This window comes from Phyllobates terribilis, unplaced genomic scaffold (genome assembly GCF_046119375.1).
Source record: "Phyllobates terribilis strain yellow unplaced genomic scaffold, ASM4611937v1 Scaffold_7__3_contigs__length_470593459, whole genome shotgun sequence".
NCBI lineage: Eukaryota > Metazoa > Chordata > Amphibia > Anura > Dendrobatidae > Phyllobates > Phyllobates terribilis.
In genome coordinates, this window is record NW_027362767.1 from 67,724,982 (window position 1) to 67,797,070 (window position 72,089).

Genomic DNA, 72,089 nt, shown 5'->3' on the forward strand with positions numbered 1-72,089 from the left:
GGAGACTGAACTGAATTACGATATTGGTAATCGGGAATTATTGGCTATTAAACTCGCATTTGAACACTGGCGCCACTTCTTGGAAGGTGCGGAATTTCCTGTTCAGGTTCTTACGGATCATAAAAATCTGATATATCTTGATGCTGCCAAGCGCCTGAATGCCCGTCAGGCTAGGTGGGCACTGTTTTTCTGGCGGTTTAATTTCTCCGCTACTTACATCCCTGGTACTAAGAATGTTAAGGCGGATGCCTTGTCTCGCAGTTTTTCTCCCATAGTCGGTGCTGAGAAAGAGGAGAACATTTTACAAGAAGGTGTTGTGATAGCTGCTTTGGACTCCGTTTTGGAAGATGAGATTCTTAAAGCACAGGAGAATGCCCCATCTAACACTCCTCATGGGAGGTTGTTTGTGCCTGGGACCTTTAGGAGAGATTTGTTTGTTGAGTGTCACGAATCTCGGTTGGCAGGTCATCCCGGAATCTCTGAGACCAAGAGACTGGTGGGTCGCAGTTTTTGGTGGCCTGGATGTCAGAAGGAAGTCATTAAGTGGGTGCGTCAATGTCCTATATGTGCTAGATCTAAGTCCTCACATACTCCTGCTGCGGGGTTGCTTTGTCCTTTGGAGGTTCCCAGTGCTCCTTGGACACATTTGGCTATGGACTTTATAACTGACCTTCCCCCCTCTGAGGGTTTTACTGTCATCTGGGTGGTCGTGGACCGTTTTAGCAAGATGTGTCACTTGGTTCCCTTCGTCAAACTGCCCTGCGCTAAAACTCTCGCTAAGGCCTTTGTCAAGGAAATTGTCAGACTTCATGGCGTTCCTACTGACATTGTTTCTGATAGGGGTCCTCAGTTCGTGGCTCGTTTTTGGCGTGCCTTTTGTGACAGGTTGGGAGTTCATTTGTCGTTCTCGTCCGGATATCATCCTGAATCTAATGGCCAGACAGAAAGGAAAAACCAGGATGTTGAGCAGTTCTTGCGTTGTTTTGTGGCAGACAATCAAGAGGGGTGGTCTGAGTTTCAGCCACTTGCTGAATTTGCTCTGAACAATCATACATCTTCTTCTGCTGGTTGTTCGCCTTTTTTTTGTTGTTCTGGGAGACATCCGTCGTTTGGGTCGTTCTCCAAGTTGGGATCTGCCGTGCCTGAGGAGGAGAATTTTTCCGGTGATTTGGAGAGAGTTTGGACGGATGTGCGTGGTAATCTTCAGGAGGCCAACAGAAAATCTAAAGATTACTTTGATAGGAAACGACAGGAGGTTTTGTTCGCTGTTGGTGACATGGTTTGGTTGTCCTCTAGGAATCTGCAGTTGAGGATTCCTTCTAAGAAATTGGGTCCCAAGTTTGTAGGGCCCTTTAAGGTGCTTCAGGTTGTCAACCAATCTGCTGTTAGGTTGGAGGTTCCTACCTCCTGGAGAATTAATCCGGTATTTCATGTCTCTCTGTTGAAAAAAGCTGTTGTATCGGATTGTGACGCCTCTGCCTCTGTTCCTCCGGTGGTGGAGGACGGGGAATATGAAATTTCTCGCATCCTTAACTCTAGACGGTATAGAGGTAGTTTGCAGTATCTTGTGGCCTGGAAAGGTTTCGGACCCGAGGATAACTCTTGGGTGAGGTCGGATGATGTTTCCGCGTCCAGACTTATCAGAGCGTTTCACAGGAGATTTCCTGATAAGCCTGGTCCTAGGGGATCCGGAGGATCCTCTTAGAAGGGGGGTACTGTTAGAACCTTGCTCTTAGGTTTTTTTTCCTTTGCTGGTCACATGACCTTGTTGGCCTATTTAATCCTGCTCCGCCCTTCTGGCTTTGCTGGACTTCATTGTATAACTACTTTCTAGCTAGCCTGTGCTCTGTATCTAACTCTGTTAGTTTGCTTGGTCTACGGACCTCTATGTTCTATATATTTTGTTTGTTCGTCTGTCTGCTACTATTTCTGGTAGGAGGTGTCCCATTTTCCTCCCAGTCCTTAGTACTTGTAGGGATTCCTTCCCCATATCTATAGGTCTCCGTACAGACTAGCTTAGGACTTTAGCAGGTCTGATCGCAGGATCAGGTCCCCTGTTACATCGTAGGGATTAAGCTGAGTTCTATCGTAGGGACAGATCTCCTCTCTTTCCTTAGCTCTGGTAGCAGAACATAACAATAAAGAAATAAATATGAATGAAACATACGTAGTACAAGATAAAATTCATATCATACCAAAAGAAATCCTTAAACAACATCAATTGGTCATGTATGATATAGTGATTCATAAATAAAGAGATGCTCAGTCTGGCCTGTAAGGTGGTCATCAGATCCCCCATCAACGGCAATATATATCCCCATAATATGAATCCAGTACGGATGGCCAAGTATATACATATCAATTACTCAAAAGATGAGCAAGTATATATAGCAATTTGCCCCAAATCGTAGCATTTTACATAGCCGTATTAACATCATATGCATAAGATAATGCATATATTATATATATTATATATATTAGAGGGGGCATATGCCACTGTATATCCCATTTATATTAATAGACCTACCGTGCATAGTCAGGCAAAGATATTTGTAAAAGGCCATATTATAAGGGGGTATACTATATCCATCTTGCCCAGGAAAAACGGAAAAATCAAAACATAAGGACATAATTAAGCCATGCATACAAGATAAAGTGATATATCAAATTCCTCCCGGATAAGTGCAGAGAGAGAAAGTCCTCTTTATGTATGTTCATCTTTTCTGGGTTATTCAGACATGTTGGCAGATCCAAAAGGCACATGCGTTCTTGCATTAAGTAGATCTCACTCCCCCGACAGCGATAGAAGATGTAACAATATAAAGTACCAGCTCTAAAGAAAGCAAAACAACATAATGAAAATCCAAACACTACCTAAGACAAAAATAAATTAAAAAGACATATGGCCACCCATAATAAAAACACACAAAAAGCACTGAAGAGGAATTAAAGAAAAGATTTGAAACTAATAGCCTCATTGAGGCCGTTGGGGACACCCGTATCTAACATAACCATCCACTTGGTCTCCTTTTGGAGGAGTTTCTGCCTGACGTTTCCGCCCCTAATCCCCATATAGACGTGATCTATACCACAGGCCTTAAGGCCCTTGGGATTGGAATTGTGGTAATGAAAAAAATGTCTGGGGATGGTCTTTAATATCTGGGGTTCCTTGCAATTAGCCGCATTCTTAATATCTCGGATATGTTCTTGAATCCTAATTTTTAGAGCCCTAGTGGTCATACCTATATAAAGAAGACCACAGGGACATCTAATTTGATAGATTACGGCCTCTGTTTCACATGTAATGTGATGAACGATTTTGAAATCTTTATCGTGTTTAGAATTAGAGAAAGATTTAGTTCTCTGTATATATTGGCACACTGAGCATTTCCCACAAGAAAAACAGCCCCAAGGTGGACCTGGACCATCAAAGAGAAACTTACTGTTAGGTGGAGTGTAATGACTTCTACATAGTATGTCACCCAGTGTACGTGACTTACGCCATGTAATAGAGGGGTGTTTAGGAAGTTCATATTGTAGACACCTGTCTGTCCGCAATATTGACCAATGTTTTCGTAAAATGTCTTGTATTTCCTTCCATTTTGAATTGAAGGTGGTAATAAATCGTGGAGGGACAAACGTGGCAAGAGGTTTTTTCTTTTATTGACTCATAATAAGGGTCTTTCTATCAGTTCCTTTGGCGCGATTAAAGCCCTTACAGATATCTCGTTGTTTATACCCCCTTTCCTTGAATCTAGTGGAAAGCTCCTGAGCTTGTTCGCAAAATCTTAGATCATCAGAGCAGATACGACGTGCTCTGAGGTACTGACTAATGGGAATAGATTTCTTCAGGTTAGGTGGGTGCGAGGATTCAAAGTGTAGAAGAGAATTAGCTGACGTCTCTTTCCTGAAGATGTCAGTACTGATGGTACCATCCAAAGATTTGGTGATCAATAAATCCAAAAAGTCAATCTGTGTCTTGCTATGTTTCCAAGTGAGCTTCACATTGATGTCATTAATATTGAGCAAATCAAGGAAGCTGTCTAGCTGCGACGCGGAGCCCTGCCAAATAAATAGTATGTCATCGATATACCGCGACCATGAGATCACATGATCATGGCCAGGAGTACCAAGGACCACATCCCTCTCCCACAGCCCCAGGAAGAGGTTGGCGTATGAGGGCGCACAAGTGGCCCCCATCGCCGTTCCCTGGAGCTGAAGGAAGGGGCGGTCCTTAAATACAAAAAAATTATGTGTCTCCCTCCCTCTTAAATGGGCCGCGCGCGCCGTCCTAAGGAGTCCCCGGCCAATAGCCGAGGGTCCTCCCATATATAAGGCACCTCCTCCAAAATGGAGGTGCCCGAGCAAAAGTTGTTGCACAGTGTTTCTGACCTCTGCTTCAGCCCTCAGGTTCCGCTGCTAGCCTGTCTACCAGTCTTGCCCGCCAGCCTGTTACCTGCCTGTTACCTGCCGTGCCAGCCAGCCCGCTCACCTGGGAGCAGTTGCCTGTGACCTGCCTGTTACCTGCTTGTTACCTGCCGTGCCTTCCCGGAGGCTCCTGCCGTCACTTGCCGTGACCACCTAGACTCCTGCCGTCACTTGCTGTGACCACCTGCCAGCCCACCTAGAGACTCCTGCCGTCACTTGCCGTGTCTACCTGATAGCCTACCTGGAGGCTTCTGCTCGCCAGCCTGCCTGCTGTGCCTACCTGCTATTTCGGTCAGTCCCTGCCATCTGTACCGTGGGAGTCACCTGCTCCCTTACAAGGTCGTCCCCAGAGTAGCACCTGGTCCCTCGGCTCGGTCCCTCCCTGGTCACGGAGTCGTTAGCCACCGTACGACCAGGGTCGGTCCGGGTTGATACTTAGTTACGCCCCTCTGGGTCCCTCCTTGCACCGTAGCACAGAGGTTCCACCACCCGGACCCGTAACACCACCCCTGAGTGTGTAAAATTGGTCCTGTATGTCTTACACATTGTCTATATTGTTGAGGTGTGCAGATCCTCCAGGATTGTGTGTCTTTGCTAAAGGACTAAGAAGCTGGACTCTAACCCAAGCGGGTGAACCTGCACTATTGTATGGACTTTTTAATTTATGTTTCACTTTGTGCTGGACAAAAGCTGTATTTAAGTTTTCCTGTGATGGGGTTTATGAGGAGTGAAATAAACCAGCCGGACCTTTAAATAGAAACGGGTCCTGTGATACCTCATCCCACTCCTAAGTGAGTAGCATTGCCACTATATAATGTATTATATAGATATATTACATATACGCTGCTCAAAAAAATAAAGGGAACACTCAAATAACACATCCTAGATCTGAATGAATGAAATATTCTCATTGAATACTTTGTTCTCTACAAAGTTGAATGTGCTGACAACAAAATCACACAAAAATCATCAATAGAAATTAAATTTATTAACAAATGGAGGCCTGGATTTGGAGTCACCCCCAAAATTAAAGTGGAAAAACACACTACAGGCTGATCCAACTTTGATGTAATGTCCTTAAAACACATGAGGTTGCGGATGGTCTCCTGTGGGATCTCCTCCCAGACTTGGACTAAAGCATCCGCCAACTCCTGGACAGTCTGTGGTGCAACGTGACGTTGGTGGATGGAGTGAGACATGATGTCCTAGATGTGCTCAATCGGATTCAGGTCTTGGGAACGGGCGGGCCAGTCCATAGTTTCAATGCCTCTTGCAGGAACTGCTGACACACTCCAGGCACATGAGGTCTGGCATTGTCCTGCATTAGGAGGAACCCAGGGCCAACCGCACCAGCATATGGTCTCACAAGGGGTCTGAGGATCTCATCTCGGTATCTAATGGCAGTCAGGCTACCTCTGGCGAGCACATGGAGGGCTGTGCGGCCCTCCAAAGAAATGCCACTCCACACCATTGCTGACCCACTGCCAAACCGGTCATGCTGAAGGAAGTTGCAGGCAGCAGATCGCTCTCCACGGCGTCTCCAGACTCTGTCACATGTGCTCAGTGTGAACCTGCTTTCATCTGTGAAGAGCACAGGGCGCCAGTGGCAACTTTGCCAATCCTGGTGTTCTGTGGAAAATGCCAAGCGTCCTGCACGGTGTTGGGGTGTGAGCACAACCCCCATCTGTGAACGTCGGGCCATCATACCACCCTCATGGAGTCGGTTTCTAACCGTTTGTGCAGACACATGCACATTTGTGGCCTGCTGGAGGTCATTTTCCAGGGCTATGGCAGTGCTCCTCGTGTTCCTCCTTGCACAAAGGCAGAGGTAGCGGTCCTGCTGCTGTGTTGTTACCCTCCTACGGCCCCCTCCGCGTCTCCTGGTGTACTGGCCTGTCTCCTGGTAGTGCCTCCAGCCTCTGGACACTATGCTGACAGACACAGCAAACCTTCTTGCCACAGCTCGCATTGATGTGCCATCCAGGATGAGCTGCACTACCTGAGCAACTTCTGTGGGTTGTAGAGTCTGTCTCATGCTACCACGAATGTGAAAGCACAACCAACATTCAAAAGTGACCAAAACATCAGCCAGAAAGCATTGGTACTGAGATGTGGCGGTCTGTGGTCCCCACCTGCAGAACCACACCTTTATTGAGGGTGTCTTGATAATTGCCAATAATTTCCATCTATTGTCTATTCCATTTGCACAACAGCATGTGAAATTGATTGTCAATCAGTGTTGCTTCCTAAGTGGACAGTTTGATTTCACAGAAGTTTGATTTACTTGGAGTTATATTCTGTTGTTTAAGTGTTCCCTTTATTTTTTTGAGCAGTGTATATTATATATATCCTGGACTCCGGAACCTTTAGATGCCCAATGAGTCGCTACCCTATAAGAGGAGACCGGGACTATATGTGACGTATGATAGTTTGGGGTAGGGGACGAGGCTGTCACAGATTTTGCATTGAGGACCTGGAACTTCAGGTTACATATTTGATCTCTGTGGATGTTGGAGATGTAGGAGAATTAAAGTGAATATTGAGAAGTTGGATGGAGAGGATTGGAGATGTGTTAAGAAGAACTTTTTTTTTTCTTCAAGTCACTAGCTGGCCGGAGGAAAGTGGAGCCCATTTATTTTGATGGGTCTCCATCATTACTTCTTATTGCTACGCTTTCTGCATTCTGACTGTAAAATAAAATAAAACACATGGTACAGACATAGATCACAGGAGATCAGTACATAAGATTCCATAAGTACCTTTTTATAAAAGTGACAATTTGATGTGAGCAGGATGCGACCCATAGACCACATCATTCATGGCTCTCAACACTTCTATACCAATCCACCAGGAATTGAGACATGGACAATAATAAGAAGAGCATATGTGATTAATTATATTATAATAGGAGCTGCACATGCTCTAGAAAAAAAAGTATGTGCATCCTAGCAAAAACTAAGATAATTTCATGTGTGAAATGTCCGTTAAAGGTAATTATAGGAATCTTCTTGATACAACCTTTTTTGCCGTCTATTTATACACCGGACTTGTATTCTGAATGGCAGAATATGTCTCCCACACAGGTCTCATCTTTCTCAGACATACTCTTTTTTTTTTTTTGTTCCCCCATCTTTCATCTCATTCCTGACGTTGGATCAATGGAGGACTCCTGCTGATTCCCACGTGGAGCGAGAACGGCAATTTCAGGTGTCTTGCGGACGAACAAAGAACAATGTTCTGTATGTGTGGGAGGCCATGTAACAGATCATTAGTGATACCTAGTTTGATGACGTAAGAAAGAAAATAAAGTACTGGAAGGGGAAACTTTTTTCCGACACAACAGTAAATATGAGTTTTTTTAGGAAGGCAAGTAAACAGGGAACAGTAAACACCAAGCGCTGGGGTAGTGCAAAAATCCAGCTCAACTTCTAGTCTATCTGGTTTAGGCTGGATCTGCATCCATCTATCATGGTCTGAGGATGGACCAGCCGCTGGTTTCCTGACCAGAAACCAGCAGCCTCATACATGAAGCTGCAGAATTCAGGTCAGGAGACCCAAGTCCGGTCCATGCATCTAGAGCCATGACATACAGATGTGTGAATCCAGCTATAAAAAGGTTTCCAAGTCAATGGTAGTATAGAAAATACAAAAAAATAATGTTCAGTGTTCAAATGTCTGTAAAGTAATGCAACTATAGGATGACAGAGGTAGCAATTATACCGAGACTCTGGTTCCTAGGGCCCCTCTGTTACATGAGAAGACACCAACTTATAAATGACATATGGTAGGTACAGGCAATCATCTATACCACATAGGTCCATAATACAACCATGTGCATGAGACTTTAGATTTATTGACCCATATTTACTAAGTCTGATATATCTTATGCCTGTATAAGTAAAGGAGATTGTTGGAGTGATTGATGCCAAAATTATTCAAAAGGGCATGTTATGAGAGGAGTTGTGAGTTACACAAATCAAAGGCTGGGGGCACTGGATCGCTGCCTGCACTCCCATCTGTGAACAGGTAATTGAAGCAGGTTATCTGATGGAGAGCAGACACGGTGTGTGTATACAGAGTAATTAACAAGTGGCTGACAGTTGGAAAGGCAAAATTGAACTGTGTACAGCCTGATTACCAAAGAGATGTACTGTAAATCAATGCATGGTGAAGATATCTGCCTCTAAGGCAGATGGTACAACTCCATATAAAAGAGACCTTACATGGCAATTAAAGTACAATATTTTCCATACCGTATCTATATCAGAGTTTGACACCATCCATGGATATATCCATGATCAGGGAACATATACTCATCTGTGGGTAAAAGTGTAAAAGTTTTGGTAGCTGCCAACCCACAGGAACGCAATATATTATTGAATTATGGATATATCATATTCATGTGTGGTATGTTTACAATGCTGGAAGGATGTTCAGTAAGATGACAAGCATATTGTTTCTTTAGATGGTTTCAGGATGAAAATATCATCCCCAGAAGAAATGAGGGCAGAAACTGTATTAGAATCAAATCTAACCAGTCGTCCCTGTCTTATCTCAGCAAGGGGAGAAGTGAGGGGTCTGGCGAGACCCTTTATAACATGTCATCTAGGATTATACAGTTTCATACCACAGAAGAAGTAAGGAGTATTGCAGATCTGTCTTTATTTCACGCAGTGTTCTCCTCTGCCAGAAGTTCTCATGTATCCAATTCGTAAAACATATTTGTATTGTATACTGTTTTTGCTTCTATGTATGTCTTTTTGTTATTTCACCTTTTGTAACTGTTTTTGAGCACCGTACTTTTTGTATATTGAATCAAACATTTAGTAAGTTTGCCCTTCAATGTCCTAACATACCCACGATCTCAAGGATAGAAAATAACTTTGGTTGTGTTACCTTGTAGCTAGAGTGCAACTAGTGAATCATTCAGGAGTTTGGGAAAGCTGGGTGTGTATGTGTACCAGTGTGTTGCCCAGTACAGGCGTCTGACTTGCCTGGTATCTAAGAGACAAGTTTTCTCCTTATGGAGAGTGACATGCCAGGTCCGGCACACCAGTAAGAGGAGGCTTGAACACCTTGCATCGTCCTCTGGGAAATTAAATATGCAAATTGTCTCTTCAGAGAGGAAGACGACTTGAACTCTAGCGCCACCTATTGGAAGTAGCGATCCTACAAGTCAATATCGACTCTTTAACGAACGTAGCAATATGACTTAGGATAAAAGCCAAATCAGAATCCAATTTGTAGACCTGGTGTTTCGGGGCATTGCCCCTCATCACTGCAAAGTATGAGATCTGATTTGGCTTGCCTGGTAAAACAGTAAGTGGTGCCAGAGTAAAATATGATGTGGATATGGGTACCTTCTTTGGGGTGTGCTTAGCTCATTGTTGACCTATTGTGATAGGCGAGTAAACAAGTGAGTGGGATTCGGAGTCCCCTCTTTATAGTCAAATCCGAGGCACTTGTGTCATGAACAATTGGTGTTCCTTACAGTGCATGACTCTTGATAAATTTGCCATACTTTTTGAGTTTTCAGAAATTAAAATATGAGTGAATTGTTGCTGTATGCCCAATTTTCACTACACTTTTTTCCTCCACAGCCCCCCATGTAGTATGAAGGCCCCCACAGCCCCCACATAGTATGATGCTCCTCTACAGCCCACAAGACAAAAATCTTATACTCACGCAATCCAGCTGCAGTCTTCACTTCCTCTATCATGTCTTGCTTGCAGCAGTGCACATGGGCGTCGTGATGCAGAGATGTAATTGCGCCGACTGACGTCCCCTGTATGGTGTTGGAAGTATCCTGCAGCCTACCGGAGTAAGTGATGGAGCACAGAGCGATGGCTCCGTTCTCCGCCACCGCTGTCAACAGTATTGGCGTCCTGAGTGTCGCAATTGATGCAGCTCACGGCGGGACCGGCCCATTTGACATTTGCCAGATTTGCCCGATGGCCAGTCCGGCCCTGCCACATTGTCTGGAAGTAAAGGAGGCAGTTGGGGTTTATTGTTTATTCATTTTAATTCATTTCATCACTTTTTGTGCCTATTTGGCCTATTGGATATGTGCAGATGCAGAGGAGCCTACAGTCATGCACCCTCACTCGTCTATATCTGGACATGACCAATACATAAAATGGAAATTTTAATAACAGAGAGAAAGGACACCAAGGAGTTGTCAATCAGAATAAGTAGATGGAAATGGTGTTTAAACTTTCATAAACTATTGGAAATCCATGTGAGAATGGCTGTAAATTATACAAAATACCTCTTCAGAGAGGAAGAGGACTTGAACTCTAGTGCCAATAGGTGGCACTAGAGTTCTAGTCCTCTACCTCTCTGAAGAGGCAATCTGCATGTGCAGTGTTGCTTTGCAACACTGGGGTTCTGGGTTCAAATCCCACCAAGGACATCATCTGCAAGGAGTTTGTATCTTCTCCCCGTGTTTGCGTGGGTTTCCTCTCGGTTCTCCGGTTTCCTCCCACACTCCAAAGACATACTGATAGGGAATGTAGATTGTGAGCCCCAATGGGGACAGTGATATTGTCTGTAAAGTGCTGCGGAATATGATGACACTACATAAACGAGTAAAATAATAATAATAATAATCAGGTCAAGGATCTATTTAATAATGTATAAAGCTTGAATTGTGATATCTGGTGACAAGATCCGCCTTAACTAACAATTGCACCCCCAAAAAAAGCCACCAATGACCCAAGCTTTTGGCTAGAAGTATAGTTTACACAACACTACTCATTATTATGTAATTAGAACTATATGGAACCAAGTTATTGGATCCCCTTCATCAGTCCTAAATGGCTGAGTCTGCTCGCGCCTTCGAAGGGAACTTTAAAGACTCTGGACAGGGAGTGCAATATTGTCCAGATACAAAGCAGTCTAATCCAATGACATCCCTATGGTTGCAGTCTCACTATCAAGGTTTAACCCCATAACCTACGCCCCAAGCAAACCTCATGCGACCTCTGTCCCAGACTGATAAAAAGGTCCAAGAGCACTGGAGCAACCTAATTAAAAAGCACGCATCCCCCAAGATTACTAACTGCTTAAAAAGTTAGAAAAACATGGTGCTTTCTTTCAGAAAAAGTGCCACCCCTGACCATGGGTTTTGTCTGAATTTGGCACTATATTGAAATACATATAGCATGGCTGCAATACTATATATAATCCATGGTCAAGGATGGCGCGGTTTTTGAAATAAAAGTAGACATGTTTTTCTAGTCTTTGAGAAACTCTTTAGTCTTACAACGGATCTCAACTAAACAATCACTTCTTAATACATTTCCTTACTACGATCACATAGAGGTTCTATAACGCAACATTTCTCCTATCAAAGTCATAATCGGGAATCCTGATAATTTATTATGGAATGCCAGAAGAAAGTAGAATGTTGACAAATGAAAAATAAATAGTTTAATAAGAAAGTTCTTTCCAGAGATACTTTATCCTTAGTGGTCAAGTCAAATTTCACCTCGTACGGTGAACAGAATCCTCCTACAGCTGCAATTTACTTTTAAATGCAGCCATCTGGATTTTTTGTTCCCCATACAGATGTACCTTGTATACACTGATCCATTAAATTGGAAAAACCACAGGTCTAAAATAGCAGAAGATTAGAATAATTATATATTGTGTTTACCACATTGTGCACCCTGGCATCAGATAAATGTATCTGCAGAGCCCCCAAATGGGCACACACTTACAGTGAAGCTTGTGGGGCGAGGGGGGGCTTGGATTGGTGCTCTTATACAGTACTATGAAAAAAGTATCTGACGCCTCTGACTTTTGTGTAGTTTATTATGTAACATCCCGAATAGATTCACAGTTTTTGACTTTACACCAAGAGGAAAAAAAAGATTTCTGCAGTGTGATGCATGAACCTTACGATCATGAAATATATATATATATGTATATATTATACAGTTGAAATCAGAATTTTACATACACTATATAGGACACATAAGCATGTTTTTCTCAATATCTGACATGAAATCAGAATAAACCTTTCCCGTTTTAGGTCAATTAGGATTTCCATAATGTTTAACATTTGCCACATGCCAGAATAATGAGAGAGAACGTTTTAAGTCATTTTTATTTTTTTACTGCAAAGTCAAAAGTTTACATACATTTCATGAGTATTTGGTACCATTGCCCTTAAACTGAATGACTTAGGTCAAACGTTTGGGATATCCTTTCACAAGCTTCTCACAATAGTTGGTCGGAATTGGGGCCCATTCCTCCTGACAAAACTGGTAAAACTGATCCAGGTTTGTAGGTCGCCTTGCTCGCACCTGCCTTTTCAGCTTTGCCCATAAATTTTCAATAGGATTAAGATCAGGGCTTTGTGATGGCCACTCCAAAACATTGACTTTGTTATCCTTAAGCCACTTTGTTACCATTTTAGCAGTATGCTTCGGGTCATTGTCCATTTGGAAGACCCATTTCCGCTCAAGATTTCACTTCCTGGCTCATGTCTTGAGATGTTGTTTCAGTATTACCACATAATCTTCTTTTCTCATGATGCCATCTATTTTGTGAAGTACACCAGTCCCTCCTGCAGCAAAACAACCCCACAACATAATGCTGCCACCCCCGTGATTCACAGTTGGGATGGTGTTCTTAGGCTTCCAAGCTTCTCCTTTTTACCTCCAAACACAACGATGGCCATTATGCCCAAAAAGTTCAATTTTAGTTTCATCAGACCACAGGACATTTCTCCAAAAATTAAGGTCTTTGATCCTGTGTGCATTTGCAAACATTATTCTGGCTTTTTTATGTTTCTTTTGGAGCAATGGCTTCTTCCTGGCAGAGTGGCCTTTCAGCCCATGTTGATACAGCACTCGTTTCACTGTGGAAATTGACACAATCTTACTAGCTTCCTCCATCATCTTCACAAGGTCTTTTGCTTTTGTCCTTGGGTTGATATGCACAGGTCAGACTAAATCACGTTCATCTCTGGGACACAGAACCCGTCTCCTTCCTGGGCGGTATGATGGCTGGACACTCCCATCTTGTTTGTACTTGCATATAATTGTTTGTACAGGTGAACGAGGCACCTTCAGGTATCTTGAAATTGTACCCAAAGATGAGCCAGTCTTTTGCAAGTCCACAATTCTCTTCCTGATATCTTGGCTGATTTCTTTAGACTTTCTCATGATGCTACACAAAGAAGCAGTGTGTTTCAGGTGTGCATTAAAATACATCCACAGGTGTCTCTCTAATTAACTCAGATGTTGCCAAAAAAAACTATCAGAAGATCCCAAACACAAGACATCATCATAAGGGCAGTCCAGAATTGTTTAAAGGCATAGTAATCTTAGTGTATGTAAACTTTTGACTTTGCAGTAAATAATAAAAATGCCTTAAAACATTCTCTCTCATTATTCTAGTGACGCACCCCCTGGGACATATTCCTTTTTGAGGGGAATACCCGGCACCGGATCAGATGGGGGGTTGTAGTCTCCGAGCGGCTGTGACCCGGCCCGTGCCCAGGGCGTCAAGCTCAGTGTTATGTGGCAGTCCTACAGATGTTATTAAGAGTTCTTTTGTGTCGACTACGCCACCCGTTGTGATGCGGTCACTGTGGCCGCCGCTGCAGCAGGGTCCGCTGAGGCTGATGGTGCAGGTGCAGCTTGAGATGGTATAACCCCCAACGGGTGGGGTATAGCCTCAGGGGGGACAGGTGCAGAGGATGGGGGTTGTGGTGGTGCAGTGCAGACGGCAGTGAAGACAGAGTCGGGTTGTGCAGTTAAGGGTGTTTACTTACTGCAGATGTTGTACTGGTCACTCCAGCTTCGAGTGACCACCCGAGCCGTGCTGCGTCCACCAGGTCCTGGATCCAGCCAACCCCCAAACAAGTCCGGAGCGTGGCCCTGAGCTCTCCTTCTGTCCCGTTCTCTGGCCGTCCCCACCAGTGATCCACCTAGGTCCAGCTCCCTCGGGCCTTCTGTTGGGACACCCTTGGCCTTGGGTTCCCTGACCCTTCATGTGGTGTGCCTTCGGGGTGGATGTGGTGGGTGACCGTGGCAAACGCTGCCCACGGTCTCCGGTCTCTGGCTGGGGAATGTTTTTACCCCCACCAGCTTGGGTTCCGGTACCCTGATGCCGACTCTTCACCCGGGGATTTAAGTTGGGATCTTGGAGTCCTTTTCTTCTGTGCCTCTGGGTCTCTCTCTCTCCTCTCTCACTCTGGGTCTTTCCTTCTCCTCTGCTCGCTGACTTGTTCTCTGCATCTCACCCTGTTCTTAGTTGGTGCCCACCTTATATACACCCTCTATGTGTGAGCTCAGGTGGCCAGCACCCAATGAGCTCCTAACTTTACCCAGGCTGCTCCCCCTATCTGCCCCTACACTACTTGGGATGTACCACCCCCCTCCCACTCCAGCCAGGAACAGACTCGGTCGTACCTGCACATTTCTAAGTGGGAGTACCGTCGGTCTGCTCCTCGGAAATGGGATGTGTGTAGTGCATGCAGCCTACCGAGCTCAGTTCCACGCTCCATCCTTACCCGGGAGTGGAATATCACACCTCTGGGTTGAGGTGCAATACCCCTGTAGCAGCCGAATCCTCAGGGTGCTACATTCCCCCCTGGTAAATCACAGCACGTCCTCGGGCTGTAAGACATAAACACCAAAGCATACAAATTTTTATAAACATATAAAACATATAAAACATTATATAAATAACATATCTTAGCAGATAAAACTTTCTCGTCGTCTCAGGCTCCTGGTTCCTCCTCCGGACACTGTGCAACGTGTGTCCGGGAAAAGTGCGACAGTCTCTTAGAAAAACTGGTTTTCCTATAAAACCGGTAGGGGGCGCTTTAGGACGCGCAACTATTTACAAGGGATATGGCCGCTCTCAGTCCTCGGCCAGGTAAAGGGAAGGGAATGGCTGCTCACAGTCCTCAGCCTGTGGGATTAAGGGTAAACGGATAAACAGTTCACTCATGCTGGTCCCAACGGGGACTATATATATGTAGCAACAGTTTCTTTGGTACCCGATCGGGTAACTTATTTACAGCTTCTGCTTCGCTGTCCTCAACGACGGCGTCCTCCTGCTCTTGCTTTGGGGATCTCAGCTTCAGACCCGTCCGGATCTTCTTGCTCTTCCTCCTCACATCGCAGCTCCTCCTCTGTCAGGCGATGCACATGGAGGGCGTAAGGTCCTTTGGCACACTTGTGCCGGGTAAAGGTGACCTCGTCCCCGATATAAAGGTCACGACCTCTGTGCCCCTCCGGCAGATGGGACTCAACGTCTCTGCGCGTTACAAAAACGTCGCCGGGGGTGTTGTGGTCTCTGATGAAGCCCCACCCATGCTGCAGGTTAAACTTTATTACAGTCCCGGTGGTACGGGGACTGTGCGCTGCACGGGGGTCCCTCCTGGTTCGGCTCTTCTGCTCGGCGCTCCTTATTTGGGCCTGTTGCTCCCGGACCCGCCTCTCTCTCCGCTCCCTCGCAAACTCTTCGAGCTGCTGTCGGCAACACTCAGCACGCTCTGCTGCAGCTGCCCTGGTTTCCTGAGTGAACCCCATTAGGTCTTCTCCGGTGGGGTCCCACTCAAATTGGGCTTCTTCCAGAGGAGGCGAGATCCTTATCACGGGCTTCGGAGCCGGAATCAGGGGTGCACACATGGCCCCAACTCTCCTCTGGTGCTCCAGTTCATAATATTTCTGGGGCCAGATGAAAGGCTGCCCGTCCGGCCACGTGTGCTGGGCAAACAAGTCCTCTCCCAGACGCGGCACCCTTGGTTTTACGGGTGCGGGCGCGGTGGTGGTGGCGCCCGGGTTGCCCAGGCCTTGCGGCCAGGCCTGGGGCACCTGGAAGGTGAAGGGCACCGTTAGGACGGCGGCACCCTGGGCTACCTGGCCTTGCGGCCAGGCCGGAGGCTCCGCGGAGGTAGGGGGCGCTGTTGGTATTGCGGCGCCCGGGGGTACTAGGCCTTGCGACCAGGCTGGTGGTACTTCCTGCTTGGTCACGCTCGGGGTCGAGGCGTGTGACGTCACAGGGGTCGCGGCGGCGGCTTCCGGTTGGGGCCTAGTCTGCGTCGGTGACATGGCGTTTTCGGGCACAGCAGGGGGACTTTCGGGCTCTGCGACGGGGAGCTGGGGCAGGTGGGCGGTGTCCCGGCTTGGGGTGTAGACGTCCCCTTTACCTGCCTCCATGCGTTCGGCTCCCTTCTCGGCGCCGTCTCCGGCCTTTGGTCCTCCCGCGCCATCCTCAGAGGCGGTCTGTCTCCTCATCTTGGCTGGCGTGCTCCGGGTCTTGGTTTCAGCTTGCTGGGCCATCTCCCGGCTCCATTCCGCCAATATCTCGCGCCGTACCCGGGCCATCCTCCGTGCGAGGCCCTCCAGGGCAGTCTGTGCACACTCCCGGTCTCGGGGGAGCTGTGCAAGGACCTCCACTAGGCCTAGTGGGGTCGTGGTGTCTAGCAGGCTCCTGACCAACGGGTCGGTGCTGCTCTGCTCTTCTTCCAGCAGGCTCCTGGCCAGCGGGCCGGTGCTGCTCTGCTCTCTGGACATCTCCGGGTGAGCTTCTCTGCTACTCCTCTCCAGGCTTCTTGCCTCCGGGTGCGCTCGCTCCAGACTGCTCCAGGCGGCACCCATCTTCGTTCTTTTCTCTCGTCTCCTCCCACTTCGAGGGCGGTCCCGGGGCAACTCGGTGACTGTCAGCTCCAGGGGTAGTTCTTTCACGCTGACAGACACCTCCAGCATCACAGTCTCTGTTGGTGGGGGCGGTTTCCACTTTTGGCGCCATTTTCTGTCCCGGCCCACGATGGGAGGCGGCCTCTTGCCCTCCTTTGGCACGCCCTTAATGGCGTCCGCTGCTCTTCCAAGGCGGGAAATCTTCGGATTTGGCGGGAAGCGTCGCCCAGTGGCGGGAAACTCTGCAGATGGCGGGAACAAGCTGGAAATGGCGGACAATCGGCGGGAAACGACCTGTGATGGGGTCCGATGGCGTGGACCCTCCGGAACCGGCGGGAGACTTCTTTCTGAGGTAAACTTGCACTTTTCTTCAGGCACGCAGTACCCCGTTGTTGTGGGCACGTAATCCTGCCGACTACGCCAAAGTTGACGCACCCCCTGGGACATATTCCTTTTTGAGGGGAATACCCGGCACCGGATCAGATGGGGGGTTGTAGTCTCCGAGCGGCTGTGACCCGGCCCGTGCCCAGGGCGTCAAGCTCAGTGTTATGTGGCAGTCCTACAGATGTTATTAAGAGTTCTTTTGTGTCGACTACGCCACCCGTTGTGATGCGGACACTGTGGCCGCCGCTGCAGCAGGGTCCGCTGAGGCTGATGGTGCAGGTGCAGCTTGAGATGGTATAACCCCCAACGGGTGGGGTATAGCCTCAGGGGGGACAGGTGCAGAGGATGGGGGTTGTGGTGGTGCAGTGCAGATTGCAGTGAAGACAGAGTCGGGTTGTGCAGTTAAGGGTGTTTACTTACTGCAGATGTTGTACTGGTCACTCCAGCTTCGAGTGACCACCCGAGCCGTGCTGCGTCCACCAGGTCCTGGATCCAGCCAACCCCCAAACAAGTCCGGAGCGTGGCCCTGAGCTCTCCTTCTGTCCCGTTCTCTGGCCGTCCCCACCAGTGATCCACCTAGGTCCAGCTCCCTCGGGCCTTCTGTTGGGACACCCTTGGCCTTGGGTTCCCTGACCCTTCATGTGGTGTGCCTTCGGGGTGGATGTGGTGGGTGACCGTGGCAAACGCTGCCCACGGTCTCCGGTCTCTGGCTGGGGAATGTTTTTACCCCCACCAGCTTGGGTTCCGGTACCCTGATGCCGACTCTTCACCCGGGGATTTAAGTTGGGATCTTGGAGTCCTTTTCTTCTGTGCCTCTGGGTCTCTCTCTCTCCTCTCTCACTCTGGGTCTTTCCTTCTCCTCTGCTCGCTGACTTGTTCTCTGCATCTCACCCTGTTCTTAGTTGGTGCCCACCTTATATACACCCTCTATTTGTGAGCTCAGGTGGCCAGCACCCAATGAGCTCCTAACTTTACCCAGGCTGCTCCCCCTATCTGCCCCTACACTACTTGGGATGTACCACCCCCCTCCCACTCCAGCCAGGAACAGACTCGGTCGTACCTGCACATTTCTAAGTGGGAGTACCGTCGGTCTGCTCCTCGGAAATGGGATGTGTGTAGTGCATGCAGCCTACCGAGCTCAGTTCCACGCTCCATCCTTACCCGGGAGTGGAATATCACACCTCTGGGTTGAGGTGCAATACCCCTGTAGCAGCCGAATCCTCAGGGTGCTACACTAGCATTTGGCAAATATTAAAAATGATGGTAATCCTAATTCACCTAAAACGGGAAAGGTTTATTCTGCTTTCATGTTAGATAATGAGAAAAACATTCATATGTGTCTTTTTATATAGTGTATGTAAACTTCTGGTTTCAACTGTATATATACACTGCTCAAAAAAATAAAGGGAACACTGAAATAACACATCCTACATCTGAATGAATGAAATATTCTCATTGAATACTTTGTTCTGTACAAAATTGAATGTGCTGACAACAAAATCACACAAAAATCATCAATGAAAATCAAATTTATTAACCAATGGAGGCCTGGATTTGGAGTCATCCCCAAAATTAAAGTGGAAAAACACACTACAGGCTGATCCAACTTTGATGTAATGTCCTTAAAACAAGTCAAAATGAGGCTCAGTATTGTGTGTGGCCTCCACGTGCCTGTATGACCTCCCTACAACGCCTGGGCATGCTCCTGATGAGGTTGCGGATGGTCTCCTGTGGGATCTCCTCCCAGGCCTGGACTAAATCATCCGCCAACTCCTGGACAGTCTGTGGAGCAGACATGATGTCCCAGATGTGCTTAATCGGATTCAGGTCTGGGGAATGGGCGTGCCAGTCCATAGCTTCAATGCCTTCATCTTGCAGGAACTGCTGACACACTCCAGCCCATGAGGTCTGGCATTGTCCTGCATTAGGAGGAACCCAGGGCCAACCGCACCAGCATATGGTCTCACAAGGTGTCTGAGGATCTCATCTCGGTACCTAATGGCAGTCAGGCAACCTCTGGCGAGCACATGGAGGTTCCTGCAAGATGAAGGCATTGAAGCTATGGACTGGCCCGCCCGTTCCCCAGACCTGAATCCGATTGAGCACATCTGGGACATCACGTCTCGCTCCATCCACCAACGTCACGTTGCACCACAGAGTGTCCAGGAGTTGGCGGATGCTTTAGTCCAGGTCTGGGAGGAGCTCCCACAGGAGACCATCCGCAACCTCATCAGAAGCATGCCCAGGCGTTGTAGGGAGGTCATACAGGCACGTGGAGGCCACACACAATACTGAGACTCATTTTGACTTGTTTTAAGGACATTACATCATAGTTGGATCAGCCTGTAGTGTATTTTTCCACTATAATTTTGGGGGTGACTCCAAATCCAGGCCTCCATTAGTTAATAAATTTGATTTCCATTGATGATTTTTGTGTGATTTTGTTGTCAGCACATTCACCTTGGTACAGAACAAAGTATTCAATGAGAATATTTCATTCATTCAGATCTAGGATGTGTTATTTGAGTGTTCCCTTTATTTTTTTGAGCAGTGTATATTTGTACTGGGGTCAGAATATTTTTGCATGTAGCAGAACAGAGGACTCCTTGAATCAATGTTACTGGTGAGCCCAGTAGAAGACTGGATCCGTAATTGAACGTAAAAATCTAAATTAAGATTTTTATATTTTGTTGCTTTTTTGTTTTTTAGAGAAAAAAGAAAAAACAACAATGAAACTTAAGTTAAATGTACACCAAAATACTGCTAATGGTGATCAGTACAGCTCATCCTGCTAAAAACAAATCCTCGTACAGCTACAGAGATGGGAGAATTAAAGTCATTGCAAAAGTGAAAAAAAATATGCCAAAATAGGTCACTTGTGGAACCTCTGTAAAAATGAAAGGTACATTACTTTGTCTGCAAATATAGTAGTTCACTGGTTACCTGAAGCCTAAGTAACACTAATATTACCACCATATAATAGCAATATAGTGGTAAACACTATTAGTTAGTTATACATGGTCAATTTGCCCAGCATGTGTATAATATAAAGATTAGTAATGAGCGAGCATGCTCGCTACTGCTCGGTGCTCGCCGAGTATTTCCGGGTTGCTCGGGTGGGAACTCGGGTCTCCTCCCTGCATGTTTGAACATGCAGGGATTGCCTGCCACACACTGTAATGCCTCAGCCATGTTGGTTGTGGCATTACAGTGATTGGCTGGCCGCACAGCGTCATCAGGTTTATATCAGACCTGGCGCCACCATGCTCGTCACAGTCACTCCGGATCAGGCAGAGTAGGGAGAGCTGCTGCTGTGTCAGGGAGAGATTTGCTTGTGTATTAGGTAATGTAGGAAGAAAAACCATACATTACACATATCCATTGTAATGCGCACGCCCGGGCTGAGTGACGTGTGCGTGTATATGTAGTGATTCCACTGGACCGTGCCGGAGAGTGAATGCCTGGAGGGGCGTAACTAAGTATCCACCCGATCCGAACAGGGTCGCACGACGGCATACGACGCCAGTGCACCAAGGAGGAACCGAGCAGAGGGACCAGGTGCTACTCCAGGACAGACCCCGGACACTGCTGTTGACCCACACAGGGGAATACAGGAACAGGCAGGTTAGGCTGGCACACAGACTGCTGGGTATAGGCAGACAGTCAGACACGGCTGGTATGCAGACTGGCGGATGCTGGTAAGCACGACTGGTATGCAGGCAGGGAGGTACTGGCAGGTACGACAGGTTGGAGCACCGAGTGGATAGGACCCAGTACAGACTGGAACTCAGGAACAGAACCGCAGATGGGGTAGACAAACAGCAGAGTGAGGCCGCCCAGAGTGGCGAGCAAGAGCAGAACAAGACGAGACCGCCTGGAGCGGTGAGCGAGAGAAGAGCAGGACAAGGCCGCCTGTAGCGGTGAGCGAGAGAGGAGCAGGACGAGACTGCCGAAGCAGCGAGCAAAGGGTCAGAGCAGAGCGAGACTGCCGGAGCAGCGAGCAAAGGGTAAGAGCAGAGCGAGACTGCCGGAGCAGCGAGCAAAGGGTCAGAGCAGAGAGAGACTGCCAGAGCAGCGAGCAAAGGGTAAGAGCAGAGCGAGACTGCCGGAGCAGCGAGCAAAGGGTAAGAGCAGAGCGAGACTGCCGGAGCAGCGAGCAAAGGGTCAGAGCAGAGAGAGACTGCCAGAGCAGCGAGCAAAGGGTAAGAGCAGAGCGAGACTGCCGGAGCAGCGAGCAAAGGGTCAGAGCAGAGCGAGACTGCCGGAGCAGAGAGCAAAGGGTCAGAGCAGAGCGAGACTGCCGGAGCAGCGAGCAAAGGGTCAGAGCAGAGCGAGACTGCCGGAGCAGAGAGCAAAGGGTCAGAGCAGAGCGAGACTGCCGGAGCAGCGAGCAAAGGGTCAGAGCAGAGCGAGACTGCCGGAGCAGCGAGCAAAGGGTCAGAGCAGAGAGAGACTGCCGGAACAGCGAGCAAAGGGTCAGAGCAGAGAGAGACTGCCGGAGCAGCGAGCAAAGGGTCAGAGCAGAGCGAGACTGCCGGAGCAGCGAGCAAAGGGTCAGAGCAGAGCGAGACTGCCGGAGCAGCGAGCAAAGGGTCAGAGCAGAGCAAGACTGCCGGAGCAGCGAGCAAAGGGTCAGAGCAGAGCGAGACTGCCGGAGCAGCGAGCAAAGGGTCAGAGCAGAGCGAGACTGTCGGAGCAGTGAGCAAAGGGTCAGAGCAGAGCGAGACTGCCGGAGCAGCGAGCAAAGGGTCAGAGCAGAGCGAGACTACCGGAGCAGCGAGCAAAGGGTCAGAGCAGAGTGAGACTGCCGGAGCAGCGAGCAAAGGGTCAGAGCAGAGCGGAAACAGCAGGAGCGGTGAGCAAGGCAGAGCAGAGGGGACAGGGCTCTGTTCACACGGAACAGACTGGAAGGGAAAGGCAGAACCAGGTACACACAGGATACTTGCAATGAAGTAGCGAGTGCACTCTAAACTCACAAACGGGAGTACAGGGACAACGAGTAGGAGTAAGGTACGGGATCAGATTCTGCAGGAAAAGGGAAGGTACGGACATAGAGAAAAACAGGTAACAGGCTAGGAGAGTATACAGACAAGAACAGACACAGCAGCAAGATACAGGAGCGGGTCTAGGTATGCGGCCCCTAGAAGGCGGAACGAAAAGGCTAGGAGCGTGTTCAGACAGGAACAGGCAAGATACAGGAACGGGTCTAGGTATGCGGCCCCTAGAAGGCGGAAAGAACAGGCTAAGAGCTTGTTCACACTGGCCTGGAAATACAGCCTCCAGGATAGGCAGAAGATAACAGGCTAGAAGATAGTGCAGACAGGACACAGTTCAGACACGGGAACTGATACCGCAAGGCAGGAAGCATAGACAAGACCTGGCACATCAGTGACTGGAAGCCAACTGACAGAACACAATGCTCAGGCATGGATTCCAGGGAGGAGCTGGGTTAAATACCAGGTGACAGACAGCAATAGGCTGAGGACGCACAAGGGGTGTGCCTGCAGCAGCTACAAGAAGCAGGAAGCGATGGGGCGCCGCCCTTAAGCAGCAGAAACAGAGGCAAGCAGACAGCATGGAGGGAAGCCAGGCTAGCAGACTGGACTGGAGATCAAGTGCGTGCTCTTGCACAGCGGGAGATGGACCACTATGCAAGGACGCCGCCAGGTATGTTACATCCATCTTAACAAACAGTCCTTCTGAGGACTAATCCATCTGAAGATATATCAGGCAGGCAGTGTATATAGGCAGGCGGTGTATATAGCAGACTGCAGTGCATATAGCACAAGAGGCTCCATTCCAATTCTGCCTTCTGCTGCTGTTAGATATTTCTATACAAAGGTTCAGGTCTCAGGGGCCAGGAATACTTTTCTTTGGATCTTAATCCTCATTATTTGCTTAAAAAGCAATCCAGAGAACACAGTTTTTCTGCACCATTTGCTTGTTGGCACTGCAGAATACAGCCAGGTCCTTTCCATATTACAGCGCTAGAAATCCAGCTATTTAAAACTATGTTTTCTCCGTCACACGGATCACATATACGTTCGCTCCAAACTCAGTCATTTGTAGTGAGAGTGGAAGATACTGTCCTCCATTTAAAATGGGCAAGGCACGTGGCAAGGGACGGGGAACTGGACGTGATGGTAATGGTGCATGCAGAGGCCGAGGGCAAGGCCGTGGGCAAGCCGAAATTGTGGCACAACAAACACCCACATCTTCTCACCTGACCTTCCTGTCCCAATTTCTAGGGGACCGCAGCACACCACTATTGAACCCAGAGCAGTGTCAAAAGGTTGTTGGTTGGATAGCGGATAATGCTTGCAGTCACTTAGCCACCACCATCACCACCCTGTCTTCCACACGGTCAAGTCTCAGTAGCAGTGAGTCTGGACCGCATATTCCTCACCCTGATCCTCCTTCTTCCCACCATGCCGAGTACCCAGAGACAACTGATCCCACATTTGGACACTCTGAAGAGCTGTTCACTTTTCCAATTATAGATTCGGGCCTCTCGCCCGGTCCACTTGAAGCGGGGCAAGAGGAGATCGCGTGTAGCGATGCCCAAATATTTGAGCAGCCACGGTCACACGAAGGCGACGGTGGGAAAGTGTCACAAGAGGTGGACCATGATGAGACACAATTGCCAGAAAGTCAGGAGGAGGACCAGGGTGTGGAAGTGGTAGACGAGGTGGTGGATGATATAGTAACTGACCCAACCTGGCAGGAGGATATGCAGAGTGAGGACAGCAGCACACAGGGTGAGGGAGGCAGAGCACCCCAACAGGCAGGAAGAATCAGTGTGGTGGCCACAGACAGAAGGCGGGCAACCGTTCCCCGTAACACCAACACGAAGGAAGTTGCCAATACAACTGTTAGTTCTTCCTGAGTCTGGTTGTTTTTTAAAGACTCTGCCAATAACCGCAAAAAGGCCATTTGCACCACCTGCCAGGCCAGCATCAGCAGGGGTGGCAAAACGACCAGCCTGACCACCACCAGCATGATCAGGCACATGGCAGCAAAGCACCCGACTTTGTGGGCCAAACCCCAGGGTCCAGGAACAGTGTCTGCGGGTGGCACCATTGCTTCTTCCGCTGTTGTGCATGCAAGCCAATCCCCTGTCCATGGTGCATGCGATGACGCCTCCTGCCCTGCAACTGTCGTTGCACACTCTCAAGTAGCAGCATCAGTAAGCACGTCCATGTCCTTGTCCCAGCGCAGCGTTCAGTTGTCCATACCCCAGTCCTTGGAACGCAAGTGACTCGCCCCCTGGGCCATGGGGAACCCGGTGCCGGGCCGGTCGTTGCTAGGGGAGATGTCACAGTGGCGGTGACCCGGTCCGTGACCCAGGGCGGTCAATCAAAAGGGGAATATTTACAGGGGAATTAAAGTTCTTATATACAGTTCGTGACTCCACCTGTGGTATGCGGCTATATGGAGCCGTCGCTGCGGAGCAGGTCCTCTGGAGCTGATGTGAATGCAGCAGAGTTGGTTCAGCTCTCCACAGGTAGAGCTTAGCTCCAGGGCAGTGTAGTGTTGCTGTTATGGAAGTAGCACTCGTGGTGCAGTGTAGTGCAGGGGGTGATGGCGCAGCAATAATTTCACAGAGACAGTGAGGTGCAGTCTTCAGGGTTTACTCACAGTTGATAAGTTCCTCAGGTTGCACTTTCCGGATTACGACCTCCCACGTCGCACTGCGTTCACCAGGCAGGGGTTCAGCAAACGCCCAGGTGTTTCAAGAGTGCCTGACAGGACCCTGTTCTATACACTGTGTTCCAAATTATTATGCAAATAATATTTTCTCAGATTTTCCCAAATTACCTATATGAATTGCAGTCATTGTAACTTTCCAGTCAAATAACTATTAGAGTACAATTGAAAGGTTTTTGTACAAACTGACTATGATAACAGTATATTTTTAAAAACTTAAAAAACTCAAACTGCACTCAAAATGCATGTTCCAAATTATTATGCACAGCAGAGTTTTCAACCTTTTCATTTTAATAAAGAACAAAAAAATGGTCATTTTTGAAATTATAAGCATTAGCAGGTTATTACAAACTGAAATCAAACAGTTTTCAACTCAAAACTTTATTCTAGGTGATGTTACATTTGCACATAGGACCCCTTGTTCGAAAGGAACTTCTGAACTCTCTCGTCCATTGAATTTGTCAGGTTTTGGATGGTTTCTGCTTTAATTGTTTTGCATGAGGACAGAATACCCTCCCAAAGCTGTTGCTTAGATGGGAACTGCCTCCCGCCATCATAGACACTCCTTTTGATGATGCTCCAGAGGTTCTCAATGGGGTTGAGGTCAGGGGAGCATATGTGCCACACAATAAGTTTGTCCCCTTTTATGCCCATAGCAGCCAGAGATGCAGATGTGTTATGTGCAGCATGAGATGGGGCATTATCATGCATGAAATGATCTCGATGGTCCAGATGGATGGAGTGGAGGATGGCTGGTTGATGGACACCCCATGCAAACACGGCTATGGCGCTAACAAGTAGGAGGTGGAGTAATGTTTTGGGCTGGAATCATGGGGAGAGAGATTGTCAGCCCTTTTAGAATCCCTGAAGGGGTAAAGATGAACTCCATAATGTATGTTGAGTTTCTCAAACTGCACTTCCTTCCATGGTTCAAGAAGAAGAACCGTGCATTCCGCAGCTAGATCATTTTCATGCATGATAATGCCCCGTCTCATGCTGCACATAACACATCTACATCTCTGGCTGCTATGGGCATAAAAGGGGACAAACTTATGGTGTGGCACCCATGCTCCCCTGACCTCAACCCCATTGAGAACCTCTGGAACATCATCAAAAGGAGTGTCTATGATGGCGGGAGGCAGTTTACATCTAAGCAACAGCTCTGGGAGGGTATTCTGTCCTCATGCAAAACAATTGAAGCAGAAACCATCCAAAACCTGACAAATTCAATGGACGAGAGAGTTCAGAAGCTCCTTTCGAACAAGTGGTCCTATATGCAAATATAACATCACCTAGAATAAAGTTTTGAGTTGAAAACTGTTTGATTTCAGTTTGTAATTAGAGATGAGCGTTGTTCTACTCGAACTGTTCGCCAATCTCAAATTCGAGCTGTTTTGGGTGGTGTTCGAGCCGTTCGGCGAACACGAACGATTTGAGAAAAATTCGGCTGTTCGAGGTTATGTTCGATAACTGTTCGTGCACCAAAATCATAACTGGATTTTTTCTCAGTAATGATGAAAATTAATGTTAATACGCAGTTTGAGTGTACAGCGGGGTGGGGGGAGGGGCAGGGGATGGATCTCTGCAGGAATAATGAAGATCTCCATTTTTTTTTCTCTTTCCCGCATTTAGAGTGGGGAGGTGCAATCTGTCAGCCTATCAGCAGCGCACACACGGAGTGAAGTGCTTTTTTCACACAAGCAAGGGCATGTGTCATTGGCAGTGTATGTCACATGTCCTTGCCCTATAAGACCAAGCCATTTTCCCCGTCGCCACCATTTTCTCACTGCTGCAGCTGCGTGTTAGACGGCACCGCTGTTGCTGTGTGCGCTATACCTTGTTAATTTCAAGCCAATTTTCGCACAAATCTACAGAAAGCTTGGGAGTAGGGAATAGTTGTGATTGCAGTCCTTTTAAGGACTAGGTTACAGCATTTCCTACGACTTATATCAGGCAGGTCTGTGCTCTTAAATAGATAGATTGTGGGAGTAAAGACTAATTGTAATTGCAGTCCTTTTCAGGACTAGGTTACATCAGTTTCGATCAGTTTTTGCCAGGCAGGTCTGTGCCAGTGCTGTGCAATTTTTTTTCACAGCATTTGGCTGAATCTAGCAAAGCTAATCCTTTTTGGCCTATTGCAGAGTGTGTTAGTCAGTGGAGTAGCCTATCTGTGTTGCAAGATATACCACCTGTGTATAGAATACCAATTTTTTTACTGCACCTAGTGAAGTAAAATCTTTTGGGCATAGCATCATTCTATTAGTCCATCTATACTGACCTCCATCAGGTTGCAAATTGAATATAATTTTTTTCTGCATCTAGCTCTGAAAAAATATTTGGGCTTCTAGCAGTGTGTGGGACTTGTTCTATTAGTCCATCTATACTGACCTCCATCAGGTTGCAAACTGAATATAATTTTTTTCTGCATCTACCTCTGAAAAAATATTTGGGCTTCTAGCTGTGTGTGGGACTTGTTCTATTAGTCCATCTATACTGACCTCCATCAGGTTGCAAATTAAAAATAATTTTTATCTGCATCTACCTCTGAAAAAATATTTGGGCTTCTAGCTGTGTGTGGGACTTGTTCTATTAGTCCATCTATACTGACCTCCATCAGGTTGCAAACTGAATATAATTTTTTTCTGCATCTAGCTCTGAAAAAATATTTGGGCTTCTAGCTGTGTGTGGGACTTTCTCTATTAGTCCATCTATACTGACCTCCATCAGGTTGCAAATTAAAAATAATTTTTTGTCTGCATCTAGCTCTGAAAAAATATTTGGCCTTCTAGCAGTGTGTGGGACTTTCTCTATTAGTCCATCTATACTGACCTCCATCAGGTTGCAAACTGAATATATTTTTTTTCTGCATCTACCTCTGAAAAAATATTGGGCTTCTAGCTGTGTGTGGGACTTGTTCTATTAATCCATCTATACAGACCTCCATCAGGTTGCAAACTGAATATAATTTTTTTCTGCATCTACCTCTGAAAAAATATTTGGGCTTCTAGCTGTGTGTGGGACTTGTTCTATTGGTCCATCTATACTGACCTCCATCTGGTTGCAAACTGAAAATAATTTTTTGTCTGCATCTAGCTCTGAAAAAATATTTGGCCTTCTAGCAGTGTGTGGGACTTTCTCTATTAGTCCATCTATACTGACCTCCATCAGGTTGCAAATTAAAAATAATTTTTATCTGCATCTACCTCTGAAAAAATATTTGGGCTTCTAGCTGTGTGTGGGACTTGTTCTATTAGTCCATCTATACAGACCTCCATCAGGTTGCAAACTGAATATAATTTTTTGTCTGCATCTAGCTCTGAAAAAATATTTAGCCTTCTAGCAGTGTGTGGGACTTTCTCTATTAGTCCATCTATACTGACCTCCATCAGGTTGCAAATTAAAAATAATTTTTATCTGCATCTACCTCTGAAAAAATATTTGGGCTTCTAGCTGTGTGTGGGACTTGTTCTATTAGTCCATCTATAGTGACCTCCATCAGGTTGCAAACTGAATATAATTTTTTTCTGCATCTACCTCTGAAAAAATATTTGGCCTTCTAGCAGTGTGTGGGACTTTCTCTATTAGTCCATCTATACTGACCTCCATCAGGTTGCAAACTGAATATATTTTTTTTCTGCATCTACCTCTGAAAAAATATTTGGGCTTCTAGCTGTGTGTGGGACTTTCTCTATTAGTCCATCTATACTGACCTCCATCAGGTTGCAAATTGAATATAATTTTTTTCTGCATCTAACCCAGCCAATAGTTTTGTCCTAATACCACAGTTTGGCCACTCAGCTCTGCTCGGTTCCCATCCATTGTTTTTTTGTGCAAACAACTCCAGAGTTGTGAATTAGTTAACCACCAAAATGAGTGGAAAAAGGCCTGCTGCTGGTGGAAAGGGGAATAGGCGTGTTGGGAAGGGGAAAAAAGGTTGTGTCCGTGGGGTAGGTGTTAAAGCAACAGTAACATCTGCAGAAGAAAGACCATCTTCCAGCCAAACTAAAATGTCTACTTCTTTTAGCAGACAATGTGATAAGATCCCTTTCTTACGGCCACGCCAATCGCTACAAATTCCAGATGAGGCACAAAAACAGCAGGTGCTTCAACGGATATCAAGTGCTCCTTTAAGTGAGCTCTCCTCCACATCAACTTCAACATCACAAATACTCCAGTCCTCAAAGGTGTCACCCCAATCGCACTTGCTTCCTCACAGCTCCCAAATCTCCAGCTGCCCGTCTGAGTATGAGGTAGAACAGATGGTTGAGTCTGCAGAGCTGTTTACTCATACTATAGCCTGGGAATCAGAGGTCGACTCCAGCGCTTCTGTGAATCCAGACGAGGAAATGATCTGCACTGATGCCCAGAATCTTTATGAATCGGATCCAGGACCAGACGCAGAAGGTTCTGACCATAATGTAGACCCTCATTCCCAAACTGTAACTCCTGTTGGTGGAGACAATGAGGAAGACGATGATGAGACTCAAATACCTGATTGGAGCGACAACTTTAGTTTTTTGTCAGGGCAGGAACAGGTTGGCTCTGAGGACGACGGGTGTGATAACGCACAGGGTGATGATGATGAGGTTGGAGATCCCACTTACTGTCAACCCACAGTCAGCCAAGAGATGAGGTCAGCAGAGGAGGTAGAGGAAGATGCTAGTGACGACGAGGTCATGTTGCGCCTTCCTGGACAGAGACGTAGTACTGGAAGCACGTCAACAACTGCATCCTCAAACACAACTCTGCCTCTCACCACAAGTCGTGGTGGCTCTTCAGGTCGCATGGGTGCTAAGCCTTGCATAGCCTGGGCATTTTTTCAGATCGATAAAGATGACCCAACTCGTGTTATCTGTAACATTTGTCAGCAAAAGCTAAGTAGAGGCCAAAAAATACATAGTTTGAGTACTTCATGCATGAACCGGCACACGGACATGAAGCATAAGTTGCAGTGGGAAGCTCAGTGTGCTACAATGCGGCCTAGCCGGCCGGGTCAACCACCGTCTGCCATATCTTGTGCATCTGCGGCCTCTTCATCCTCTGTGACTGGGGGGACAGCAGTCACACCTGTTTTGGGGCGCAGACCTGCCACCTCTTTACCCGCAACAGCCAGCGTGATTGGCAGGTCATCATTTTCTTTGGAGGTGGTAACACCAGCTGGTGTTGAGCGCTGTCCGACATCGATAGCACCACCTTTGGATCAAGGCAACCTAACATGTCCGCCTGCATCTTCCTCACAGACCGGCAGTTTGCCGGGGACACCCTTATCAACCCCGTCTAAGCACAATAGCCAGCCCTCGGTCCCTCAGATGTGGACAAGTAAAAGACCATTTCCTCCTAGCCATGAGAAAGCTAAGAGGTTGAATTTCACCATCTGCAAGTTCTTGGCTACAGAAATGCTGCCTTTCCGCCTGGTGGACACAGAGGATTTTCGAGACCTTATGTCCGTCGCAGTGCCCCAGTACCAGATGCCCAGTCGGCACTACTTCTCAAAGAAAGGTGTGCCTGCGCTCCACCAGCATGTCGCACACAACATCACTGCTTCTTTGAGAAACTCTGTGTGTGACAGGGTGCATTTCACCACAGACACTTGGACGAGTAGGCATGGACAGGGGCGTTACATGTCGCTGACTGGGCACTGGGTAACTATGGTGACAGCAGGACAAGGGGCTGCTGTCCAAGTCTTGCCGTCCCCACGAGTTGTGCGTCAATCCTCTTTATGTCAAAGTTCCTCCACTGCTTCTGCCTCCTCAACCTCCTCTCGGTCTTCCACCTGCACCCAAAGCCTGTCTGGTCATGCCACAAGCTTTCTAACTGCGCAGAAGGGATCCTGCACACCTCCTTACTATGCTGGCAGTAGGGCTCAACGTCATCAGGCGGTTTTTACTTTGAAATGTCTGTGAAATGTGAGTCACACAGCTGAGGAGTTGTGGTCAGCTCTGGACAACCAATTTCATGAATTGTTGTCTCCACTGGACCTGAAACCAGGGAAGGCCGTGTGCGACAATGCTGCAAACCTGGGTGCGGCCCTTCGCCGGGGCAATGTCACACACGTGCCTTGTATGGCTCACGTGTTGAACCTGGTTGTCCTGCAATTTTTAGCCCACTATCCCAGACTAGATGGCCTTCTGCAGAGGGCACGGTCGCTGTGTGCTCACTTCCGCCGTTCGTATCCCGCAGCTCAGCGACTTACATCTCTACAGAAGTCGTTGGGCCTGCCACTTCACCGGCTAAAATGCGATGTGCCTACCCGGTGGAATTCAACTCTGCACATGTTGCAGCGACTGTGGCAGCACCGACAAGCCCTGGTGCAATACGTTCTGACGTATAGCTTGGGCCAACGAGATCCGGAGGTGGGGCAAATCACGCTGGAGGAGTGGTCTCAGATCAGGGACCTATGCACCCTTCTGCACAGTTTTGAAATGGCGACGAAGATGTTTAGCGCTGACGATGCCATTATCAGCATGACTATTCCGGTGATTTACATGCTGGAGCACATGTTAAACAGAATTCGGAGTCAGGTGGTGGCACAAGAGGAGGTGGAGGAAGAGAGGAGGAGGAGTTGTATGCGGAAGGGCTAACATCTGCAAGGTCCAGACGGTCGGCAGCACCAAGGCGGCAGGCATGTGAGGGTGGGGGAGATGGTTTTACCAGGGCGCATGGTAGCAGCCAAACTAGTGAGGAAGGTGCAGGAGCCCAGGAAGAAGTGGAGGACGAACTGATGGAAGACTCATCAGATGAGGGAGACCTTGATCACATTTCTGTTGTGCGAGGTTGGGGGGAGAGGACAGAGGAAGGTAGCATGATTGTTACCTCGCCACCAACACAACAGGGACTTGGTGCTCCTGGATGCGCAACACACATGAGTGCCTTCTTGCTGCACTACCTGCAACATGACCCTCGAATTGTGAGAATTAGAAATAATCCTGACTACTGGGTTGCCACACTGTTAGATCCCCGGTACAAAAGTAAATTTGCAGAAATTATTCCTGCCATAGAAAGGGATGCACGCATGCAGGAGTATCAGCAGAGACTGTTGCAGAATCTTACATGTGCTTTTCCACAAAACACCAGTGGTGCACGTAGTGAATCTCACAGTTCCAACTTGCCAACCGTGGGACCGTCAAGTGTTCAGCACTCAAACCGTAACAGAACCACAGTATCTGCTGGTAACATCAATTTTGCGGAATCATTTCACCACTTTTATAGCCCATCCTTTGCAAGGCCACAGGAGACAAGAAGTCTGACACATAGTCAATGCCTAGAGACGATGGTACAGGAGTATCTCCAAGTAAACATTGAAGCCATGACTGTGTCACTGGACCCTTGCTCTTTTTGGGCTTCCAATCTGGATAAATGGCCGGAGCTAGCCACTTACGCCTTGGAGATCTTGTCATGCCCCGCAGCCAGCATTCTGTCTGAACGTGTGTTCAGCGCTGCTGGTGGTGTGCTGACAGATAAGCGCACGCGGCTCTCCACTGATAATGTAGACAGACTCACGTTCATAAAGATGAACAAATCATGGATCTGACGCGCCCCCTGGGCCAGTGTTGTTTGGGGGATACCCGGATCCGGATCAGATGGGGGTTGTAGTCTCCGAGTGGCGGTGACCCGGTCCGTGCCCAGGGTGTCAAGCTCAGTGTGTGGCAGTCCTACAGATGTTGCTGGATGTTCTTTAGTGTCGACTACGCCACCCGTTGATTTGCGGTCAATACGGCCGCCGCTGCAGCAGGGTCCGCTGAGGCTGGTGGTGTGTGTGCAGCTCAGGTAGTATAACCCCCAATGGGAGGGGTATAGCCTCAGGGGGTCAGTTGTAGAGGGTGGTGGTTGTGGTGGTGCAGTGAGGGTGGTAATAAGACTCAGAGTCGGGCTGTGCAGTTCAGGGTTTTTACTTACTGCTGTTGTGCTGGTCACTCCGGCCTTGAGTGACCGCCCGAGCCGTGCTGCGTCCACCAGGTCCTGGACTCGGCCAACCCCCAGGTAATTCTGGAGCGTGATCCTGAGCTCCCTCTCTGACGTTCCTTTTCTCTGGCCTTCCCCACCAGGGATCCACTCATGTCCGGCTCCCTCGGGCCTCTTGTTGGTAAAACCCTTGTCCCTGGGTTCCCTGACCCTATACTTGGTGTGCCTTCGCAGTGGATTTAGTGGGGGGTCGTGGCAGATCCTGCCCACAACCTCCGGTCTCTGGCTGAGGATTAGTGCCCTCCACCAGCTTGGGATCCGGTACCCTTGTGCCAACCCTTCACCCTTCTGGTTGTATTTGGGCTCTTGGGGTTCCCTCTTCTTCCCCTCTGGGTCCTTTTCTTCTCCTCTCTCTCTTCTTTCAGGACTGCTTGACCCTCTACAACAGACTGACTGGTAACTGTCTGCCTGTCTGACCCTGATCTAAGATGGTTCCCACCTTATATACTCCCTCTATGTGTGAGCTCAGGTGACCAGCACCCAATGAGCTCCTAGCATTACCCAGACTGCTCCCCCTATCTGCCCCTACACTACTGGGATGTTCCACCCCCCTCCCACTCCAGCCAGGGACAGACACTGTCGTACCTGCACATACACCTAGTGGGAGTACCATTGATCTGTCCCCCGGAAATGGGATGTATGTAGTGCATGCAGCCTGCTGAGCTCAGTTCCACACTCCATCCTTACCCGGGAGTGGAATACCACACCTCTGGCTTGAGGTGCAATACCCCTGTAGCAGCCGAATCCTCAGGGTGCTACAGATCCGAAACGACTTTTCTACCCCTGTGTCATCCTGGGGAGAGTAAAAGCTTGATGATTGGTTAAAATCACCCTACCAACCGTTTTAAGCTTTCAAATTACTAATCATGTTTATCTGTATCTTGACTGGAAAATAATTTGGGCTTTGTAGCAGTGTGCAGCACTGATCCTATTAGCCCATCTATACTAAGCTCCACCAGATTTAAAATTAATAATAATTTGTAGCTGCATCTAGCCCGGAAAATAATTTTGGGGCTCCGAGATGCGCAAGACACATAAGTGCCTTCTTGCTGCACTACCTGCAACATGACCCTCATATTGTCAGAATTCGAAGTAATCATGACTACTGGGTTGCCACACTCTTAGATCCCCCAAACTTTTCGATCAACCTTTTCATTTTAATAAAGACCAAAAAAATGGTCATTTTTGAAATTATAAGCATTAGCAGGTTATTAGAAACTGAAATCAAACAGTTTTCAACTCAAAACTTTATTCTAGGTGATGTTACATTTTCACATAGGACCCCTTGTTCGAAAGGAACTTCTGAACTCTCTCGTCCATTGAATTTGTCAGGTTTTGGATGGTTTCTGCTTCAATTGTTTTGCATGAGGACAGAATACCCTCCCAGAGCTGTTGCTTAGATGTGAACTGCCTCCCGCCATCATAGACACTCCTTTTGATGATGCTCCAGAGGTTCTCAATGGGGTAGAGGTCAGGGGAGCATGGGGGTCACACCATAAGTTTGTCCCCTTTTATGCCCATATCAGCCAGAGATGCAGATGTTTTATGTGCAGCATGAGATGGTGCATTATCATGCAAAAAAATGATCTTGCTGTGAAATACATGGTTCTTCTTCTTGAACCATGGCAGGAAGTGCTGTTTGAGAAAATCCACATACATTATGGAGTTCATCTTTAGCGCCTTCAGGGATCCTAAAGGGGCCGACAATCTCTCTCCCCATGATTCCAGCCCAAAACATTACTCCACCTCCTCCTTGTTGGCGCTGTAGCCGTGTTGGCGTGGGGTGTCCATCAACCAGCCATCCTCCACTCCATCCATCTGGACCATCGAGCGCTGCACGGCACTCATCCGTGAACAAAACAGTTTTGAAATCAGTCTTCATGTAATGTTTGGCCCACTGGAGCCGTTTCTGCTTGTGTGAAGTGGATAGAGGAGGTCGACAGGATGGCATATGCACAGCTGCAAACCTCTGAAGGACCCTGCATCTTGTTGTTCGGGGGACGTTGGAGGCACCAGCAGCTTCAAAAACTTGTCTGCTGCTATGACAAGGCTTTTTTGCTGCTGCTCTTTTAACCTGACGTAATTGCCTGTAGGAAAGAGTCCTCAATTTGCCCTTATCAGCACGCACACGTGTGTACTGTGAATCAGCTACATACTTCTTGATTGCCAAGACACTTCATCCTGATCATCGCACAATGTTGATTGTAGTCATGCCTTGACCTAAACACTCCACAATTTGTTGCTTCTCAGCAGCCGACACATCCTTTTTCTTTCCCATTTTGGCAGAAAATGTAGGCTGCTTAATAATGTGAGACAGCCTTCTTAAGTAGTCTTGCCTTTCATTGGACACACCTGCCAAACTAATTAGCACAGGTGTCTGCAATTGCTTACAGTGATATAAAGAGCCCTGACACACATCACCATCAATGAGTTTAACTGACAAACAAACAAATTCTTCCCTTATCACTCCTAAACACTTTTTGCATAATAATTTGGAAAACAGTGTACATGTGCTTTTCCACAAAACACCAGTGGTTCACGTAGTGAATCTTACAGTTCTAACTTGCCAACCGTGGTCTGTATGGAGTTGTTCAATAAAGGGCCCAAAATTAAGATAACATAGATGGGAGAGGTCTCTATGAATAGGAATTCCTAAGTATTTGATACCCTGTGAGGGCCAGGCAAAGGGAAAGTTGGACTGGATGGAATCCTATATGGATTTGGGGAGGGAGACATCGAGGGCCTCAGACTTCGCTGCATTGATTTTAAAATTTGACCATGTAACAAAGTGATCTATTTCAGCCATAACAGCATGGATGGATATATGTGATTGAGTGATATATACTAGGACATCATCAGCAAATAGAGAGCACTTGTACTCGGTGCCTCCCACCTCAATCCACCTAATATTGGGGTTATGGCGAATTGATGAGAGCAGGTGCTCCGTCACTAGGATGTATAAGAGAGGGGACAGAGGACATCCCTGCCTTGTCCCATTGGTGATTGTGAAAGGTGATGAAAATGTTCTGATGCACCCCTTGGGCCTTGGGACACCCGGAGCCGGACCCTTTTTGGTGGATGCTGGTGGTTGTAGTCTTCGTGGCGGCGACCCGGTTCCGTGGCTCAGGGAGGTCAAACCAGTGGCGGAACTATTTATGTGGTTTTGATGTTTAAATGTCCGACTACGCCACCCGTGGATTGCGGTCAGAGTGAACCGCCGCTGCAGGGCAGACCGCTGAGGCTGGTGTTGTGGGTGCAGCAGAGCGTAGCATAACTCCCCACGGGAGGAGTATAGCCTCAGGGCAGTGTATGCGGAGGATGGGGGTGATGGTGCAGGGCAGCAGCAGTAACGACACGGAGTCAGTGATGCAGTCCAGGGCCTTTACTCACAGTTCTTATTATCCAGACCACGTCTGCAGGTAACGGCTGCCCACGTCGTACTGTGCTCACCAGGTGAGGGGCTCAGACAACTCCCAGATAACTTTGGAGCGCTTCACAGGACCCCCTTTGTGTGTCCTTTGTCTGGCCTTTCTTACCAACCCTTCTGTCCGGCTGCCTCGGGCCTCCTCTTGGTAAACTTGGCGCCAGTTTCCCTGACCCTATGTGCTGCCCTCCTAGCGGGTGTAGCGAGGGGCTGCGCCACATAAAATGTCACAGCCTCCGGTTTCTAGCTGAGGGTCGTTTCCTGCCTCCACTAGTTTCGGGGACCGGTCTCCCCCTTTGGCCTGACCCCTCCATGCAGGTGGATTCGGGCGTGCGGTGGCGACTCGCCCGTCCGCACCCCTGGGATCCCTTCATTCCTCTTCCTGGAGCCTTCTCCGCTCCTCTTCCTTCCTTCTCCCTCTTCCAGGCCTGGGCCTCTGTTACTAGGCCCGCCTCCGGAGCAGAGCTCATGCAGAGCCCCTGCTCCCTGCCACTTCTGCTCAGACTTCTCTGCACTGAAGTAAGATGGTGCCCACCTTTTATACTCCCTTCTCAATGCACCCAGGAACTGCTTCCTCCCTGCTCCTGCACTACAGGGTTCCCCTTCCTCAGTGTTCCCTCCCCCCACTCCAGCCAGGGACAGGGACTGTCGTGCCCATCTCAGGGGCATATTGGTCGCCCTGCCCCACGGCAATGTGGTGTAATGGATGCAGGTGTCGGGTCCTGATCCACACTCCATCCTTACCTGAGAGTGAGATATCACACCTCTGGGTGAGGTGCAATACCTCTGTAGCAACCGAGCCCTCAGGGTGCTACAGTTCCATTTATCTTCAGCCTAGGTGACGTATTGCGATACAGGGCCGTGATTTTGGCTATAAAAGGGTCCCCTAGAACCCCTACCCCAAGCTTTTTAAGAGAATCATATATGGCGTGCCAGGAGACTCTATGGAATGCTTTCTCAGCATCCAACGAGAGTATCTAATTACAAATTTTTAACTGCATCTAGCCCAGGAAATACTTTGTGCCTAGTAGCAGTGTCTGCTAGTCAGCGGATTATCCCGGCTGTTAAGCAAGCTACACCACCTGTAGTTTGGACACTTAATTTTTTCAAAGGAAATGCTTCGGGACCACGGGATACTCAGTGAAGAGCATCAGGAGGCACCCCAAGGCATAGGGGCTGGGACTGGCAGTAGGATGCCTTGCGGTGGACAGCCGAGCTCGATCCTTATAAAAGCTTTTTAACTGCAGCAGCTTTAGTGGACGCTACTGGAGCTGGAATAACGCGGCTGCTGGCATGAGACTTGCCTTCCAATAGATCCTTGTAAATGGATTTAAAGTGTATTCATTCAAATTAGAGAGACAATTTAAATTAAAAAGCTTAGAGCTGCCTCCACCACAGGGGGGCTCGCTCGACCCACCAGCGGACAGGCACCAGTATTGGGAGAGGGGGGCTGGCCGTCAGGGTTCACCGCGGCTCTGGCACAAACCCGGCGACACGGAGGTGGCACGGGCAGGAGCGGACTGAACGTGTCGGCTTCTCACTTTTTGGATTTTAGAAGGGCATGACATGCCTATATCTGTGTCTCCCCCTCCTTTTACTCCTCCACCTCTTTTCTTTTCTCATGACTATATGTACTTGTCACTTTTCCATGTGTTAGTTGTGTCTTCTGAGCAGTTTGTCAGCTTTTGGACACCTTTGAAGGTGTTTTCTATGTGTTTCTATGTGTTTTTGTTTGCCTGCCATTGGTTTTAACGGTGTTCGAAGGTGTTCGACGAACAGTTCGACGAACAGTTCGGCGAACACACGGGTGTTCGACGAACCGAACCGAACTCGAACACTACGGGGGTGGCTCAACACTATTTGTAATAACCTGCTAATGCTTATAATTTCAAAAATGACCATTTTTTGTTCTTTATTAAAATGAAAAGGTTGAAAACTCTGCTGTGCATAATAATTTGGAACATGCATTTTGAGTGCAGTTTGAGTTTTTTTTTTTTTTTTTTTTTTTAAATATACTGTTATCATAGGCAGTTTGTACAAAAACCTTTCAATTGTACTCTAATAGTTATTTCACTGGAAAATTACAATGACTGCAATTCATATAGGTAATTTGAGAAAATCTGAGAAAATATTATTTGCATAATAATTTGGAACACAGTGTATGCCCTTCTCAGCCGTCTTCCTACGCTGGCCCTCACCCTTCTTGCTCTGCGCCTCGCCAAACAATGTCCCAAGCCAGTATCCTCGGATCTTTCTGGGCAACCTGGAGTTCCCGGGATCCTATGTAGTTACCTTTTTGGCGACTTGAGTGCGGATGTGACAACTGCACCCTGAAAGTACAGAAGCCTCAGGTTTCCAGTTGAACTTTGTAATCCTCACTGATTAGGGGCCGGTCCCCTCTGCGGCTCGATCCGTCCACTACCTGTCAGATTCGGGTGTACGGGTGGCCTCCAGCACTGCCCGTACCCCTGGGATCCCTTCTTCATTCCTGGAGCCTTCCTCCTGCTCCTATCCTCCTCAGTCTGTCCTGGGCCTCTCTCTAGGCCCTCCTCCTGAGCAGAGCTCCTACAGTGCTCCTGCTCCCTCTACTTCTCCTCTCAGACTCCACTGGCTGACTGGACCCGACTGCACTGTCCTTTCAAGATGGCTTCTCTCTATATACTATCCCTAACAAGTGCTCCCCTGATTACTTCCTCCACCCACACCCACTACATGGGTCCCCCTCACTTTGGTTCCCCCCACTCCAGCCAGGGACAGGGCTCAGCAGGAAATCGATGCATCTTGCCCCTCCTGCTGGTCTGGAGTAGTGTAGTGTTGGATGCAAGTGTTAGGGTCCCAGGCAGCAATCTGGGTGAGATGCAGTACCTCTGTGGTGACTGAACCCGCTGGGGCGCCACACAAGCACAAATATGCAGCCAACGCCCCACAGGCCACACTACTAAATTCTCACATTTCATGACTGCTTGCACTCGAAATGTTGCCTTTTAGGTGGAGACGGAAGCATTCCGCAACCTGATGGCGGCGGCCGTCCCACGGTACTCGGTCCCCAGCCGCCACTATTTCTCCCGGTGTGCCATCCCCGCATTACACAAGCACGTGTCCCAAAACTTTAGCCGTGCTCTCAACAATGAAGTTACCGGTAAAGTCCACCTAACCACGGACACGTGGACAAGTGCTTGTGGGAAGGGACGGTACATCTCGCTGACGGCACACTGGGTTAACATAGTCGAAGCCGGGACCCAGTCGGACCTTGGGACGGAACACGTCCTCCCAGCGCCAAGGATTGCGGGCCCTAGGTCAATCAGGATTGCCCCCACGGTCAACAGCTCCTGCACCTCATCCTCCTCAGCCTCCTCCTCCTCTTCAGCCTCCATCTCCGAAATGACCACATCAGTCACAAGCTGGAAGCACTGCAGCACTACCTCGGCCAAGCGGCAACAGGCTGTGCTGAAGCTAATATGCTTAGGTGTCAAACCGCACAATGCTGAAGAGTTGTGGACAGCTCTGAAAGAGCAGGCAGATCTGTGGCTCACACCGCTCACACAGCCAGGCATGGTCATGTGTGACAATGGCCAGAACCTGGTGGCGGCTCTGAGGCGAGGCGAGCTCACACACATACCATGCCTGACCAATGTGCTTAACCTCGTGGTTCAGCAGTTTCTCAAATCCTACCCGGAGCGGCCAAATCTGCTTGTTAAAGTACGCCGCCTGTGTGCCCATTTTAGAAAGTCAGCTACAGCTTCCGCCGCCCTTGCAGTGTTTCAGCAGCGTTTGCAACTTCCGGCTCACAGACGGGTGTGTGATGTCCCCACGCATTGTAACTCTACACTGCTAGATGTTGGGAAGGATTTATGAGCAGAAGAGGGCAGTTGTTGAGTACCAGCATCAACAAGGCCGTCGGTATTCAGTTCAGACTCCACACATAAGACCTCAGGAGTGGACATGGATGTCAGACATATGTACCATCCTCCAAAACTTTGAGGACTCCACCAAGATGGTGAGCGGCGATGACGCCATAATTAGCATCACCATCCCGCTTCTCTGTCTTCTGAAACGCTCTCTGCTCACAAACAAAGAGGATGCATTGCAGGCGGAGCACGATGAGATGGAGCAAGGAACCATACAGGGTGATTACACACAGTCAAGCCTCATCTCTGTAACGGGTCTGGGAGGCGGAACCTCTGAGCTACTATACAAGGGGGCGGTCCTTGTAAGGGAGCGGGTGGCGACCAGGGAAGACGGGCAGGAAGTCACAGCAGGTGACCGGGACAGTCTCTGAGTGAACGGGCTGGAGGTCACGGCAAGTGACCAGGGCAGTCTCTGGATGAACGGGCAGATGGTCATGGCAAGTGACCGGGGCAGTCTCTCAATGAACGGGCAGATGGTCACGGCAAGTGACCGGGGCAGTCTCTGGATGAACGGGCAGATGGTCACGGCAAGTGACCGGGGCAGTCTCTGGGTAAAGGGTTGGTACGACCTGTGGCGGCTGATGATAGACGTGAGCTCCCAGGTGAGCAGGCGAGAGTCTCTGGATGAACGGGTGGTCACAGCATGTGACGGCGGAGCCTCCAGGAAGACCAACAGACAGGCGGCAGATGAGCGCTCCCAGGTGAGCGGGCAGAAGTCTCTGGACAGACGGGTGGTCACAGCACGTGACGGCAGAGCCTCCAGGTAGGCTAGCAGACAGGCAGCAGATGAGCGCTCCCAGGTGAGCGGGCAGGAGTCACTGGACAGGCAGGTGGTCACAGCACGTGACGGCGGAGCCTCCAGGTAGGCTAGCAGGCAGGTAGCATATGTGTGCTCCCAGGTGAGCAGGCAAGCTGGTCCATAGACAGACTGACAGGAGTTGGAAGGCAGACCGTTGGACCTCAGGCAAGCAGGCAGGTGGCTGAAGTGCGCTCCCAGGTGAGCGGACAGGCTGGTCCTTAGACAGACTGACAGGAGTAGTAAGGCAGACCGTCGGACCTCAGACTAGCAGGCAGGAATAAGACAGCAAGCTGGCAGGAATCTGGCAGGTATCTGGCAGGTAACTGGCAATGGGACCTGAGGGCTGAAGCAGAGTAGTGAACAGTGCAACAACATTGCTCGGGCACCTCCATTTTGGAGGAGGTGCCTTATATATGGTGAAGTCCTCCGGCCATTGGCCGGGGACTCCTTAGGACGGCGCGCGCGGCCCCTTTAAGAGGGAGGGAGAGCGCGCGCGCGCGCCCTAAGCACAGTGGCCAGGAAGGAGCGCGCGCTGCCAGCAGAGCGGGAGGAGGACGCCGGGCACGGAGCAGAGAGGTGAGGGGAACAGCGTCCCTGCCTAGCAGAGGGCAGGGACGCCGGCGCTACAGTACCCCCACCTTTAGGCCCCCCCTTTTTTAGGCCAGACAGAAATTTAGCTAGGATAAGAGGGGCATGGATGTTCTCCCGGGGCTCCCACGTTCTCTCCTCAGGACCAAACCCCTTCCAATCTACTAGAAAAAAGGTCTTTCCTCTTACCCTTTTGGTGGCAAGAATGTTCTCTACCTCAAACTCGTCCTCAGCAGAAACCGGAGCAGGAGGCGTACCTGTAGACTTGGAAAAAGAGTTAAGTACCACAGGTTTGAGGAGAGATACATGGAAGGAGTTAGGGATCCGTAAGTTGGCCGGGAGTTTCAATTTATAGGCCACCGGGTTGATCTGACTGATGACCTCCAGAGGACCGATGAACCGAGGCCCTAACTTGTAAGAAGGTATCTTGAGTCGGACATATTTAGATGAGAGCCAGACTTTATCTCCAGGACGAAATTGTGGAGGATCCAGGCGTTTTTTGTCAGCGTGTCTTTTCATCCGTTCGGACGACTGAAGGAGTGCGGATCGGGTACTCTCCCAAATGGAGGAAAATTTGCTAACGAGAGATTCCGCAGCCGGGTTGTCCACAGAGGTGGAGACAGGAAAAGGAATCCGAGGATGCTGACCGAAGACTACAAAAAACGGGGATTTGGAGGAGGATTCGCTCTCGTGATTGTTATAAGAGAACTCGGCCCATGGTAGGAGATCCACCCAGTCTGAATGATGGGCATTAACGAAGTGCCGGAGGTAACTGGTCAGGTTCTGATTGATCCGCTCCACTTGACCATTGGACTGTGGGTGGTAAGCGGAAGAGAAGTCCAGGGTGACGTCTAGCAGTTTACAAGTGGCTCTCCAGAAACGTGAGGTGAACTGTACCCCACGATCCGACACGATGTGGAGGGGCAGGCCATGAAGACGGAAGATGTGGCGGATAAAGTCTTTAGCCAGCACGGGTGCAGACGGGAGGGCTGGCAGGGGAATAAAGTGAGCCATCTTGGAAAAGCGATCAGCGACCACCCAAATGACCGTACAACCGGCGGAGACGGGGAGATCAGTTATGAAGTCCATAGCAATATGCTGCCAGGGGGCAGCAGGCACAGGAAGCGGAAGGAGGCGACCGGCTGGCAGGTGTCTCGGGACTTTGTTGCGGGCGCAGGACACACAGGCAGAAACAAAGTCTATTACGTCCTTGTGCAGGGTAGGCCACCAGTAGTGCCGGGCAATAAGCTGGAGGGTCTTTTTCTGACCGGCGTGGCCAGCTAGTTTAGACGAATGGCCCCAGTGTAGGATCTTCTTCCGATCAGGTACTGAAACAAACGTCTTACCGGGAGGGAGACGATTTAGACTCACGGGAGCCACCTGCATTACTCTGGCGGGATCGATGATATGTTTAGGTTCTTCCTCGAGATCGGACACCAGAAAGGATCGGGACAAGGCGTCTGCTTTGACGTTTTTGTCAGCCGGGCGAAAATGAAGAACAAAATCAAAGCGAGCAAAAAACAAGGACCACCGGGCTTGGCGCGGGTTAAGTCTCTGGGCATGCTGGAGGTAAGCCAAGTTCTTGTGGTCAGTGTAAATTATTACCGGGTGAAGAGCCCCCTCGAGTAGGTAACGCCACTCCTCCAACGCCAGCTTGATGGCCAATAACTCTCGGTCTCCTATGGAATAGTTGCGCTCAGAAGAGGAGAAGAGTTTGGAGAAGAAGCCACAAGTTACCATTCTCCCGGAAGATGATTTTTGAGTAAGTACCGCTCCGGCTCCAGAGGAGGAGGCGTCAACTTCCAGGAAGAACTGCTTGTTGCCGTCCGGGCGATGCAGCACCGGGGCGGAAGAGAAGGCCTGTTTTAGGGAAAGAAAGGCCTCCTCTGCTTCGGGCGGCCACTCTTTGGGATTAGTACCCTTACGGGTGAGCGCGGAAATTGGGGCAGTCCGGGAAGAGAAGTGTGGTATGAAGAGGCGGTAGTAGTTAGCGAAGCCCAGGAATCGCTGAATGGCCTTCAACCCCTCCGGTCGAGGCCATTTCTCGATGGCAGACAGTTTCTCTGGATCCATTCGTAGGCCGGTCTGAGAAATAATGTAGCCCAAAAACGGAAGCGAGGTCTGCTCAAAGAGGCACTTCTCGTATTTAGCGAAGAGGTGATTCTGCCTGAGCCTGAGCAGGACCTGACGAACGTCCCTCCGGTGAGTCTGGAGATCCGGAGAGAAGACCAAGATGTCGTCCAGGTACACCACTACGCAGGAGTAGAGAAGGTCCCGGAAGATGTCATTGACCAACTCTTGAAAGACGGCAGGAGCGTTACAGAGACCAAAGGGCATTACCAGATATTCATAGTGGCCGTCCCGGGTGTTGAATGCCGTCTTCCATTCATCCCCCTGACGGATACGAACCAGGTTGTACGCCCCACGGAGGTCCAGTTTGGTGAAGATTCTAGCCCCCCTCAGACGATCAAATAACTCCGGAATGAGCGGAAGGGGGTACTTATTCTTTACCGTGATCTGGTTAAGGCCTCTATAGTCTATACAGGGACGGAGAGAGCCGTCCTTCTTTTTGACGAAAAAGAAGCCTGCTCCCGCCGGGGAGGTAGATTTCTGGATGAATCCCCTGGCCAGATTCTCCTCAATATATTCGGACATCGACCGGGTCTCAGCAGCGGATAATGGATAAATACGCCCACGGGGAGGAGTAGTACCAGGTAACAGGTCGATAGGGCAGTCGTATGGTCTATGAGGGGGTAGTGTCTCTGCTTCCTTTTTATTAAAGACATCAGCATAAGACCAATAAGGAATCGGAAGTCCAGGTAGATTAGCTGGGGTAGGAGAAGGACGGACGGGATGGACGGGAACCAGACAGGTCTTATGGCAGTCCTGTCCCCAGCGAAGGACTTCTCCGGTCTGCCAGTCAAGCACGGGTGCATGTCTCTGGAGCCAAGGTAGGCCTAGCAAGAGGGCGTGGGAGAGTCCAGGCAGAACATGAAAGGAGATACTCTCAGAATGCAGCATTCCCACCTGCAGAGTAATGGATTCGGTGATGAGTTGGATGGGGCGTGGTAAGAGACCCCCATCCACGGCAGCAACAGACAAGGGTACAGCCAGAGGTTTGGTGGGGATGCGGTATTTCTCTACCAGGGACTGTGAAATAAGATTCCCGGCTGCTCCAGAGTCAAGTTGGGCTAGTTCGAAATAACGGTTCTCCCCGCAGACGATTGAGACTGACAACAGCAGAGATGGAGAGGATTTATTCTTGTCTAGGTCGACCTCTCTGAGCGAACCTAGACACAGGCGTTTCCCGACCTCTCCGGGCAGGTACGGATCCGGTGCTCCTTACTGCCACAGTAGAAGCAGCTCCTCTCGGCACGGCGTAAGTCCTGACGGGTTTTGACCATCTTGGTCTGGTCGACCTGCATAGGCTCAGGAGAGTGTACCTGGGTAGAGACGGAGGGAGTGACGGGTTTCTGAAAAGTAGGAGCTAGACGTGGTAACCTCCTCTCACGGGTGACCTCTTTGGCACGCTCCTGGAACCGTAGGTCAATCCGGGTGGCAAGAGTTATTAGGTCATCGAGAGTGGTAGGGATGTCCCGACCGGCAAGTTCATCTTTAATACAGCCGGACAGACCCTCCCAGAAGACGGATACCAGAGCGTCGTTATCCCAGGCCAGCTCCGAGGCAAGGGTATGGAACCGTATGGCATATTGGCCCACGGTGAGACTTCCCTGACGGAGGCGTAGCAGTGATGATGCGGATGAGGTCTTCCGTCCGGGTTCGTCGAAGACTTTCCGGAAAGCCGTGAGAAAAGCAGGCAAGTTGGACACCAGGGGGTCTCCTCTCTCCCATAGAGGATTTAGCCAGGCCAGGGCCTCCCCGGTGAGATGGGACATGATGAATGCAATTTTGGCTCGGTCGGAGTTAAACTGGTGGGACAATAGTTCAAAGTGCAGGGTGCACTGATTTATGAAGCCCCGAGCCTGGGCGGAGTCGCCTCCGAAGCGAGGAGGTGCAGAAAGCCGGGGTCCGGGGTAGGATACCATGGTATTAGTGGGCAGCGGAGCTGCCGGATTGCGAGACATGGCACTGGCGGAGGTTGCTGGTGGAGCAGTCAGAGTGTCCAGGCGAGTATTGACATTCCGCAGGTGACCCAGGATGGACTCCTGTTGGGACCTTTGACGGGACAGTTCATGACACAGGTCCGAGAGCGAGGGAGCTTGGGTGCCACCGGGTTCCATGGCCCGAGCAAACTGTAACGGGTCTGGGAGGCGGAACCTCTGAGCTACTATACAAGGGGGCGGTCCTTGTAAGGGAGCGGGTGGCGACCAGGGAAGACGTGCAGGAAGTCACAGCAGGTGACCGGGACAGTCTCTGAGTGAACGGGCTGGAGGTCACGGCAAGTGACCAGGGCAGTCTCTGGATGAACGGGCAGATGGTCACGGCAAGTGACCGGGGCAGTCTCTGAATGAACGGGCAGATGGTCACGGCAAGTGACCGGGGCAGTCTCTGGATGAACGGGCAGATGGTCACGGCAAGTGACCGGGGCAGTCTCTGGGTAAAGGGTTGGTACGACCTGTGGCGGCTGATGATAGACGTGAGCTCCCAGGTGAGCAGGCGAGAGTCTCTGGATGAACGGGTGGTCACAGCATGTGACGGCAGAGCCTCCAGGAAGACCAACAGACAGGCGGCAGATGAGCGCTCCCAGGTGAGCGGGCAGAAGTCTCTGGACAGACGGGTGGTCACAGCACGTGACGGCAGAGCCTCCAGGTAGGCTAGCAGACAGGCAGCAGATGAGCGCTCCCAGGTGAGCGGGCAGGAGTCACTGGACAGGCAGGTGGTCACAGCACGTGACGGCGGAGCCTCCAGGTAGGCTAGCAGGCAGGTAGCAGATGTGTGCTCCCAGGTGAGCAGGCAAGCTGGTCCATAGACAGACTGACAGGAGTTGGAAGGCAGACCGTCAGACCTCAGGCAAGCAGGCAGGTGGCTGAATTGCGCTCCCAGGTGAGCGGACAGGCTGGTCCTTAGACAGACTGACAGGAGTAGTAAGGCAGACCGTCGGACCTCAGACTAGCAGGCAGGAATAAGACAGCAAGCTGGCAGGAATCTGGCAGGTATCTGGCAGGTAACTGGCAACGGGACCTGAGGGCTGAAGCAGAGTAGTGAACAGTGCAACAACATTGCTCGGGCACCTCCATTTTGGAGGAGGTGCCTTATATATGGTGAAGTCCTCCGGCCATTGGCCGGGGACTCCTTAGGACGGCGCGCGCGGCCCCTTTAAGAGGGAGGGAGAGCGCGCGCGCGCGCCCTAAGCACAGTGGCCGGGAAGGAGCGCGCGCTGCCAGCAGAGCGGGAGGAGGACGCCGGGCACGGAGCAGAGAGGTGAGGGGAACAGCGTCCCTGCCTAGCAGAGGGCAGGGACGCCGGCGCTACAATCTCATCCCAACGTGGATTGGGTGACAATGAGGAAGAGGAGGAGGAGGAAGGACAGGAGCTAGTTTCATGCACTATAGACGGTACTACCTGCACAGCTGTCATACCGTCTGTTCAGCATGGATGGCCAGAGGACAGAGAGGAGCAAGAGGAGGAGAGCATGGTCAGTCATCCTCTTGGTGAGGACACAGAAGTCTTGCCTGTTAGTAGTCGGGCACGCATGTCTGAGTTTATGTTACGCTGCCTTTCCCATGACCCTCGCGTTCTCAAAATTTTGGGTGACAGTCATTACTGGTTGGTGACACTTCTAGACCCATGCTACTAGGAGAACTTTATATCTCTTATTCCTGAGGTGGACAGGTCTACAAAAATGGGGCTGTACCAGAAGGCCCTTGTTGCGGAACTATTAAAAAAATTCCCATCAGAAAACGCTGGTGGCAGAGGGCACATTTCGTTGGACAACCAAGGAGTTCAGGCGAGAGAGACACAACTTCAATCCAGCAGAGGCAGGGGAACACTGTCAAAGTTCTGGGAGAGTTTCTCAGACCCTACCATCGCACAGGCCCTGAGGCGCGGGGTACTCTCGCAAGGAGTGGAAAGTTTGGGAAGATGCTGAGGGAGTACCTTGCAAACCGCCGTACCAAGGTCCTCTGTGATTCCTCTGTGCCTTATAATTATTGGGTATCCAAGCTGGATACGTGGAATGAACTGGCTCTCTATGCCTTGGAGGTCCTGGCCTGCCCTGCCACCAGCGTTTTATCAGAGCGGGTTTTTAGTGCCGCTGGTGGAATTATAGCTGATAAGTGCATCCGCCTGTCAACTGAAAATGCTGACAGGCTGACTCTTACAAAAATGAAAAAGGGCTGGATTGGGCCAGACTTCTCAACACCACCGAATGATAGCAGCGTAACATAAACTCAAATCCAGTGTCTTTTCTTGGGAGGTGTATTCTCATGCACCTTTTCACACCCACACATGGGTATATGCTTCCTGATTTTGGTTATTTGCTCTTATCCTCCTCCTTCTCCTCATCCTCCACCACCATATCACCAGGGTGACCGTGGTCAGTCATGCAACACCCACATAATTTTTTTAAAGGGTGTTTATGATGCCCGTAAAAAAATACTTTTATACAGTATGTTCATGTATACCCCCAGGGGTAAATGTTTGTCAGCCCATACATTTAGTGCATGGGCATTACAAGTATAGGAGGCCCGCTCCTTTCTAATGTGAACATTTTTCATGAGACCCTCCTCCACGTCTCTTCCAAGGGTCATTGAAGTGCCTCCAAATTTTTGGCAGCCCTTACAATCACTGCATAGGCCAACACTATGGGAGACTTTCTCCTTTCTAATGGGAATTTTTCGTTACTGTGGCCCTGCTCTATGTGTCTTTAAATTCTTAGTGGGGTTTTTCCTAAAATTGGTCAGCCGTTGGACTCACTGCATACCCTATAGCTGTATAGCAGACTCTCTCCTTTCTAATGGGAACATGTCGTACTTGTTACTGTGGCCCTGCTCCGTGTGTCTTTAAATTCTTAGTGGGGTTTTTCCTAAAATTGGTCAGCTGTTGGACTCACTGCATACCCTATAACTGTATAGCAGACCCTCTCCTTTCTAATGGGAACATGTCGTACTTGTTACTGTGGCCCTGCTCTGTGTGTCTTTAAATTCTTAGTGGGGGTTTTCCTAAAATTGTTCAGCCCTTGCAGTCACAGCATGGGCATTGCCACTATAGGAGACCCGCTCCTTTATAATGGGAACATTTTTTTACTGAGACCCTCCTCTATGTCTCTTCAAAGGGGTATTGGGTTGCGTCCAAATTTTTGGCAGCCCTTGCAGTCACTCGATACGCAATAACAGTATAGGAGACCCACTTGTTAATAATAAGAACAACAAAGCATAGCCGGCTGATGGCTCTCTAACAATAGCGAGGGCCGACTGCTGGCCTTTTAAGAATAGTAAGGGCTGTCTGATGTCTCTATAAAAATAGGCTTTATGACTTTCAGAGTCCCTCCATCATAAATAAAACAGGATGTGTCTGATGATGTGTCACACACCACATTGCCAGATAAGGTTGTAAAATGTTAAAATGACATTTCCCGGTGAATGCATTTGTCTTAAAAAAAATACGTAAAAAAAAACAAAACAATAGGCTCTTTCTTTAGTATAATAAACAGCATCATCAACCTCAATGTAAACACATTGTTCAGCTCATGCACCTCCTCCATCTCCGAAATGACTACATCAGTCACAAGCTAACAGCACTGCAGCACTGCCTTGGCCAAGCGGCAACAGGCTGTGCTGAAAATAACATGCTTAATGCTTAATTGACAAACCGCCCAGCGTTGCAGAGTTGTTGAAAGCTGTAACACAGCAGCCTGATCTGTGGCTCTCACCGCTGAACATACAGCCAGGCATGGTCGTGTGTGACAATGGGTGGAACCTGGTGACGGAGAAATGACAGCCGGGGTAGATACGGTTTCCCTCTATGTCAGTCCTTTCACTGAGCTAAAGAATATGGCTGTTGGTGAAATACAACTTCCACTGAGAAGCTGTTTCAGATTGAAAAACATTGTGCCCACCAGAGGATTTGATTCTGAGGGATAACCTTTCTCCCCCGCTCAAGAGCCCCATAGCAGCTGCAAAGTTAGTGCTATCATGAACTCTCCTGAGGTAGAAGCCAAGTCACTCCAGAGGATTTTCTGGTGGGACCGTTCAACCCTGCCGAGAAGCAGTCCTTGCTAAGAAAAGTGTGTGGGAAGGTTCCCGGACACTCTTTTTACTGAAGAAACACAAGCAAACACGAGGAGAACATACAAAGTCCTTGCAGATGTTGTCCTTGCTGGGATTTGAACCCAGGATCCAAGCGCTGCAAGGCTTCAGTGCTAACCACTGATCCAATGTGTTGCCGTTCACCCTCTAATATCTAACAGGCTGGAGAAACTTGCACCTACTGCCACTCTATCTTCAGCTCCTTTGTGAGAAAATGTATTTGGGCAGCCACTCAGTCTACCAAATAAAATTCCTGAAAAGGAAATTGGGGATGGCTTCGCTACTGGTACTGGGGGCAGTGCTAATACCATGGCGTCGTACCATAGTTTTCTGGAAATATTCAGGCTGGTAGGAGGCAAGCAAATTCCCACAGAAAAGTACCAGCAATAATGTTCAGGCCACATTTCAAGTGCAAGCAGCTTTAGAGGACTTCCTGGGAGAAATGACACACAGGGAAGATACGGTTTCCCTCTATGCCAGTCCTTTCACCGAGCTAAATACAACTCTCAGCAAAAAAAGTTGAGGACTGGCTCCGTACCGTCCCTGGCCACATTCACCTGTTCACGTGTTTGTGGTTAGGCGGTCCTTCCCAGTAAGTGCACTGGGTAGGGCACGGGTAATGTTGTGGGACCCGTGCTTGTGGAAGGCGGAGGCGATAGCAGGAAATATAGTGGCGGCTGGGGACCGAGAATGGACACCCGGCCGCCACCGGCATGAAGTTGTGAAAAGCTTCCGTCTCCACGAGCTTAAAAGGCCACATTTCAAGTGCAAAGAGCTGCCCAGAAATCTGGCAGTTTAGTGTTGCAGCCTGTTTTGGCTGGCTGGCTGCATACTTGCACTTGCATTCTAAGTGACAGAAAACTAAGCAGATGGTGGCCTCTATCATCATCATGGTCTCACCTCGGCACAATGAACTCTCCTGAAGGAGAAGCCAGGGCCCGCCGGAGGAGTCTCTGGTTCTCTGGTGGGCCCGTCCAACCCTGCCGAGAAGCAGCCCTGGCTAAGAAAAGTGTGGGGAAAGGTTCCCGGACACTCTATGGCTGCTTTTTTAATGTGGATCAGCCATGCTCATGCATGTTATTTCTCAATTACAGATCAGGCCATTGTCCAACTCTGTATTCAAAAAATTAAATGCGCAAAGAAAGATGTGTGTGTGTATCAAAGCACCACATACAAGTGCGAGTTGATGTTGGACAGGCTGCCATTGCTTCTGCAACAATCTCAATTACAGGACTTCCTGGGAGAAATGACACGCAGGGTAGATACGGTTTCCCTCTATGCCAGTCCTTTCACCGAGCTAAATACAACGCTCAGCAAAAAAAGTTGTGGACCTTCTCCGTACCGTCCCTGGCCACATTCACCTGTTCAAGTGTTTGTGGTTAGGCGGTCCTTCCCAGTAAGTGCACTGGGGAGGGCACGGGTAATGTTGTGGGACCCGTGCTTGTGGAAGGCGGAGGTGATACCGGAAAATATAGTGACGGCTGGGGACCGAGTACGGACACCCGGCCGCCGCCGGCATGAGGTTGTGAAAAGCTTCCGCCTCCACGAGCCTAAAAGGCCACATTTCAAGTGCAAGCAGCTGTCAAAAATTTGGCAGTATAGTATTACAGCTTGTGGGTGGCTGCCTGCATACTTGTGCTTGCATTCCAAGGAATGGGGTAGGGACAACTGAACGCTGCAGTGGGACAAGGACGGTGGACGGTGGACGGTGATTGTTGCAAGTCTGCAACGACAGGTGCATGGCGGGAGGCATCTTCATATGCGCCAAGGATCACTTCTGATGGGCACACTTTTAGGCAGTGACCTGGGAGTCAGAGATGCTTCCAGGGGTCTTCCCCATGCTGTTCCCATGTCTTTTCAGCACTGTATGCATGTGTCCGCCTGATGGCCCTATAATAATAGGCTTTGTGACTTTCCGAGTCCCTCCTTCATAAATTAAACAGGATGTGTCTAATCATGTCTCACACAACACATGGCCAGATAAGGTTGTAAAATGTTAAAATGACATTTCCTGGTGAATGCATTTGTCTTGGTTGAAAGCAATGCAAAAGTGCAAAAACGCATCAAAAATGCAACGTGTGAACATAGCCCAAGGTGTGGAGGAGTATTTTTGTTTTGGGTTATTTATTTTGCCTTATATACAAGTCATTACCCTGGAAAGGATGTTCCTTAACATATTTCCCAGGAAAATCCATTTTGGTTTCGTTTTTGTATGTTTTATTGTGAGTCTGTAAAAGTGGTGTAATACTCTGACCACGTTGCTGACAGCAGTGATCTGGGAGTCAGAGATGATTCCAGGGGTCTTCCCCATGCTGTTCCTATGTCATTTGAGCACTGTTCCCATCGATTTGGGCAATTTTTAGGCCCTCTGCAGAACGCCGGGGGGAGCCGCCTGAAAAATGCTCGAGTTTCCCATAGACTTACATTGGGCTCGTTGCTCGGGTCGAGCACCATAGTATTCCAATTGGCTCGACCCGAGCAACGAGTACCCGAGCATTTTAGTGCTCGCTCATCACTAATAAAGATATATCCATTGCTTCACTGCTGACATTCTCTTGGAGAAGAAAAGGGGAAATAAACTACGATCCATCAGGGCCATTATGCCATAATTTCTTCCATTCCTCACTCATCTGCAAAATGTAACACACAGATCTTTGGCTCCTTGTTTTTCCAACACCATCCTAACTTTCCCCACATAAAGCACATAGTAATAGTGCCTCAACACAATAATAATGCCCCCTCTGGGCCTCAATACGATAATAGTGCCCCCTTTGGGCCTCAATACGATAATAGTGCCCCCTCTGGGCCTCAACACAGGAATAATGCCACCTCTGGGCCTCAACACGGAAATAATGCCCCCTCTGGGCCTCAACACGGAAATAATGCCCCCTCTGGGCCTCAACACGGAAATAATGCCCCCTCTGGGCCTCAATACGATAATAGTGCCCCCTCTGGGCCTCAACACAGTAATAGTGACCCCCTGGGCCTCAACATGATAATAGTGACATATTATGTGACACCCCAGGGGTCTGGTTGCCACAGTAATAGAGATATTATGTCTGAGAGCAAGTGGGAGGTTTCTCTGGTCAGGAGCCCTAAGCATGCAACACGGCCCACCCAGACCTGGGAGGGGAGGAATCTGCCCTTATAAACTGGGTCTGGGGCGGGATTAGGTTAGACAGAGCCTGCAGAACAAGCAGAGCAGTCAGAGCCTAGAGTGAAGCTGCAGACACAGGAAAAGATACATCAGGAGCTCTGTAGGAGCAGAGGCAGAAGACCAGGGGCTGTGAGCAGAGATATAGCTTGCCCTGGCTGAAGTTACTAAAACCGGACACAGGAGTCCGAGGCTGTGGGGACTGATATATACCCAGCAGCAGAAACCAGCCGGCAGGGGATTCCAGGTCCTCTGGCCATAGAAGCCCGGAGGCTCAGTCACAAAGAAGGGACCAGCGCCGCCATCCAGGAGCGGAGGCTAACAGAAGGCCCCAAGTCACCAGCCATACGGGTGAGCACCACACGGTATACTCAGGGACGTGGGCTACTTGTAACCGCTGACAGCAAGGTAGCCAGGAAGAGTGCAGATAAACGGGGAGGCCTACAACTCCACCTGGCCAGGGGAACTCCTGCTTGCTCGCAGACTGACCAGGCCCCTTATACTAGCCAGTACTCCCGGGAGGGTCTGCCTTGTACCATCAGTAAAGACCCTGAACTGCACCTCACGTCTCTGTGATTCCTTGCCGCACCAGCACCATTAGCACTGGGACCCTCACACCATCACTCCCATCATCTCTCACATTAGCTGCCCTGAGGCAATACTTCTCCCGTGGGGAGTTATCCCATACTCGGCTGCGCAAGCAACATCAGCCTCAGCGGTCGGCAGCGCAGCGGCGGTCCCCACTGACCGCAATCCACGGGTGGCGTAGTCGGACATTTGTTATACATTAAGACTGCCACTGGTTTGACCACCCTGGGCACGGACCGGGTCACCGCCACACGGAGACTGCAACCCCCAGCATCTTACAGAAGGCCCGGCTCCGGGTATCCCCCTGCACAGCACAGGCCCAGGGAGCGCGTCAACTTTGGCGTAGTCGGCAGGATTTCGTGCCTGCAACCACCGGGTACTGCGTGCCTGAAAAAGAGACTTTTATACTTACCTGTGGTGAAGTTTCCCGCCGTCCGGGGGCGTTTCACCCCATCCGGAGCCGATTCCCGCCTTCAGACGCCATCTTGGACCGTTTCCCGCCGTCTTCTGCCTTCTTCCCGCCATCCGCAGCTGCTTCCCGCCTTCGGACGCCATCTTCAGGACGCCGCACGGGAAGAAGAGGGGCGTGGACGCCGAAAGCGCGCGAGATCCGAAGCTCCGCCCCACGCTACGCCCCACGCTCTGACGCTGCGCAAGGTCCTGGAAGGGAGGAAGAGCGACGCTGACGTCATCGGAGCGCGACGCCAGGTCCTCAACCCCGACGATCGACTGCGGAGCCGCGGCCTACGGAAGAAGAGCATCGCAAGGTAGGCCACGGTCCACTAGGGGGGAGGAGGATGCCGGATACCGAGGGGAGCTCCACTGCCACAGCCACCGCCAGCGCAACCGCTGCAGCAGTCATGCCATTCACCATGCCCTATATCCCGGGGGCAACCTGGCTACCCCAGTACTCAGGGGAGTCACATACTCTAAATAACTTTAGAGAAAGACTGGATAGCCTCTTCCAGGTATACCCCCTCACAGAAGAGCAAAAAGTGAGCATCCTGGTGGCCCAATTAATCGGGGCAGCCCAAAGGGAGGTAAAGTCCTGGCCAGGGCCGGCTCCAGGTTTTTCTGGGCCCCGGGCGAAAGAGTCTCAGTGGGCCCTTTTAACACATACACGATTCATGATGCACAGATACGGCGGAGAAATAAATATCTAAATATATATATATATATTTATTTATTTATTACACATGGCCCAGCCTGCCCCCTCATCCTTCACATACGCAGACATATGCGCGCGCACACACGGTACGCAGACATATGCGTGCGCACACACGGTACGCAGACATATGCGCGCGCACACACGGTACGCAGACATATGCACACGCACACACGGTACGCAGACATATGCGTGCGCACACACGGTACGCAGACATATGCGCGCACACACACGGTACGCAGACATATGCGCGCGCACACACGGTACGCAGACATATGCGCGCGCACACACGATACGCAGACATATGCGTGCGCACACACGGTACGCAGACATATGCGTGCGCACACACGGTACGCAGACATATGCGTGCGCACACACGGTACGCAGACATATGCGTGCGCACACATGGTACGCAGACATATGCGTGCGCACACACGGTACGCAGACATATGCGTGCGCGCACACGGTACGCAGACATATGCGCGCGCGCACACGGTATGCAGACATATGCGTGCGCGCACACGGTACGCAGACATATGCGCGCGCGCACACGGTATGCAGACATATGCGTGCGCGCACACGGTATGCAGACATATGCACGCACACACACGGTATGCAGACATATGCACGCACACACACGGTACGCAGACATATGCACGCACACACGGTACGCAGACATATGCGTGCGCACACACGGTACGCAGACATATGCGCGCGCACACACGGTACGCAGACATATGCGTGCGCACACACGGTACGCAGACATATGCGTGCGCACACACGGTACGCAGACATATGCGTGCGCGCACACGGTACGCAGACATATGCGCGCGCGCACACGGTACGCAGACATATGCGCGCGCGCACACGGTATGCAGACATATGCGTGCGCGCACACGGTATGCAGACATATGCACGCACGCACACGGTACGCAGACATATGCACGCACACACGGTACGCAGACATATGCGTGCGCACACACGATACGCAGACATATGCGTGCGCACACACGGTACGCAGACATATGCGCGCGCACACACGGTACGCAGACATATGAGCGCGCACACACGGTACGCAGACATATGTACACATACAGACATACACATAGATAAAACAGACAAATATATATACACAGTCATATACACTGACATTCACATACATGCACTCACACAGACCCATTACTAATATTTTTAATATGGGGATTGGGGAAGCCTCACTCACCTGTCCCCGGTCCAGTGTCCTGTCCAGCAGCTCCTCGGGTATGGGGCAGTGCAGGGCCCCCGGCGTGTCACAGACTTCATGGCCCTGGAACATCAGAGGGGCCCACTTGCGGTCGGGTCCGGGCCCCTCCCGCCCATCTGTGCAGGACCTCCGCTCCGACGGTGTTTGATTGCCGGCACTCCCCCAGACATGGCCGCGCGCTGTGCGGCTGTGTCTGCTAGTAATGACGCGGCAGGAGCGACACACAAGCACAATTAAAGGTGCAGTGCCGTCGACCCTGCCGTGTCATTACTAGCAGACACAGCCGGACAGCGCGCGGCCATGTCTGGGGGAAGTGCCGGCAATCAAGCAGCGCCTGCGTCCCTGAACAGGTGCCGAGGAAGCGGCCAGGGCCCCGACAGTGAGTGGGCGGGTGGGTGTGTGGGCCCGGCCCCGACAGTGAGTGGGCGGGTGGGTGTGTGGGCCCGGCCCCGACAGTGTGTGGGCCCGGCCCCGACAGTGAGTGGGAGGGTGGGTGTGTGGGCCCGGCCCCGACAGTGAGTGGGCGGGTGGGTGTGTGGGCCCGGCCCCGACAGTGAGTGGGCGGGTGGGTGTGTGGGCCCGGCCCCGACAGTGTGTGGGCCCGGCCCCGACAGTGAGTGGGCGGGTGGGTGTGTGGGCCCGGGCCCCGACAGTGAGTGGGCGGCTGGGCCCCTCTGATTTTCCAGGGCCCCGGCACTTGCCCGGGTACGCCGGGTGCTGACGCCGGCCCTGGTCCTGGCCACCTGGGAGGAAGAGAACTGTCAGAGAAATACTAGCCCGGCTGAAAGACACATTTGATACCCGCACCTCAGCCGAAATAAAGCTCAGATTTTACGGGTGTAAACAGCGGGCACATGAGAGTATAAGAGACTATGCTCTAAACCTACAAGAGGCCCTGAGAGCCATTAAGCAGGCAGACCCTGACAGCGTGGGAAATGAAGATAAGCTGTTGACTGAACAATTTATTGAGGGTCTACTGTGCAATGCCCACCGAACCCAGTTGCGGGCAATGGCCTTACAGGACCCTGACCTGGACTTTGCACAGTTCAAGGACAGAGCCATCCGGGTGCTCCGAGAACCGGCACCAGGTGGCGCTGTAACCCACGGGCGCCCTGCTATCACTTACCACCAGGAGACGGTGCCCTTGTCTGCAGGGCCTGTGGGAGCTGATGCGCAGGCTTTAAACAGTGACCCGGCTACAGACCTGCACCATCAGGTCCAAGAGCTGACTAAGAGCGTTGCCGCGCTAACCAGAACTGTGCAGTCTTTACAGGTCTCTTCTCCAGGAAAGATCCAGCTGGCATCCGGACCGGAGGACGTCCCGTGGCACCGACTGAGGAGGACCCCACCGGCCAGAGGAAGACCCAGCGACAGATACAACGAGGACGGACGACCCATCTGCCGCCGCTGCAATCAACCCGGACATATGGCAAGGTACTGTCATTTAAACGGGCACAACCTGGGGTAGAGGGCCAACCCCCAGGCATAAGACCATCAGGCCCATCAAACTGGCATGATAAATACGTAGGGGGACGTCCAATCTTGCCTGTGGTACTGGATGGCATTCCTATGAGTGCCCTACTAGACACTGGGTCACAGGTGACCACCATCCCATACGTGCTCTTTAAACAGTACTGGAATGACTCGGACATAACCCGCTACCCAGATGACGACCTGAGTATCATCGCCAGCAATGGTCAGCCCGTGCCGCAGGTGGGATTCAAAGAGGTGACCATTAAGATCGGTAAAGTCGAACTGGCGGCACAAGGACTGATTATAGTGGACATAGACCGTCATGAGAGTCACCCTAGAATAACCTTGGGAACTAATGTGATTGAAAATTGTCTTGCAGAGGTGATTCTCATTTTACAGCAGGTTGCCAAGAACGCCAGTTCCGGCCAGCAGCGTGTGCTCCAAAAAGAGATCCGGGCACTGATGAAGCGGCAACAGGTGGAACTATCTGGTGGTGAGATAGGTAGCGTGAGAATGTGTGACCCGTTCCCTATTGCCATGCCCCCAAAAAGTGAGATGATGATTTGGTGCCGGGCAGCTATTGGTCTAAGAGGTAGAGACTACCAAGCAATGGTAGAACCCGTCTACTCAGACAGTAGGCCCACCATTTTGACAGCACGGGGGGTGGTCGATGTACGCCATGGGAGGGTGCCCGTTCGCATCATAAATATAGGGGAGAGAGAAGTGCACCTGCCCCGGTATGCCACGCTAGCCAAATTGTTCACCATCAACCAGAACTCTGTACAGGCCGTGGAACCCTTGCCTCCATCTCAACCAGAGGAAGGTAACGGCTCTAAGAAACCAATGGAGGACTGGTGTCAGCAACTGCATTTGGGTACTGACTCCACTACCTCACACCAGAAACAGGGAGTCTATCGGGTGGTTCGAGAGTACGAGAGAGTGTTTAGTAAACACCCGCTAGACTTCGGGCAAGTAAAGGGGGTAGAACACTACATCCCCACGGGAGACCATCCTCCCATAAAGGAGAGATACCGACCCGTACCCCCGGCACACTACCAACACGCCAAGGGGATGCTTAGAGACATGAAGGAGGCTGGGGTAATCAGGGACAGCTGTAGCCCCTGGGCAGCTCCACTAGTCTTAGTGAAAAAGAAAGACAACACCATGAGAATGTGTGTAGATTACAGGAAGGTCAACCGTATCACACACAAAGATGCGTACCCGTTACCAAGGATAGAAGAGTCCTTAGCTGCATTAAAATCTGCTAACTTCTTCTCTACTTTGGATCTCACTAGCGGGTACTGGCAGGTTCCTGTAGCAGAGGCGGACCGGGAGAAGACCGCATTCACCACCCCGATGGGTCTCAGCGAATTTAACTGTATGCCGTTCGGGCTCTGCAACGCACCAGGAACCTTCCAACGGTTGATGGAATGCTGTCTGGGACACCGGAACTTCGAGACGGTCCTGTTATACCTGGACGATGTCATCGTCTATTCCAAGACCTACGAGGACCACCTGAAACACCTGGCAGAAGTGTTCGAAGCTCTGGCAAACTACGGCCTAAAGGTGAAACCCTCCAAGTGTCACCTCCTGAAACCAAAGGTGCAATACCTGGGACACGTGGTGAGTGCTGACGGAGTGGCTCCTGACCCTGATAAGATCACCGTGATTAAGGACTGGCCAAGACCCTCCAGCATAAAGGAAGTGCGGCAGTTCCTCGGGTTGGTAGGCTACTACCGAAGATTCATTCCCGGTTTCACCAAAATGGCAGCCCCTATGCAGGACCTCCTGATAGGTCAATCTCGGAAAGCCGAAAACCAGAAGCCGCCCTTTAGGTGGGAAAAGCTGGAAGAGGAGTCCTTCTGCCAGCTGAAGATGGCCCTCACGGGGGATGAAATCCTGGCATATGCAGACTACAGCCAGCCCTTTATCCTCCACACGGACGCAAGCAACATCGGGCTAGGAGCCGTACTGTCCCAGATCCAGCAAGGGAAAGAACGGGTAATCGCTTACGCCAGCCGAAAGCTACGGCCCACGGAGAGGAACCCTGAGAATTATAGCTCATTCAAGCTGGAGTTCCTGGCAGTAGTGTGGGCAGTGACCGAACGTTTCAAGCATTACCTTGCCTCCTCCAAATTCACCGTGTACACGGATAACAACCCGTTGACACACCTGGACACTGCAAGGCTCGGTGCCCTGTAACAGAGATGGATGGCCCGCCTGTCCAACTTTGAATTCACCATCAAATACCGGGCAGGACGCTCAAATGCCAACGTGGATGCCCTGTCTAGAATGCCGAACCTACCGGACGTAGGGGAACATCCAGAAGATCTGGAAGAAGTTGAGCTCCCTGCGTTCCACTGTCATGGGATTACCCTGTATTCCCACCGTGTGAAGGACAGGCGCTCCGTGACGTTCAATCCCTTGCCCCACTACAACTGCGCGGAGACGCAAGACAGTGATCCCGCAGTCCATTTGATGAAGGAAATGCTGACCCAGGCCGATGCCCGTCTTGACCCAGATGCTCCGGAGGAGACCAAGCAACTGTGGAAGGAAATAAGTAAGCTGTTCCTCTACAGGGAGAAGCTGTGCCGGAGAATGGTTAACTCTCGAACACATGAGTTGACCTGGCAGGTAGTGGTCCCAAGACGAGACGCGGCTATGGTTCTGGAGGCATACCACAACGGAGCAGGGCATTTCGGATGGAAGAAGCTGGAGTTCTTGTTGCGTGAACGGTTCTACTGGGTAGGCATGAGAGGAGCCATCGAGAGGTGGTGCAGAGACTGTGGCCCGTGCAGCCTAAGAAGAAGAGACCGTGCCAGCCAGAAGACTCCCCTGCAGCCCATCATCACCAGGCAGCCACTGGAACTGGTAGCCCTGGACCATGTGAAACTGGCTCCAAGCAGATCTGGGTATGTCTACGCCCTCACAATCGTAGATCATTACTCCCGGTTCTTGGTGGTGGTCCCGGTCAAGGACTTAACGGCTCAAACAGCAGCTAGAGCCTTCCAGCAGCACTTCTGCCGTCCACATGGGTACCCGGACCAAGTGTTGACAGACCAAGGACCAGCCTTCGAAGTGGAGGTCTTCCAGGAGTTCTGCAACCTGTATGGCTGCAAGAAGATAAGAACAACGCCCTATCACCTTCAAACCAATGGACTCTGCGAGAAGATGAACCAGGTGGTGATAGATCTGCTAAAAACATTGCCCCTGGAAGAACGCAGTCTGTGGCCTGAGAAACTGCCCGATCTGGTGGACCTGTATAACCACATCCCTGTAGGTTCCACCAACTGTACCCCGGCTTACCTAATGAGAGCAAGACCTGGTAAGCTGCCTATTGACCTGGATATGGGAGTCCTGATGCCTGAGGACACCTCGCCAGAGGCAGACTGGGATACAGAACGGCAGCAGCAGTATCGGAAAGTACAGGAGAGCGTCGAGCGAAGTCTGTCTCAAGCTAGAGAAAGGCAAGAGAAGGCTTATAACCAGTATGCTCCCGCTGTTCCCCTGGTACCTGGAGAGCAGGTCTTGAAGAGGAAGAGGCGGCTCCACAAGTTGGACGACCAGTGGGAGAAAGACCCGCACACCGTACTGCCATCAAGCCATGAGAACCCAAAAATCTGCATAATCAGTAAGGATGGAGGAGAAACCACAGCCATTGTCTCCAGAGACCACCTGAAGAAGTGTCCCGAGCAGCTGCAAAGCCCTGAAGAAGATCAAGGAAACCCTCAACCCGCAGAGGAAAGGGAAGAAATGATCAGTACCATACTCGGAGACTTCCCCCGGTCTTGGACACAAGTAAAAGGCGCTGTCGTGGTACCCGTCCTCACCTTTCTCCAGCCAGCCCCGCAAGTGCCTATAGAGGAACCGGTAGAGCTGGAAGAGCAGCCGGCCCAAGAGGCAGAAGAGTCCACACCAGCAGTACAGGAGGATCAACCCTCTGCTAGTAGTGAGCCTGCCGTGCCCCTAGTGAGCCAAAGAGTGCGCAGACAGCTGCCCAGCTTACCCATAACACCTCCTACACCCTGTAGTGCAGAACCAGTTAGTGAGCTCCGTAGGTCCACTAGAGTCACTAGAGGTCAGATGCCCGCTCGCTGGAGAATCTAAACTAATGCACTGTAAATTTATCTGTTTCTTGAAAATGTTTATGGTTTATGTTTGTTGCCTGTTATTAATTATGTTTCTCAGTTACCCTGCAGATTTTTATGGACTAACAGGTTATGGACGCTGGATAACCGGAACAGTTTTGTAGATAGTTGCACCTTGGTGCCTCTTGCGAAGACAGCCGCGGAAGAGAAAACCTGTCTGGCGTGGCCTCCTTGCGGCCCAAAGTAGTTAGTCTACCCTTGCAGCCACGCCCAAGGCCAACGCAAGGGGTTTGCTTTGGACAGGTCCCCTACTTCGCTTAAAGTTTCACCTTGGGTGACATGGACACCCTCTTGTTTCAAAAACTTCACCTTGGGTGATATGGACACCCGGTTGCGGACACGCCGTGACCTTTAAAGAACTAAAGCTTCTTGTAAATATGTTATTGTGTTATTGTTATACCCTGTTATTATGTTTTAAAAATGTGTTTAGTCCCGGAGTACTAAAATTTACTAGGGGGGAATGTGACACCCCAGGGGTCTGGTTGCCACAGTAATAGAGATATTATGTCTGAGAGCAAGTGGGAGGTTTCTCTGGTCAGGAGCCCTAAGCATGCAACACGGCCCACCCAGACCTGGGAGGGGAGGAATCTGCCCTTATAAACTGGGTCTGGGGCGGGATTAGGTTAGACAGAGCCTGCAGAACAAGCAGAGCAGTCAGAGCCTAGAGTGAAGCTGCAGACACAGGAAAAGATACATCAGGAGCTCTGTAGGAGCAGAGGCAGAAGACCAGGGGCTGTGAGCAGAGATATAGCTTGCCCTGGCTGAAGTTACTAAAACCGGACACAGGAGTCCGAGGCTGTGGGGACTGATATATACCCAGCAGCAGAAACCAGCCGGCAGGGGATTCCAGGTCCTCTGGGCATAGAAGCCCGGAGGCTCAGTCACAAAGAAGGGACCAGCGCCGCCATCCAGGAGCGGAGGCTAACAGAAGGCCCCAAGTCACCAGCCATACGGGTGTGCACCACACGGTATACTCAGGGACGTGGGCTACTTGTTACCGCTGACAGCAAGGTAGCCAGGAAGAGTGCAGATAAACGGGGAGGCCTACAACTCCACCTGGCCAGGGGAACTCCTGCTTGCTCGCAGACTGACCAGGCCCCTTATACTAGCCAGTACTCCTGGGAGGGTCTGCCTTGTACCATCAGTAAAGACCCTGAACTGCACCTCACGTCTCTGTGATTCCTTGCCGCACCAGCACCATTAGCACTGGGACCCTCACACCATCACTCCCATCATCTCTCACATTAGCTGCCCTGAGGCAATACTTCTCCCGTGGGGAGTTATCCCATACTCGGCTGCGCAAACAACATCAGCCTCAGCGGTCGGCAGCGCAGCGGCGGTCCCCACTGACCGCAATCCACGGGTGGCGTAGTCGGACATTTGCTATACATTAAGACTGCCACTGGTTTGAGCACCCTGGGCACGGACCGGGTCACCGCCACACGGAGACTGCAACCACCAGCATCTTACAGAAGGCCCGGCTCCGGGTATCCCCCTGCACAGCACAGGCCCAGGGAGCGCGTCAATTACACATATTGACTAGAGGTGGTGCAAACCACCAGCCCTGTTATTTATCTGTGGCAAATGAATGGGAGCCCCAAGAACCATCTCTATCATGATGGCATCCATGGTTTGTTGTTTTTTTATCTGACGTCAAATTAACAGCCAAAGATGCCAGGAGGTAAAAGATGGCTCTTAGGGGTCTCGTCCACTTGACAAAGATTTCTGATGTGGCCAATGGACTGGGTTCTGTGAATCAATTCACACCATCTCTAATATCAATATGTTGTAAAAAACACCATCTGGTGTCTGCATAACATAGTCCCCATAGCATAAGCCAGCATCTGTTGTATACTCCAAAATGAGTACTAAATTGAGCTCTGTGGAATTGATGGGGCACTTGTTGTCATGTTATTACCAAATAAGTATTTGAAGAAATCCATTGCAGTCCTAAAGTGTTAAGAGTACCACCTCTGCTATAAGCGCTGTTTTGGGGTCATATTTCACACAAAACTTTCCTTTTTCCCCCATATATAATCACTCACTCTCTTATGTCATCTGCATCTTAAAAACATCTCCAGAATCCGACCTTTTCTCACCTTTGAAACTGCAAAAACTGTTCTCGTCTGGACTATTGCAACTCTACTGATCGATCTCTCTCTAACCAAACTTTTTCCTCTTCAATCTGTCCTGAATGCAGCAGCCAGTGTCATATTTCTGTCCAGCCACTACACCGATGTCTCCACCTTGTGCCAGTCATTGCACTGCTTATCCATTCTCTACAGAATACAGTACAAACTTATATCTCTCACCCACAAAGCTCTCCACAGTTCTGCACAGCCCTACATCTCCTCCCTCATTTATGTTCATCATTCTACCCATGCCCTCCGCTCTGCAACTGATCTAAGACTAACATCCTCCTTAACCGAACCTCGCACCTCCATCTCCAAGACTTCTCTCGTGCTGCGGCAGTTTTCTGGAATGCTCTACACGAGACGATCCACCTAATACCTAGCCCCCACATTTTTAAGCGTTCTTTAAAAACACCTCTTTAGGCAGGATTATCATCTCACTTCACTAATCTAACTCTTCCCTGTTACTTCTTTCTAAATTTTCCTAAGAATCTGCTCCCTCCCATTCACCTGTCTCCACATCCTCCATGCACCCATTAGCACTTGGTGTCTGCACTTAGACAGATCCTGGCTGATGACCGGATCATGCAGCATTATTTGAAATGCCCTATTATAATGATGCCTGGACTGTACATGACAAGCACTTTTTACCCCCCCCCCATTTCCTTATATATTATGAGCTTACAAGCAGGGCGCTCACTTCACCTGTAACTGTGTTACTCGGTAATGTCTTCATTGTCTGTACATGTCCCTGCTTAATTGTAAAGTGCTGCGGAATATGTTGGCGCCATAAAAAAAATTATATATATTATATATATTATCGGGCAGGAAGATCAGGACTGGAAGGAATCGTGTCATAGGGATCATCTCCTTCATCAAACCCTCCCCCCCTCCATCTCCATTCAGGATAAAGAATGCTGTGCATTATTGTGTCCTTAAAAAAATAATATATTTACTAATATATATTAATAATAATAGAATGTTAACGACAGCCTTGGTGTCCGATAATACAGCTATTCACACCTAAAACCCTAAAACCTGCTATTCTGCAACACTTCTTATACATTATTTTTTTTTCTCCATGTTCACAGAACTCAAGTTGCTTTTCCATTTTTATCAGGAATGCAAAAAAAAAAGAGAAAAAAAAGCCCAATTTTGTGCCATGTTCACATACAGGATCTTGGCTGCTAACATAAGAACTATGAGACAATAATGGCTCTTTACTAAGCATTCGTACTGGTTACCTGAATAGCAGGGAGCAATTATACCCTGTGAGAACTAGGCTCGTACAATAGGCTTTCCACTCACACTGACAATACTACTGGTTGCATTTGATATTCATTATACAGAAGCTTAACACTGTTATTATTTATACCATAAAGGATGTGTTATGTTATGAGATGCACAAATAAAAATAAATCCACAAGTGCGGAGCTTGTATGACGGTAAATAAATGATTGTTTGCTGCCTCCCTCTGCAGCACAATGATTGCTGTTACTGTATGGCACTGCATAGAGCGATTCCAATAGGAGCCAATGTTCTGTACACGACCCTATGAACAGAACACTGTCTTTAGAGTATAATATGTAGAAAGCCTGACAAAGATGATTAATTGCTAAGCTGGAGTCCTCGTATTCAGGATTTGCCAAAAATGGCAAAAATCAAGAGAAAGGGGTTTCAGTTCTGATGACAGTTATTAACAGCCTGATGACTGTTTCTTTGTGATTAAAGAGCACACCGACACCGTATTACAAGAACATCCAATAATGCGGTTATTCATGTTCTTTACCACGTGGATTTAGTTGTATCTATTTTTATTTCATACATTTTTACATATGCTTCTGATCATCGTTAGATTTAGGGAATGTGTCAACATATTCTTTTTTTTTTCTAACCTGTTTTATTTTCTGATTGTGTTTTTTTTCTGTTCTCTATCCAAAATGACTCATTGATTTGTATTGATGAGTGTTGTGGGCATGCTCTGTGGTTTATGCAGTCATCGTGTGCAGGGGGCTTTTTCACACTTCTTTATATAAGTGGCTATAACTCTTTTTTTTGTCAATCTATGCGACTGTGGAGGTTTCACCAATTTCAGCTACACCAGGTAACTGCTCTCCTCCAAATTAAAGATGTCTGAGTGCATGCAAAGAAGCTAATTAACCAGATTTGCTAATCTGGTTGAAAAACTTCACTCAGAGACTGAACCACGCAAAATGGCATACTTTATTACGTAGACATGGGATTATATAGTATTCTACTCCTAGGTGAGATTAGTAAAATTCATTGCTCTTTCTGATAACTTGGCACTCTGCAATTTGCTCATCCATGTATCTCTTGGCCTCAGTAACACCTTAGGAATTCTGATGGGAGGGGTGAAGTCGTCTCTCAGCGCCATCTTTGCCAACTCGACATGAATCTTTCTGTTATCAGCCATGCACATGCATACGTCATTCCCAGGAAATCATTTAGTTGTTCATGTCTACAATAAGAACAGAAACTGTTAGTTATATATTCATTAACTATTAACATAATCCATATGCATATACACATTTGCATACATACATACACATAGATTATTCCATCATCTCTATATTAATTCACACTGATTAGGTAATCCATTAAAAGAAACTAATTGATTTTCTATAATATATACATTTTACCTTGACAGACCCCCCTAAAATCAATTATTTTCTTTTAATATCCATATGCTAAAAATCAGAGGGGGAGAAGGAATTGACCCTATGTTAAGACTATTCTGGAACCCTACGATGTGGCGGGTGCCCCGTCCGTTTTAGACGGACCCACCGACGTTTCCTAAATCTAACTCAAACGGAGACCTACAGGAAAGTGATGGAGACCCTAAAAGATCTAGTGACTGGGTAATCGAGGGCCACCCCTAACACAGAAATATGGATATTAACTTTACAAACCCATTTACCTCGGGTAATCTCTCTGGTACAACACCTTTGTTGTAAGGGGAACTGTTTGTTCATAAGCCTCTTCATTAGATTCTTCGGACAAGACGCTGACAGGTACTGCTGCATCTACTGTTTTGGCAATTAACCTCTTGGCACAGGGAATCACACAGATCAGCAATACACTAATTAGAATTATCACACTTAGTAAAATAATTCCCCCTTGGATTAACCAACTCTTCCAATCTCTCATCCAAGAAAAATATTTATCCCAGGGATCAGTCACACCTGAATTCCTTTCCAGTTCTTCACTTAAATCTGTCAATTTTTTGAGAGCCTTAGTAACTTTCCCTGTGGGGCCGGTATTGTCTGGGATATAAGTACAACCCCTGGCAAAAATTATGGAATCACCGGGCTCAAAGGATGTTCATTCAGTTGTTTAATGTTGTTGAAAAAAAGCAGATCACAGACATGGCAGAAAACTAAAGTCATTTCAAATGGAAACTTTAGGGCTTTAAGAAACACTAAAAGAAATCAAGATTAACAATGTGATACTCAGTAAGGGTAATTTTTTTCAGACCAAGCAGAGGGAAAAAATTATGGAATTACTCAATTCTGACGAAAAAATTATGGAATCACCCTGTAAATTTTCATTTCCAAAACTAACACCTGCATCAAATTAGATCTGCTCGTTAGTCTGCATCTAAAAAGGAGTGATCACACCTTGGAGAGCTGTTGCACCAAGTGGACTGACGTGAATCATGGCTCCAACAAGAGAGATGTCCATTGAAACAAAGGAGAGGATTATCCGCTTCAGACAGTGGCTGTTCAGAGACAATAGGTAGGTGAGAGGTTTCTGCCTTCATGACCTCAAGGCAATCATGGTCACTTGAATCAGGGCATTCTGAGGACCCCCCTAAGTCTTCAGAGCAGTCCCCCCTTGACAGAGGAAGCAGAATGAAGGGGTTCAAGACAGTACATCGCTGAAGAGCTATATTTTCTGGTAAAAGAAGCTCACATTGGATTCTGACATGACGTTGCATAGATAGATGGTTGTGCTGGGTTTGTGCAAGGATAGCTTTCAAATCATGAGGGGCCAGTATAGTTGTAGGATGGCAAAGTACAACATCTGCTGTTCTGTGGAGGAGTTCTGTAGCTGCCAGCACTGCTTTGAGGCATGTTGGAGCCGTTTGCGCCAATGGATCCAATTTGCTGGAATAATATCCGACGGGTCTCATGTGGCCTCCATGTTTTTGTGCCAGAACTCCTAAGGCATGGCCACATGCTTCAGAGACAAATAGAAAGAATGGAAATTCATAGTTGGGAATCCCCAGTGCAGGGGCTGAAATGATGAGTTCTTTCAACTGGTGCATTGCATCCTCAGCTTCTTGGTCAAAAATGCAAGCCAAGCTCAGAAGAGTGGACCCGATCATATAAAGGTTGCATGAGAACCGACGTGTTAAGGATCCACTACCTGCAGTATGACATCATTCCCAGGAAAGCTTGGAGTTGTTTGACAGTTCTCGGGTACGGGATGTCACGGATGGCAGTTTTCCGCTCTTCAGTGAGATGCTTGGTACCTTGGGATATGCAATGACCCAAAAATACAACTTTGGTACAACACCATTGTAGCTTTCACAGAGTGACTTTGTATCCGATGGTGGCCAGAAATTGGAGAATAGCTGAACCTGTGGCAAGTTTGGTCATCGGGACAACAGAGGACTGGATCATCGACATATTGTATCAATGTGACTTCAGGGTTCTCACTAGAGATGAGCGGTGTTCGACTCGAACTGTTCGCCAATCTCAAATTCGAGCTGTTTTGGGCGGTGTTCGAGTCGTTCGATGAATTCAAACGATTTGCAAAAAATTCGGCTGTTCGAGGTTATGTTCGATAACTGTTCGTGCACCAAAAGCATAACTGGATTTTTTCACAGTAATACTGTTAATCAATGTTAATAGACAGTTCCAGTGTAGAGTGGGAGGGGGGAGGGGCAGGGGATGGATCTCTGCAGAAATAATGCCGATCTCCATTTTTTTTTTCTTTCCCGCATTTACAGTGGGGCGGTGCAGTCTGTCAGCCTATTAGCAGCGCACACACGCAGCGAAGTGGTTTTTTTTCACACAAGCAAGGGCATGTGTCATTGGCTGTGTATGTCACATGTCCTTGCCCTGTAAGACCCAGCCATTTTCCCCGTCGCCACCATTTTCTCACTGCTGCAGCTGAGTGTTAGACGGCACCGCTGCTGCTGTGGGCACTATACAGTATAACTGTGTGAATTGCGAGCGAATTTCCAGTTACATAGAAAGATAGGTTTAGGGAGTAGGGACTAGTTGTAATTGCAGCCCTTTTGAGGGCTAGGTTACAGCAGTTCATAGCACTTTTTGCCAGGCAGTTCTGTGCCAGTGCTGTGCAAGTGTTTTTCACAGCATTTGGCGAAGTGTAACTCAACCAATCCTTTTGGGCCTGTAGCAGTGTCTGTTAGTCATTGGAGTAGCCCATCTGTGTTGCAAGCTACACCACCTGTCAGGGATAACCGCCACTGCAGGACAGACCGCTGGGGCTGGTGTTGGTGAGCAGCACAGGAATGGTATAACTCCCCACGGGAGGAGTGTAGCCCCAGGGCAGTGTAGGGGGATGTTGGGGGTGATAGTTCCGGCTGCGATAGTCAGTATGCAGAGTCCGCTTAAACAGTTCAGGGTCTTTATTGTAACAGATGGTAATGACCCAACAACAGTACCATCTAGAAGGAGGCCTGGATGTCTGAGAACACTCGGGATGCCCCATTGGTCAGGGTGAGGGTGTAGGCCTACCGTGCTCTCTATGCTCTTTCTGACTATTCCCCTCTTCGTGGTATAATAGCCCACGTTCCTGAACGTGCCGTGTATTCTCGCCCATATGGCTTGCAACTTGGGTTCCTTTTACCTTTGGCCTCTCTTGGCCTTGCTGGTCCCTTCTGTTGTGGCAGAGCCTCCAGGCTTTTTAGGCCAAAGGACATGAAATCCCTCGCGGATTGGTTCTCTGCTGTGGGACTTAGAGTCTTCACAACCTCGGACCCCAATGTCCGGTTAGATGGATCTCTATCTGCCAGGACAGGCTCTCTGCGCCGTAAGTCCCTGGCTTGTGGCTTCTCCACTGCCTCACGACCTCCTCAGCTACAGCTGAACTGTCCCTCCTTCTCTGGGACTAGTCTCACTCCTGAGCTAGGTCATTCAGTTCTCTCTAACCCCGCCCCCAGTTCCAGCTTTTATAGGGGCAGCCAGCTCCCCCTACTGGCCTGGGACAGGAGGTGCTGTATGCTAATTGTCCCTAACCAGGGAACCTCCCTCCTGCTCTCAGACACAGCCTTTATTATTTGTGACATCCAGGCCTGGGGTGACACACATCTTCCTCACAGACCGGCAGTTTGCCGGGGACACCCTACTCAACCCCGTCTAAGCACAACAGCCAGCCGTCGGTCCCTCAGATGTGGACAAGTAAAAGACCATTTCCTCGTAGCCATGACAAAGCTAAGAGATTGAATTTCACCATCTGCAAGCTGTTGGCTACAGAAATGCTGCCTTTCCGCCTGGTGGACACAGAGGATTTTCGAGACCTTATGTCTGTCGCATTGCCCCAGTACCAGATGCCCAGTCGCTACTACTTCTCAAAGAAAGCTGTGCCTGCGCTACACCAGCATGTCGCACACAGCATCACCGCTTCCTTGAGAAACTCTGTGTGTGACAGGGTGCATTTCACCACAGACACTTGGACGAGTAGGCATGGACAGGGGCGTTACATGTCGCTGACTGGGCACTGGGTAACTATGGTGACAGCAGGACAAGGGGCTGCTGTAGAAGTCTTACCGTCCCCACGAGTTGTGCGTCAATCCTCTTTATCTAGAAGTTCCTCCACTGCTTCTGCCTCCTCAACCTCCTCTCGGTCCTCCACCTGCACCCAAAGCCTGTCTGGTAATGCCACCCGCGTTCTAACTGCACAGAAGGAATCCTGCACACCTCCTTACTATGCTGGCAGCAGGGCTCAGGCGGTGTTTACTTTGAAATGTCTGGGAAATGTGAGTCACACAGCTGAGGAGTTGTGGTCAGCTCTGGAGACCGAGTTTCATGAATGGTTGTCTCCACTGGACCTGAAACCAGGGAAGGCCGTGTGCGACAATGCTGCAAACCTGGGTGCGGCCCTTCGCCGGGGCAATGTCACACACGTGCCTTGTATGGCTCACGTGTTGAACCTGGTTGTCCAGCAATTTTTAGCCCACTATCCCGGACTAGATGGCCTTCTGCAGAGGGCACGGTCGCTGTGTGCTCACTTCCGCCGTTCACATCCCACAGCTCAACGACTTACATCTCTACAGAAGTCGTTGGGCCTGCCAGTTCACCGGCTGAAATGCGATGTGCCGACACGATGGAATTCAACTCTGCACATGTTGCAGCGACTGTGGCAGCACCGACGAGCCCTGGTGCAATACGTTATGACATATAGCCTGGGCCAACGAGATCCAGAGGTGGGGCAAATCACGCTGCAGGAGTGGTCTCAGATCAGGGACCTATGCACCCTTCTGCATAGTTTTGAAATGGCGACGAAGATGTTTAGTGCTGACGATGCCATTATCAGCATGACTATTCCGGTCATTTACATGCTGGAGCACACTTTAAACAGTATTCGGAGTCAGGTGGTGGGACAAGAGGAGGGGGAGGAAGTACAGGAGGAGTCGTATGCAGAAGAGATAACATCTCCAAGGTCCAGACGGTCTGCAGCGCCAAGGTGGCAGGCATGGGAGGGTGGGGGAGAGGGATTAACCAGGGCGCATGGTAGCAGCCAAACTGTTGAGGAAGGTGGAGGACAAACTGGCGATGGGCATGGAAGACTCATCAGATGAGGTAGACCTTGATCACATTTCTGTTGTGCGAGGTTGGGGGGAGAGGGCAGAGGAAGGAAGCATGATTCTTACCTCGCCACCAACACAACAAGGACTTGGTCCTCCTGGATGCGCAACACACATAAGTGCCATCTTGCTGCACTACTTGCAACATGACCCTCGGATTGTCAGAATTTGAAATAATCCTGACTACTGGGTTGCCACACTCTTAGATCCCCGGTACAAAAGTAAATTTGCCGAAATAATTCCTGCCATAGAAAGGGATTCACACATGCAGGAGTATCAGCAGAGGCTGTTACAGAATCTTACATCTGCTTTTCCACAA